The sequence below is a fragment of the Amblyraja radiata genome, chromosome 8 (genome assembly GCF_010909765.2).
Source record: "Amblyraja radiata isolate CabotCenter1 chromosome 8, sAmbRad1.1.pri, whole genome shotgun sequence".
Classification (NCBI taxonomy): domain Eukaryota; kingdom Metazoa; phylum Chordata; class Chondrichthyes; order Rajiformes; family Rajidae; genus Amblyraja; species Amblyraja radiata.
This window is the reverse complement of record NC_045963.1, coordinates 42,269,420-42,341,508: the sequence shown is the minus strand read 5'-3', so window position 1 is coordinate 42,341,508 and position 72,089 is coordinate 42,269,420. Positions and strand designations below refer to the sequence as shown.

The 72,089-nt window shown below is 43.8% G+C and overlaps 2 protein-coding genes across 2 annotated transcripts; both read left to right on the top strand.

Moving 5' to 3' along the window:
* Positions 1-21,360: 21,360 nt before the first annotated feature.
* On the top strand, positions 21,361-54,413 carry unc93a (unc-93 homolog A). The gene is made up of 9 exons (XM_033025690.1): positions 21,361-21,567; positions 29,545-29,726; positions 32,977-33,206; positions 41,394-41,528; positions 42,444-42,655; positions 50,596-50,731; positions 51,233-51,364; positions 53,967-54,179; positions 54,222-54,413. The coding sequence occupies exons 1-9, from the start codon at positions 21,475-21,477 to the stop codon at positions 54,281-54,283; spliced, it is 1,395 nt and encodes a 464-aa protein (XP_032881581.1). The 5' UTR covers positions 21,361-21,474; the 3' UTR covers positions 54,284-54,413.
* An 8,816-nt stretch (positions 54,414-63,229) lies between these two features.
* Positions 63,230-69,904, top strand: ttll2 (tubulin tyrosine ligase like 2). Its single transcript, XM_033025689.1, has 2 exons — positions 63,230-63,489; positions 67,361-69,904. Exon 2 carries the CDS (start codon positions 67,374-67,376, stop codon positions 69,309-69,311), a length of 1,938 nt encoding a protein of 645 aa, XP_032881580.1. The 5' UTR covers positions 63,230-63,489; positions 67,361-67,373; the 3' UTR covers positions 69,312-69,904.
* The last annotated feature ends 2,185 nt before the right edge of the window (positions 69,905-72,089 follow it).

The window sequence follows — 72,089 nt, the reverse complement described above, 5'->3', positions numbered from 1 at the left end:
TTTTAGAAAGCAATGCTATTCTTAAATGTACAGATTAGATAATGCTAGCACACTAGCGAAGGATTTTCATACCGGAAAGGAATCTTCGAATTATGCTACAGGCACTTGCAATTTATAATCACTTAGGAGAATCTAAGAGAATGCCATAAAAGTGTCCCGCAAAAACCTGTACTACAGATAGGGAACAGTTGCTAAATAAAAATCAATATGTTACTTTTACTCAGTTGATAAGAAATTAATAAACAACTTGTTTCATAATTGAACCTTCAACTATGTCCTTGTTGATGCAATTAAGCTTATCATTTCAGAGCTTAAAAATATGTTTGGGCTGCAACATTTGGACCCTGAATAGCCTGTTGCCACAGTGCTATTAGTGTTGTTATGCTGAAGCAATCCAATAGTTAAATGATTAAGAAGGAACTGCAGATGCTGGAAAATCGAAGGTACACAGAAATGCTGGAGAAACTCAGCGGGTGCAGCAGCATCTATGGAGCGAAGGAAATAGGCAACATTTCGAGCCGAAACGTTACCTATTTCCTTCGCTCCATAGATGCGGCTGCACCCGCTGAGTTTCTCCAGCATTTTTGTGTACCTTCAATAGTTAAATGATGCAGCATAAGAGCAGGCCCTGCCATGCAAGAAAATGTAGATGCTGGTTTACAAAAAACAACAAGTGTTGGAGTAACGCAGCAGGTCAGGCAGCATCTGTGGTGCACATGGATAGGCAATATTTCACATAGGGACCCTTCTTCAGACTGATTGTAGTAGTGGGGAGAAAACTGTAATAGTGGTGAGTACAGGACAAAGCCTGGTAAACAATAGCTGGATACAGGCAAGGCAAGGCAAGGCAAGGCAAATTTATTTGTATAGCACCATTCGTGCAAACAGCAATTCAAGGTGCTTTACAGGAAAGAAAAAATAAAATAGTCAATAATTAAAAATTGCAAAATAAGCAATATGACAAATGTATGAATAATAAAACAACGTCAATAAAACAATAAAACAATTTTAAAAAGCACATAAAAGTGTTAAAATTAGATGGTTAAGATTACCTGCATGTCGGGTTATGGAAAATCTATAGTAAACAACAGTGTTTTTAGGCCTGATTTAAATGCGCTTACAGTCTGTGCACACCTCAGGTGTTCAGGGAGCTTGTTCCACAGGTGTGGAGCATAAAAACCGAATGCTGCTTCAGCCTTTTTAATTCTGACCCTGGGAACACAGAGTAAACCTGTCCCTGAAGACCTGAGGAGTCTAGGCGCCTCATATACAACAAGTAGGTCAGAGATGTATTTTGGAACTAGACCATTCAGTGCCTTGTAGGTCAGTGACAGAATTTTAAAATCTATCCTCTTACACACAGGGAGCCATTGCAAAGATTTAAGGACAGGTGTAATGTGGTCCATTTTCTTGGTGTTGGTCAAGACTCTGGCAGCGGCATTTTGGATAAGCTGCAGTTGTTTAATTGATTTTTTATTGAGACCTGTAAAGATGCCATTACAATAATCTAACCTACTAAAAATATATGCATGAACAAGTTTTTCAGTGTCTTCTTTGGACAGAAATCCCTTGATTCTTGCAATATTTTTTAGATGGTAATAGGCAGATCTGGTAATGGTCTTTATATGGCTGTTAAAATTTAAATCCGAGTCCATAACTACACCAAGGTTTCTGGCTTTGTCTGTGGTTTTCAGTGCAATTGAGTCGAGTTGAGCACTCACCTCTAGCCTTGTTTTTTTGGGACCAAAGACAATAATTTCTGTCTTATTTGCATTGAGCTGGAGGAGGAGGGGTGGGAGTTTGATTGACAGATGGGGACACCTCTTTTATCCTTTCTCCTCATCTGTCTTTTCACCTCTGGCCTTTGACTACCCATCAGTCACCTATCCATGACCTCCAAAGATGCTGCCAGACCCACTGAGTTATTCCAGCACTTTGTGTCTTTACCTGCTGTGCAATCTCAGTTTATTATTGTTCTTCACTTAAACTCGAGGATGTCAAAACATTCCAACATTACAGCTTCTGGTACAAAGGTTCCCAACCTGGGGTAAATTTATCCCCAGGGGGTAAATTTCACCTACCCAGGAGGTAAATTTGTTGATTCTGGATTTGTACATATTTGTTCTCATTGACTGACTGTGTTTGGTTCTGGTATACCAGTATCTGTTCATCATAAATAAGTGAAATAACATTATGTGCTATTAAAGTTGCCAGGGGTAAACGGGACGAAAAAGGTTGGGAACCTTTTAGGTAGTTTTTCTGAGAAGTCTCTGAATGTCATGGGACAAATGATCTAGGGGTGGGCACACAGATTATGGCAAATAATTAGGAAGGCTAATGTAAATTTGGCCTATATTGCGGAGTTTGGAGTATAAAAGTAGAGATGATTTGATGGAACTTTAGATGGTGATGTTGAGAACACCCACTACAAACAATTTAGTCTGCAAATTTAAGGAAGGATATACTCGAGTACAGAGAAAGTTCACCAGGTTGAAGAAGTCAACGTATTAAGAGAGGTTGGACAGGTTGGGCCAAGAAGTATTGATGACACACAATGATATTCTTGAAACATAAGATTTTCAGGAGGACTGACAAAGTGAATGGTGAGAGGATATCCCCCACCACCCCCCCCCCCCCCCAGCAGAAATATCTAGAACTAGTTGACATAGCAAGAAAATGTAGAAATGTGAATGGAAAAATTTCAGAATAAGGAGTCATCTATTTAAGACACTGTTGAAGAGGATTTTATTTTCTCAGAGAATGGTGACACTTTGGAATTTTCTACCCAGGAAGCTATGGAAGCAGATTATTGAATATATTCAAGTCATAGGCTAACAGATATTTAAACTGATATTTAAACAGGTGATTTGGAAAGAAAGCAGGAAAGTGTTGTTAAAAGCAGAGTGGATCAACTATGATCTTAGTGAACACCACTGCAGGCTTAAAGGGTTGATTCGTTACTCCTGTTCCATACTTTTCTCTTCTTATGTTTTACAGAATGGGAATGACAGTGCCTAGGTACAATTCCACAGCCCTCACAGTAAGTCTGATTCCATTACTTCCACTCCACCAATGTTTTTGATGTTGGCCTTATGCAGTTTAGTTCAGATGTGTATCTCTCATGGCAAGATAGCATATTTCTAGCCAAGAGGGTGAGGTCTTGGTTCTTGGTTCTTGGTTTCTTGGTCCTCCAAAATATTCCAAATGGAATTTAAACTGGAGGTGGTGAAGGGTGGTGAAGGGTGGTCATCCCAATGGACTATCTGCATCCTGGTCTATTGCAAGTGAGCAGTGTTTTATCAGCTCAGCCATTGGGGGAGAACTGTACAACATGATCGGATTGGCAAAGGTCTATGAAGGATAGTATTAAAGATACACAGAAAGCTGATTAGAAAATGAATGCATGCTTTTGATAAATGTTGCTGAGCAATCAATAACTATTATGTAGATAAAAAACTAATAAACAACTTGTTTCAAAGTTGAAACTTTGAAACTGTGTGTAGCCCAGTACCATCGCATCGACTAGACTTCATGCTGCTTCGGAAAAGCAGAAAACATAACCAAAGACTTCTCCCACCCCGGTCATTCCTTCTTCTCTCTGTTCCCATCAAGTAGAAGATATAGAAGTTTGAAAGCACACCGCCACTCAGGAACAACTTCTTCCACTCTTTTATCAGGCTTCTGAATGGTCCTTCCATGAGCTAGGGTACTGTCCAATTCACCTCTACCCCATTACGGACTTTGGACTTTGCCTGTTGAATTGATGTGCTACAATGCCCACACTCTATATCTTCCCCTTCCCTCTATGTATATAACTTTAACTTGGGAAGGGTGCGGGGTGCGGGGGGAGGGCGGGGGGGGGGGGTTGGCGGGCGGCGTGGACTCGACGTGTGGGGGAGAGGTTGCGGGCACTCTCTCTCAGTCTATCTCTCTCTGTCTGTCTCTCTCTCTGTCTCTCTCACTGTCTGTCTGTCTGTCTGTCTGTCTCTCTCGCTCTCTCTGTTTCTCTCTCTCTCTCTCTGTGTCCCTTTTGCTCTCTCTGTCTCTCTATCTCTCTCTCTCTCCCTCTCTCCCTCGATGGCACGCGCAGCATTCTCCTCCCCTGTGACGACCAGCGTTCACGGAAGGCCTCCAGCGTCCTCGTGGACACTGTGTGTTCCCTCTCCAGGGACACGCGAGCACGGACGTAGGCCTGGAAGAGGGGCAGGCAGCCGACTCTGGTGTGACCATCGACCACCCGCTGCCTGGACCCATGAATGGGCATCTTGGCCAGTTACAGGTGATGAATATTTAACTAATCAAGAGACTGACACGGACCATGGACATACTGTGCGAGAGTAAATTTAAAGAAATCGATGAGGATGTCTTATCCTCAGGGGATGTAGATAAGGGAAATAGAAACCTTTTTGTCCATAGATAGACACAAAAAGCTGGAGTAAAGGGGCTGTCCCACTGCGGCGACCTAATCCGCAAGTTCAGAAGAGTGTCTCCGACCTTCAGCCTCGCGAGCACTCACCTGAAAAAGCTGGATCGACCGTCAGCAATGAAACCGCGAGCTGGATCAACTGACCGCACACACAAACACATCGCAAAGGCAGGGGCCAGGGAAAGAGGGGGAGCGCTGTCTGACATGCACACCCTTGATGAAGAGGAAGGTAAAAGACGGCTGCACAGTGTACGGTAAGTCCTTTAGAGAGCGCGGGGGGGGGGGGGGGGGAGAAAAGAGGAGAAAAGGGGAGAAGGGGAGAGAAGGGGTAGAGAAGGGGGAAGAAGGAGTGGAGACACTTTTAAGAAGTCAGATAACGTTTAATAAAGTTTAGCGGGCATTTAACCTACTGGTCAGGTTTCCTGGGTCCTGAAAACTCCAATGTGCCAATTAAAATGTCCAGCCAGCGAAGGAGATTGCCTACGGCTGCCCCCGACTACCTATAACTACATGGCGACCCCACTCCACTGCACTACGAGTTCAAAACAACCATGCCGACCAATTTTTACTCACGGAAAATTTTTCAACATGCTGAAAAAGTTTCCACGACCTAGCTGAGGCCGCAAGTATTCGGGAAATTCCCTCGAGCATGAAGGAGAGTTCCAGTGACCTCATAGGACCTCCTAGAACCACGTGTCGACCACGCTGAGAGTTTGAGTCGAGGGCAAACTCTTGTAAACTCGCAGATTAGGTTGCCGCAGTGGGACAGCCCCTTAACTCAGTGTGACAGGCAGTATCTCTGGACAGAAGGAATGGGTGACATTTCGAGTCGAGACCTTTCTTCAGACCTTCTTCAGTTGTCCATACCTCTAAGTCAGATAAAACAGTCAGATTAATTAAGATACACAAAAATACTGGAGAAACTCAGCGGGTGCAGCAGCATCTATGGAGCGAAGGAAATAAGTGACGTTTCGGGCCGAAACCCTTCTTCAGACTGATAGGGGGTGGGGGGGGGGAGAAGGAAGGAAAAAGGGAGGAGGAGGAGCCCGAGGGCGGGGGGATGGGAGGAGACAGCTCGAGGGTTAAGGAAGGGGAGGAGACAGCAAGGGCTAGCAAAATTGGGAGAATTCAATGTTTATGCCCTCCGGACCCAGGCTCCCCGGGAGGAATATGAGGTGCTGTTCGTCCAATTTCCGGTGTTGCTCACTCTGGCAATGGAGGAGACCCAGGACAGAGAGGTCGGATTGGGAATGGGAGGGGGAGTTGAAGTGCTGAGCCACCGGGAGTTCAGGTAGGTTCTTGCGGAGGTGTTCGGCGAAACGATCGCCCAACCTCCGCTTAGTCTCACCGATGTAAATCAGCTGGCATCTAGAGCAGCGGATGCAGTAGATGAGGTTGGAGGAGATACAGGTGAACCTTTGTTGCACCTGGAACGACTGCTTGGGTCCTTGAATGGAGTCGAGGGGGGAGGTAAAGGGACAGGTGTTGCATTTCTTGCGGTTGAAACGGAAAGTGCCCGGGGAGGGGGTGGTATGGGAGGGAAGGGAAGAATTGACAAGGGAGTTGCGGAGGGAGCGGTCTTTGCGGAAGGCAGACATGGGGGGAGATGGGAAGATGTGGCGAGTGGTGGGGCCACGTTGGAGGTGGCGAAAATGGGGGAGGATGATTTGTTGTATTTGCCGGCTGGTGGGGTGAAAGGTGAGGACTAGGAGGACTCTGCCCTTGTTCGAGTGCAGGGATGGGGAGAGAGAGCAGTGTTGCGGGGTATGGAAGAGACCCTGGTGCGAGCCTCATCTATGGTGGAGTAGGGGAATCCCCGTTCCCTGAAGAGCGAGGACATTTTCGATCAATTAAGATGGTGGATTAGTGTGGGTTAGCAGGAGTTGGCTCACAGAGCCAAGACCTGTGGGTAAAGCCAGGGGCAAAGATGGCTCACTATTATCAAACCTAATCAAGTAGAAGTTGGTTATAGTACACACTATTTCACACCACACATTACTAATGTGAAGGGCAACTCCATCACATTACTTCAGTCCATTTATTAATGTAGGAGGAAAGCCAAGCGGTTACAGGGAGAACATGCAAACTCCACATAGACAGCCACCAAGATCAGGATTGTGCCTGGGTCTGTATCGCTGTGAGGCAGCAGCTCTATCAGCTGTTTCACTGTGCTGCGGATATTTATACAGAAAAGTAAGCAAGTTTCTTAACACTGTGCACGAAGGTTCTAGCAAACTGTTGAGCCAAGCAGTTAGTTTTGCAAATGCGGAAATATTTTGGAAATATCTTGCGAAAGAGAACGTGATTGAGATGAGCATTGTGACTTGATAGCATTGTGTTTTTCTACAAATAGACTCATTGGTTGATTACGATAACACTTCCTCCCTCAAGAACTTCGGCAGTGAGTGAAATGAAACTGTTACACGGTTTGAAATCACAGAGCTTTGAAATCTTCACGTAGTCACTCACGTGACTCCGAAGTAAAATAGTAAGATTAAACGAGAACTTACCAGTTGGAAGTTTGATCTGTATTTTATGAGGAGTTACGATGAGGGATTACGTGAAGAACCCGCTCAGTGCGCAGGCGCGGCATACTTCCAAGCAGCGGTGTGGAATCACAGATAGACACAGTTATTTGAAGTAAACATAGTAAAGATAAGGAGACATCAATTTATTAGTTTGATCCATATAATGAGGGTGGGAGCGGAGGGCACGTAATCCCTCATCGTAACTCCTCATAAAATACAGATCAAACTTCCAACTGGTAAGTTCTCGTTTAATCTTACTATTTTACTTCGGAGTCACGTGAGTGACTACGTGAAGATTTCAAAGCTCTGTGATTTCAAACCGTGTAACAGTTTCATTTCACTCACTGCCGAAGTTCTTGAGGGAGGAAGTGTTATCGTAATCAACCAATGAGTCTATTTGTAGAAAAACACAATGGTATTTTTTAAACAATAACAACAAAGAATTAAGTTGCTCCCCTGGGCTTAAATTAAATATTTGCAGTTCGTAAATCTTTACTGCAAATAAACCAGGTTTTGCCAACGGCTTATTATAAAATTTCTGAACGGTCTTTTCCCCCCCACCATCCTGCTGTAGCCAGGATGTGGTCTATAGGCATGTCCATTCTTTAGCCGTCGACATGGATGCTGCCCTGGTGGAATAAAATTTGTACATGTTAGTGTTTATCCCAGCAGTTTCTAGCACCTGCTTGAGCCATCTCGCAATGGTTTGGCTCGTCACCCGACCATAAGGTTTTTGTGACTGACCCACAAGGCTTTTCATCTCCCTCGAATATTTTGGTTGTGTCTATGTAGGATAGTAGGTGGGTCATGGCACATAACCGTGGTTCTGGTGGGTAAGCCACGACTGGATTAGGTGTTCCTGGTCTGCTCTGTTTGATCAGTCGCTGGATAACGACAGATCTGGTCTGGAGCTGTGATCATGTTGTCCAGTCGCAATAGGTGTAATGACTGGACCCTCTGAACGGATACAAGTGCCATCAACATGAGCGTCTTTAGTGTAGCTTGCTCGAGGCCGAGGGATCTGGCTGATGGCCATTCCCTGAGATATGTCAGGACCACACTGATATCCCAAATATGGGTATACCTGGGCTTAGGGCTTGATATTGTAAATGCCCTTCATCAGTTTTACCACCAGTGGATGGGATCCCATCGCCTGTTGTCCTGGCGCTGGTTTGAGATAAGCAGAAAGAGCACTCTGCGCTGTGTTGATGGCACTGTAGCTGATCCCTACATCGTGGTGTAGATAGGCCAGGAACTCCAGTATGTTGGTGGCTGTGGCTGTTGCGTATGTTGTCCCTGTTTCCTGGCAATACTTCTCCCTTTTTTGATGCTGGTTAAGTACTGCCTCTTGGTGGATGTTCGAAGGGATGCCGACATGGTGGTGATGGTTTGTTTGGACAATCCCAGTTCCAGGTAAGGTCTGTTCAAACTTGCAACCCAGGCGTTTAATTTTCTCATGGCATGGGTGTTTAGCTTACCTGGTAGGTAAGTAGCCGATAGCCAAATATGTCTTTCGACACACCATTGCCAAATCATGTTGACCAATTTGTCGCATGATAATGATTTTATGCCACCCATATGGTTAATATAAGCCATCACCGTAGTATTTATCAATTTGTAACCGAACATGCAAGTGCTGCATATTAGATACATATGCTTTTAAACCATAAAAGGCGCCCAACATCTCTAGATAGTTAATGCCCAGTGTAAGTAGTAATGATGACTCTAGGTTAGTCCATCTATCACCTGTGCTGGATATGGAGTTAGTCGCTCCCCAGCCTTGAGCACTGGCATCTGTTTGAATAACTAAAGTAGGGTTAGTGATGAAGATAGGGCTGAAACTATGCCAAACGTTTTCTGCCCACCACTGTAGCTCTGATATTGCTTCAGTGGGTAATTTCATGACACGATCATAGTGACCTGTATGTCGTTTTATTGCCTGTACCTTTGCTCTCTGTAAATTTTTGTTAGTGCAAAGGTCCGAATTGTGTAGCCGGAAATGCTGCTACCATTTCCCCAATTACTCTTGCTACTTGTCGAATAGTTGGTCGCTCATTGACCATTAAATTGTTGCATGATTGTGCTAATTCAACCATTTTTGCCTTTGGCAAGTCAACAGTCATATGGACTGAGTTAATTGTGAAGCCCAGGTAGTCCATGATAGTGGACGGCTTCAACTTAGATTTATCTGGATGTAGGACGAACCCCAGAGTTTTGAGGAGCTGTTTTGTAGCTGATACTGCTGCCACAGCCAATTCCATCGTTCTCCCTACTATCGCCTTCTTCTGGAGCTTTTGTGCCTTGTAGTAGCGAGAGCGCCCCTCAAGCAGCGCGTCTCGCAGGCACCTGCTCCGTGAGCCGCTCCAGCGGCTCAGGCGGCTCTCTCTCCCCCCGTGCGGGTGGAGAGACGTCCCGTCCGAAATCGGGAACACCTGCCGGATGCCTCTTCGGGTGGCTATGTTGCGGACGTCGACTGGTGGATGCCGTGGGGTGCTGCCGCTTAGGTATCGGAGGTCTTGGTTTGCTCGTCCCGGGGCCTGCCCTCCTTAGGCCGAAGGTTTTTGATGCTTCCTCCATCTCCTTCAGTTTTTTATTGAGATCTTTCCTAAATAGCAGCGCGTCCGTCTCCGCAGCTGGGGCTTTACACAAGCCAGCAAATTTGGGATTGAGGGCAGGTCTTATGTTTCCCTCCGGAGATTGTTGATCTCAAATTGTGTGGTACACATTAATGCCAGCACATCCTGCTGGCAGGTATCCATCTCCGTGGTCTCCACGGAACGAGCAAAGGCTTTGATGGCCGACGTCAGGAGCCTTAGGATCCGCTGTAGCTTGAGTTCTTGGGGCCGGATGTGTGACCCCACATGCCCCCAGATTTGGCTGTTGACACTTTTTACTTTGAGGGCCTCACAGTTTTCTGGTGCTGTGTGTTGTTTCAGCACCTCAGCGAGCACCTTTTCCAGTAATGGTTTATTGGATAGATGGTTGATGCTGGCCGCCATTCTTGGTTCCAGCGGTGCTCCAGCCCGTGAGGTTGCTACAAAGCGGTCCACCACACCCAACAGCTCTTCCTGTTCCTGCACCCCTGGCCTACTCCCGAATTCGTCCGCCTGCCCCTGTTCCAGACCAGCCCAGCCCTGGTCACGAATGCTAGCCTCCAGTAATGAGGGAGCAGAGGGCAGTGTACAGAACACTGTGGAGGGGGTGCCTGACCTCCCTCCGCGAGAGTGCTCTTTCTGCGCATCTCGCTGGAGCTGCTCCAATAGCTGTTGGATGCAGCTCAGGCGGCTGTCTCTCCTCCATTTTAGGTGGAGACATGTCCCCGTCCGACGAATCGGACGCCACCGACCGGATGCCTGTTCGGATGGCTAGACATCCAGCCCGCAGTTCAGGCACTAGCGGGACTGGGCTTGGCGCGGTGATGGGGATAGCGGAGCGCCGGTAATTGTTCCTACCGCCTTCTTCTGGAGCTTTTGTGCCTTGTAGTAGCGAGAGCGCCCCTCAAGCAGCGCGTCTCGCAGGCACCTGCTCCGTGAGCCGCTCCAGCGGCTCAGGCGGCTCTCTCTCCCCCCGTGCGGGTGGAGAGACGTCCCGTCCGAAATCGGGAACACCTGCCGGATGCCTCTTCGGGTGGCTATGCATCCAGCCCGCTGCTCAGGTGCTAGCGGGCTGGGCTCGGCACGGTGTCGGGGAATTACGGAACTCCGGGTAAACGCTCCTACCGCCTGTTGCTGCCCCCCTCCCCAACGGGAAAACGTTCCTCTTCGAACGGGGGACAGTTTTGTTCCAGAGCCTTTTTCTCTGCCTGTAAAACACAAGCAGAAAAAGGCTCCCCTGTAAAAGAAACCCGACCTCAGGGTACTCACCTGACGGTCCGTTTCATTCTGTAGCGGGAGCGCCTAATTCCCGTTGCAGCCGCTGTTGCACTGCTGGCGTAATGCCGCGCCTGCGCACTGAGTGGGTTCTTCACGTAGTCACTCACGTGACTCCGAAGTAAAATTATAGCTGTACTTTCACTGTGGTAATAAAATGTATAGCTTTTGTGTCAAGTATCCAAGCAAGCGCTTTGGCAATTGTCATGTTACTCTTCTACAAACCCTTCTTCAGACTGATCGTCAAGAGTCAAGAATGTTTTATTGTCATATGTTCCAGATTGTTGTGACCACTGCCCAGTCCATCATCGGCTCTGACCTCCCCACCATCGAAGGGGATCTATCGCAGTCGCTGCCTCAAAAAGGCAGCCAGGATCATCAAGGACCCACGCCATCCTGGCCATCACCAAGCCTACGCTTGGTCTCACCGATTTGACATTAAATTCTGAGGCTGAAACAATGCCCAGACAGAAAAGAGAGGCCTCACCTTTGTCCCTATCTGCCCCCACCTCAACAAGTTCCAGGTCCGCCACGATGTAGAGCTCTTCCTCTTCCGTGCCTTTTTCTATAGGAAGGAGTCCTCACCACCTTTTAGCAATGACCCCTTCTCCCGTCTCCAACAGACTCTCTCCTCTTGGACTTGTCCGGATGGCCCTCTACTTTCTTTAGACTTTTTCATTTCCTACTGCCGGCGGGACATCAACCACCTCAACTTTACCACTCTCCTGACTTACTCTAACCTCTCCCCCCCTGAACATACAGCCCTCCGCTCACTCTGCAGCAACCCCGACTTGATAATCAAACCTGCCGACAAGGGAGGCGCCGTGGTAGTCTGGCACGCTGACCTCTACCGGGCTGAGGCCAGGCGACAACTCTGACACCTCCTCCTACTTATCCTTTGACCAAGACCCCAGAGACAAGCACTAGACTTTAATATCACACACTATTCCTGATTTTATTACTTCCGACTCTCTGCCCTCTAAAGCTTCCAACTTTATCATTCCCTAGCCCCAAATCCACAAATAGAATTGTCCTGGCAGACCCACTGTTTCTGCTTGTTCATGTCCCACCGAATTAATTTCAACATACCTCAACTCCAACCTATCCCCTCTGGTCCAATCCCTCCCTACCTATGTCCAAGACACCCCACCCACTATTTGTCTCTTCAACAACTCCCGTTTTCCAGCCTCCGACTCCCTCATCTTTACCATGGATGTCCAGTCACTCTACATCTCCATCCCCCACAAGGAAGGTCTGAAAGCTCGTATCTTCCTCGACTGCAGAACCAGCCAATTTCTGTCTATCAATACTCTCCGCCGCCTAACAGAGCTGGTCCTTACCCTCAACAACTTCTCCTTCAACTCCTCCCACTTCCTCCAAATCCAAGGCATACCTAGGGGCACTTGCATGGGCCCCAGTTATGCCTGCCATTTTGTAGGGTACGTCGAACAATCACTGTTCCAGACGTACACTGGCCCTATCCCCGAACTCTACCTCCGCTACATTGACGACTGCATCGGTGCTGCCTCCTGCACCCATGCAGAACTCACCAACTTCATCAATTTCATTACTATTTTCCGTCCTGCACTCAAATTCATTTGGACTATCTCCAACATCTCCTTACCATTTCTGGATCTCACCATCACAGGAGACAGACTATTGACCGACATCTACTACAAACCTACTAAATCCCCTAGCCATCTAGACTACACTACTTCCCACCCTGCTTCCTGTAAAGACTCTATCCCCTACTCCCAATTCCTCCGTCTACGCCGCATCTGCGCCCAGGATGGGGTTTTCCATACTAGATCATCGGCAATGTCCTCATTCTTTAGGAAACGGGAGTTCCCCTCTTCCATTATAGATGAGGCTCTCACTAGGGTCTCCTCGATATCCTACAGCTGTGCTATTTCTCCCACTCCCCCCCCCCCCCTTCGCAACAAGGCCAGAGTCCCCCTTGTCCTCACCTTCCACCCCATCAGCCGTCGCACACAGCATATAATCCTACAACAATTTTGTCACCTCCAACGGGATACCATTACTGGCCACATCTTCCCATCTTCACCACTTTCTGCTCTCCACAGAGACCGTTCCCTCCGAAACTACCTGGTTAACTTCCCTTCCCACCCTTCCCACCCCCTCCCCAGGTACTTTCCCCTGGAACCGCAGGAGTTGCAACACCTGTCCCTCTACCTCCCCCCTCGACTCCATCCGATCCCGACAGTCTTTTCAGGTGAGGCAGAGGTTCTCTTACACCTCTTCCAACCTCATCTACTGCATCCGCTGTTCCAGATGTCAACTTCTGTACATCGGCGAGACCAAGCACAGGTTCGGCGATCGTTTCGCTGAACACCTCCGCTCAGTCCGCATTAACCTACCTGATCTCCTTGTTGCTCAGCACTTTAATTCCCCCTCCCAGTCCCAATCTGACCTTTCTGCCTTCCTGTCCTGGGCTTCCTCCATTGTCAGAGTGAGACCCAGTAGGTAAATATGCTCTTCTAAAGCTTACCCCCCAGTCAGGTTCAGTCAAAAACTACTAAGTCAAGCACTGGAACAACTAAATTTTATTTTTAAATTGAACAGCAAATTCCCCTATACAATACCTAAACCACCGCAGGTTCGATCCTTGTATCTGCCTGGCCAAGTCCTTCAGCCTCGTGTAAGCAGAAACACTCCAATAGGTCACGCAGTCCCAGGCGTTCCTCCAGAAGATTGACACAGATCTAAGATGGAGCCACCTTTCATAGGTCCACGAACCTTAAGGGGCCGAACTACAATCCAATCAAACATATTAATAGCATCAGTACATTATTGACAGTTCCCCCGCCCAATAACAGAATCTCCCATACATTGTTTCAAGGAGAAGCTTCCAGAAAGAAACCAACATAACTGAATAATGCAACATTTACACTGGAATTCAAACAAACCTGTCAGGGCTTAACACTTTTAACCAATCAACAAATAACAAGGTAACTGTCTCACAACATTATTTACATTATTTACAATACGTTTGCAGTAATCCAATTTACCTCATGCATTTATAATTCCTTGGAGGTCCTCTGCAGAAATCTCATTCATTCTGTCAATGCATTTTTTATCTGCAACATTGATCTGGCACCTAGACTTGTACACTGCCACCAGTGTATCTGGCACCATTCAGCAGCTTGTCTTTTTACATACTGAATACAGACTTGACCAAAATGGCCTAGCAATGCATGAATCCTTTACCAAATTTTGGATCTATTCCTGTTCCTTTTTGGCCAGGATTTACAAGTGCAAATTGGAGGAACAGCACCTCATATTTTGCATGGGTAGCTTACACCCCAGCTGTATGAACTTTGACTCCCTAACTTCAAATAGCCCTTGCTTTCCCTCTCTCTCCATCCCCTCTCCCTTCCCAGTTCTCCCATCAGTCTTACTGTCTCCGACTACATTCTATCTCTGTCCCTCCCACTCCCCTAACATCAGTATGAAGAAGGGTCTCTACTCGAAACATCACCCATTCTTTCTCTCCAGAGATGCTGCCTGTCCCGTTGTTACTCCAGCATTTTGTGTCTACCCCAGACAGAAAATATGGGGCTGTTCTAGAGCTTGAATTTTGGCAGTGTACAAGTCTAAAGACACAGAGATCAGGATGGGAACTGCATAGAAAATTAAAGTAACAGCTAACTGGACTTGGTATTGCATTTACAGGCCTATTAAACTGGCCTATTTACAGGCCTATTTACAGGCCTATTAAAGTTAGAATTTCATTGTTCCATCGTCGCATCATACGACAATTAAAGACTCTTGACTCTTGAAGTTTACAATCGATTTCTCAACGTTTTTCAGTTCTTTCTATTCTTCACTTTCTTTCCTTCCTGACTACAATACCCTAACCATTACTCATATATTATGTTGTTATGTTGTGATTCTATGATTCTAAGTCCTCAGAATCGATGAACCAATATCAGTAACTTCATCTCACCTGACATGCCCAGCACGAGACTTTAATCACACTTGGTTGTGTCCATTGGGTAGTCACTGACTTGCTCAACACCAGCCCCAAGAGATAGAAACTCAACTCCCAACTTTATTTTTGGAAGAGCTTACCAGGTCGACTGTGACAAAGAATAAAGAATGTTCTCAAAGCCTCCTTGACAAAATTGCTGCATCCCCATTTACTCCTGACTTTGATTGCTCAAAGTGAAGAAACTTTCAGGATAGCACTGAGAATTATACACATGATAATAATAACCCTAAACCTGAAACACATGCTCGGCAGCACACAGAATCTCAGTGTAAATGACAGAAGGCGCTCCATCTCATAATCCATTCACTCACCCACTGAATCATTTCCTGCTCCATCGGTGGAAGAGTCTGTGGCTCCCATATTGAGCTCATCAGCCCTCAGAACCCACAGAACTGCTGTGGAAGCGAGACTTCCAAGAGACTGCCTAAGAAGAAGAATATACTTATGATTATGGTCATTATGTAATCTAGTAAGATTATTACAATCTTTTAGTCTCCAAGTAATATGTCTATTCTGAAAATCCAGGAAAATTAGAGAAGCACAATTATTGTGCCAAGAAGAAGCACCTCCTATAACACTTTGTTATTGTTCCATTTCAAAGCAATAAATATTGAAACTGTACGATGTTGCCACAACAGCATAGCTCTAGATTACGGCACATTGTTTCCCCCTAAATCAATTTAATCTTTCAGTAGCTAGGTTTATTATTTACAGGAACTAATTTCAACATTCAGATGCTATATTTGGGATCTGCTCTTTTGCACTATGAAGCTATTTGTCATGTTGAAATCCGCAAAATTTATAAATAATTGATGAAAAAATAATTTAGAACTTAGCGTTTTTTGCACATTATTTAATAGTTCTGTTAAGATTCCCATTATCCTTTAAAAAAAAAGCGACATTTTGCAAAGAAAAACTTTCCATAAATATGTCTATGCAAATATAACACCTGGAAAGCAAAAATAATTGGATTATTTTTGTTATTATTATGTACAGCAGCCAACTAAACATTTAAAATTATAAAATAAGTGGTATCAGTAAATTTGATAAGGCAGTAAAATGACAAATAATCATAGGAAAATTACAATGACAACTAGTGAATGTAAGGACAACAGAAACAAGAGCAGTCTACTTTATTTTAAATGGATATAAATTTCAATGTAATACTTGCCTTATGAGACATCCAAAAAGTGACAATGGACTGTTTCCTCCCACATCCCAAAGACGTGTGGGCTTGTAAGTTAATTGGCCTCTGCAAATTGCCCCAAGTATGTCAGAGGTAGATGTAAAAATATGATGACATAGAACTAGTGTGTGTGAATGAATGGTCGGCCTGGACACGGCCAAAAGGTGTGTTTCTATGCTGTATCTCTAAACTAATATTAAACAATCTTGCTTCTTGACAAATTTATTTTCCACATTTAAGGAAGGATGTGTTTGCATTAAGATGCAGCGCAGAAAAGGATCACAAGGTTACTTCCTGGAGAGGTTGGCTTATGAAGAACGACTGAGCAAGTTGGTGCTATAATCATTAAAGTGCAGAAGAATGAGAGGTGATCTTATTAAAACATACTATTTTCTGAAAGAGATTAACAGGATAAATGGCTAAAGGATATTTCCCCAAATGGGCCAGTCCATAGAGTCTGCTCTCCCACACAATAAGATCACAGCTGATCCAATTTGATGTTCCAAACCACTTTCCAGATGTTTCCCCCCCATCCCATACCCTCCCACTCCCATTACCATCACTTGAAGAAGTCAAAGAAGCCATCAAAACCTTGAAAAACAACAAGGCAGCTGGACTCGATGGAATACCAGCCGAGGTCTAAAACATTGGACGTAACCTGCTCCATTACCAACTGCATCGACTTCTCATCAAGATCTGGATAAATGAAGACATACCAAGAGACTTTAGAGACTCAGCAATCGTTGCCATCTACAAAAGAAAAGGCGATCCATCTGACTGCGGAACAATAGTGGAATCTCCCTATTGGCAACAGCAGGCAAAGTCCTCGCCCGCATCATGAACAACCAACTCAAGCCTTTAGCCGAGAAGATCCTTACAGAGACAGAAGCCGGTTTTAGACCATCAGGTGGAACAGCCAACATGATCTTCACAATGCGTCAACTACAAGAAAAATGTTGTGAACAACTTCAACCTTTGTACATGGCATTCATCGACCTCACTAAGGCCTTCGACTGGGTATCAAGCTAACTCTTATGGGACGTTCTATTCACCTTTAGATGTCCTGAAAAGTACACTCGAATCCTGAGACTCCTCCACGATGACATGCTTGCCACAGTCATGGCCAGCAACAGCAACTGTGAGCCATTTAAAGTCAGATCAGGAATGAAACAGGGATACGTGATTGTCCCAACACTGTTCACCATCTTAACCATATAACCATATAACAATTGCAGCACGGAAACAGGCCATCTCGGCCCTTCTAGTCCATGCCGAACACTTATTCTACCCTAGTCCCATCTACCTGCACTTCATTGGCGGCGAGGAGAATAAAAAACTGAAGGAGCGGTATGTCTTGAGCAGCGTGTGGGCAGTGAGCAGCGTGCGGAGAGAGAGCAGCGTGCGGTCTTCTTCTTCTTATCGAGTCCACACACAAGATTAGAAGTTGTTCAGCCAGAGCTGAACACACTTCTCGGCATCTGCACAATGGTGTCTGCCTTGCGCTTCTTGTGCGTCTTGTGCGTGGTGGTGGAAAGATTGGTTGAAACAGGGCCGCGACGTGAACGCTCTTTCCTTGACCCCGTGCGGTGAGAGAGCAGCTTGACGAGCCGGAAGCTACTGAGTTGAACTGGAAGCCTCTGAGTGAAGCTGGAGTGGGACCGGGAGCTACTGCGTGAGGCCGAAAGCTGAAGGTGCGGGATGAGCAGTGTGCGAGCTGCGTCTGCTGTGACCACCCTCCCCACACCCCACATATCACCTCCCCCTCTCCCCTCCCCACACCCTCTTTCCCTCCCCCCTCCACACCCTCTCTTCCCCATCCCCCTTTGTCCACTGCCCCCCCTACCCCCACCCCCCTTCCCCCACCCCGCCTTCCCCACCCACCCCCCCCCTCACCCCCCTCCCTCATCCTCCCTCCCTCACTCCCCTTTCCACACCCCCCTTTTCCACACCCCCCCTTCCACCATCCCCTTCCCCAGCCCCCCTTCCCCACACCCCCCCCCCTTTCTCCACACACCCCTCCTTTCAGCGCACCCCTTTTCCACATCCCCCTTTCCACATCCCCCTCCCACCACACCCCCCTTCCCCACACCCCCCTTCCCCACACCCACCCCCTACCCCACGCCCCCCTCTTACCCACACCCCCCTTCCCCACACCCCCCCTCTTCCCCAAACCCCCCCTCTTCATCCACCCCCTTCCCACCCCCCCCCTTCCCCACACCCCCCTTCCCACCCCCCTTCCCCACACCACCCCCTTCCCCACCCCCCTTCCCCACACCACCCCCTTCCTCCCCCTCCCTCCCCCCCTCCCCCAGATCACCCCTCCCCCACCGTACCCCCCCCACGCACACACCCTCCCCCCCACACACACACCCTCCCCCACACACCCCCTACCCACAACCATAGGACATAGGTTTAAGTTGAGTGGTGGAATATTGTGTTGGGGAATGGGTTGCGTTGGGGAATGGGTTGCGTTATGGGGACCAGGTATCCTGTGTGACTGGGACCCAACGGGTCCCACTTAGTCTAGTTTTCTATTAAATCTCTCCCTCCTCACCTTAAACCTATGTCCTATGGTTATTTATTTACCCTCGTCTTGGTATAGGATTATGTGCATTTACCCTATTTATTCCTCTCATGATCTTATGTGTCTCTAGAAGATCATTCCTTGTCTCACTGCATTCCAAGGAATAAAGTCCTAGCTTACTCAATCTCTCCCGATAGCTCAGGCCCTCAAGTCCTGCCAACATCCTCCAACAGTAAATCTCTAAGGAGACATCATGTTTGAAATTGGATCTGAGGGATTTTGGCAGAGTGGATATTGCTGTTTCTGCTGTTGGGAGGATCTAGGAGTCACTGTTTAAAAATAGGGAGTTGCCCATTTAAAAAATAATAGCAGAAGTAGGTCTTTCCTTGGAGAGCAGGAGACTGAGGGGTGATCTTATAGAGGTGTATAAAATCATGAGGGGGAGAGATAGGGTGATAGTACAGAATTATTTTCCTAAGGGGGGGAGTCAAGAACCAGAGGCCATGGGTTTAAGGCAAGTAGAGACAAATTTAATAAGAACCTAAAGTTTTCACTTGGAGGGTGGTAGATATATGGAACAAGCTGACAGATGACGAAGGTGAGGTAGATACTATAACACCATTTAAAAGACATTATGGCCTTTCTCTCCTGGGCCTCCTCCCTTGTCAGAGTGAGCCTAAACATAGACTGGAGAAACAGCACCTTGGCAGCTTATAACAAAATAGTATGAATGTTATAATTTGTAACATTCTCTCTTCACCTCCCCTCCCCCCTTCCCTCCTCTATTTCCAAAGACACATATCACCCTGGCCACACTTTCATTTCACTCCTACCATTGGGAAGAAGGTACAGGAGTTCATAAAACCGTGTCCAGGTTCAAGAATATATTTTTTCCCCACAACCATCGGGCTCTTGAACACTACACAATGCTACCCTCAACTATGAACTTCTATGGTCCGTCTTTGGTTGCACTGAGGACTTCAGATTGTATTGTGATTATTAATTTATTGATTTATTGATTTATTGATTTTTATTATATTATCGTATTGCATCTACAGGCCTGTTATGCAGCTTCAAGTAAGAATTTTAGTCTTTTGTTGGTCGTACAGAAGACAATTAATGCCTCTGAACCCTTTTTTCAGACTGACAAATACAGTATTAAAATGTTTTCATTCAGATGAGTCCTAAACAAAGGTTCATAGCTACAAGGGGGCGATTATTTTAAAGTGAGGTGCCTAAAATGTCTGCTCGCAGATGGTGATGTGAGTACATAGAAACATAAAAAATAGGTGCAGGAGTAGGCCATTCGGCCCTTCGAGCCTGCACCACCATTCAATATGATCATGGATGATCATCCAACTCAGTATCCAGTACCTGCCTTCTCTCCATACCCCGTGATCCCTTTAGCCACAAGGGCCACATCTAACTCCCTCTTAAATATAGCCAATGAACTGGCCTCAACTACTTTCTGTGGCAGTGAATTCCACAGATTCACCACTCTCTGTGTGAAAAAATAAATTTCTCATCTCGGTCCTAAAAGACTTCCCCCTTATCCTTAAACTGCGACCCCTTATTCTGGACTTCCCCAACATTGGGTACAATCTTCCTGCATTTAGCCTGTCCAACCCCTTAAGAATTTTGTAAGTTTCTATAAGATCCCCCCTCAATCTTCTAAATTCTAGCGAGTACAAGCCGAGTAATTTACATTTGGGTGGAATAATGTTCCTTGTGATCCATTCGTACAAGAAAACAGCGCTACCATGCAAAGAGAAGTCCAGATTTTAATGTGTTTGACCAGTAAATTGATCTCTGATCACATCCACTGACTCCCGCTGGAAACTAGTTATGATTATCTAATATATGTGGGTTCCATGATGGAAGAAGTATAAGACCATAAGACACAAGAGCAGAATTTGGCCATTCAGCCCATTGACTCTACTTAGCTATTCAATCATGGCTGATCTATTTTTCCCTCTCATCCCCATTCTCCGGCTTTCTCCCCGTAACCCTTGATGCCCTTATTAATCATCAACTAATCAATCTCTGCTTTAAAAACACCCAAAGATTTGGGTATTGGCTCCACAGCCGTCAGTGGAGATGAATTCCACAGATTCACCACCCTCTGGATAAAGAAATTCCTCCTCATAGAAACATAGAAATTAGGTGCAGGAGTAGGCCATTCGGCCCTTCGAGCCTGCACCGCCATTCAATATGATCATGGCTGATCATCCAACTCAGTATCCCGTACCTGCCTTCTCTCCATACCCTCTGATCCCCTTAGCCACAAGGGCCACATCTAACTCCCTCTTAAATATAGCCAATGAACTGGCCTCGACTACCCTCTGTGGCAGGGAGTTCCAGAGATTCACCACTCTCTGTGTGAAAAAAGTTCTTCTCATCTCGGTTTTAAAGTATTTACCCCTTATCCTTAAGCTGTGACCCCTTGTCCTGGACTTCCCCAACATCGGGAGCAATCTTCCTGCATCTCCATCTCCTTTTATTCTAAGGCTGTGCCCTCAGGTTCTAGACTCTCCCATCACTGGAAACATATTTTCTACATCAACTATATCTAGACCTTTCATTATTTGGTAGATTTCAATGAGATCTCCCCCTCATCCTTCTAAACTCCAGTGAGTTACGGCCCAGAGACTTCAATATAAGAAAATACTTCCTCCCTCATATTTGTCCGGAAATAGCAGCTTGTTAATTTCATCACTAAATGGAATGCATTTTATCAAGTGCAGTATGCACACTGAGTTCCATGTGAACTTTAGCATCAAACCAAAGTTCATCTGACCCATTTAAAACCGGAAGGAAAGTTTATTGCGGGATCTTTTCTATCCAGTGGCTGCACAATAGGGTCATCGGGAATTGCTCTGGTTTTAACTGCAGTGGGCTGAAGTCACTCGGGCCATAACCAATCGTCAGAATGCTAATTGAAAAAGAAACAAAGAATATCATTGTTGTCAGCTTTGGATTTTTACTGCTATTCACTGCATATGGAGGACTTCAAACGGTCCAGGTATATTTTTTATTGACTAAACACTTAAATGTAACTGCCAATTTTATGGGGAGGGGATGCTGTAGTTTTTTTCTTCCCCTTTTATGAAATGATAACTCTACTCCGAGATTCATTTACTTTATAACAGGGCACGACCATGTTGATTTGGATGGTGCAGTGGAACAGCTGGTAGAGCTGCTGCCTCACAGCGCCAGACACCCGGGTTTGATCCTACCTCAGGTGCTGTCTGTGCAATGTTTGCACGTTCTCTCTGTGTCCTGCTTTGGTTTCCTCTGGGTGCGTCTCCCACATCCCAAAGACACGTGGGTTTGCAGGTTAATTGGTGTCTGGAAAATAACCCTCGTGTTTAGAGAGTGGATGTGAAAGTGAGATAACATGGAACTAGTATGATCGATGGCTAGCGTGGACTCGGTGGGCTGAAGGGCCAGTTTCTATGCTGTGTCTTTCAATTAATCAAATATCTGTCCCATCGAAAAAACAAACCTAGTCTATCCAGTCTATAATAAATGCTTGTCCGAGACAACATCTTAGTGAATCTCCGCCACACCTCCATTTCACTAATCTCCTTCCTAAAGTCAGGTGAAAAGAACTGTGCACAGTTCTCCAGCTGTTGCTTGTCCAATCTTTTGTAAAATCGTATCAAAATCTCCCTACTCTCCCTACTCTCCCAGGCTAATGAAAGCAAGTATCCTGTTTGCTACTTTATCTGCCCGTGCTGCCAACTTCTGGTACACTTCTGCACCAAAAAAACAGACACAGTGCTCGAGTAAGTCAGTGGGTCAAGCAGCATCTCTGGAGGACATGCTTAGGTAATATTTTGGGTCAGGACCCTTCTCCAGACTGTCCTCCAGGGATGCTGAGTTACTCGGGCACCGTCTCTTTTTTTGTTAATCAACATCTGCAGTTCCCTGTGTCCATGACTGGTGTAGCGAGGTCACTCTGATCCTCACTGCTGCTTAGGGCCCTGTCGATCTTTCTGTAAATCCTATCATTATTAATCCTCTCAACGTGCACCACTTTGTGCACCACCCTGTGGGGGCACATAAATTATGGCTCCAGAGATTGAATGAACTCATTTAAATGGGTTGGAGGAAGCCTGGCAAGAGTATTGAAGCTATCACGTTTAGAGATAACAAAGGGTTTGACAGATGAAAAGCTACATTGATGAGAGAATACAGAGCCAGAGACAAAAAGATGGTGAGGTTTAAAATAGTCTGGTTAAGCCTTTGACATTTTTCAAATGGGATGGTCACAAGAGTAATGGGGACAGGGTCAAGATGACTTTTAAGTCTAATGAACTTGGCGTGCCCATGTTCATAATGGTGACAGGACCTTGGCAGTAGGGCTGTTGAGCATGGTTTGGGAGTAATGTGGCAGTGGCAAATGAATGAATGGCCTCTATCTTAGTGACAGATAATTGGTCATTGGTTTATTATTGTCACATGTACCAAGATACAGTGAAAAGCTTTTGTCATCATTCTATCATCACTCATTGGAGACGCTCGGACTATCTTTAATCGGACTTTACTGGACCTTATCTTGCACTAAGCACAATTAGCTTTATCCTGTATCTGTATACTGTGGACGTCTTGATTACCTTTCCATTGATTGGATAGCATGCAACAAAAAAATGCTTTTCATTGTACCTCAGTACACATAGCAATAAGCTAAACTAACAGTTTAAAACTAAAACTAAACTAAACTTTGAGTGCTATCCAATTATATGGTGGGTGCATGGAACGAGCTGCCAGAGTAGGTAGCTGAGGGAGGTACTATCACAACATTTAAAAACATTTGGATAGGTACCATTTAAAAGACATTTGCGATGGACAATGCTGGAGTAACTCAGCGGGTCAGGCAGCATCTCTGGAGAAAAGAAATAGGTTGGGTTGAGACCCTTCTTCAGACTGAGTTAAGGGAGAGGGAAACTAGCAACATGTAAAGGTACAAAGAACAAATGAAAGCCAGCAATGATGAGCAAGGAAAGGTGGAGCCCACAATTGTCCATTGTTGGCTGTGGATAAGGTGAAAACGAGTGGATAAAAACAATAAAATTAAGCAGGGTGGCAGTGAAACTAGTAGAACGACTAGGATGGGGGAAGGACGGAGAGGGAATGCGAGGGTTACTTGAAGTTAGAGAAATTTATTTGCATACTGCTGGGTTGTAAGTTGCCCAAGCAAAATATAAGGTGCTGTTCCTCCAATTTGCATTTGGCCTCGCTCTGACAATGGAGGAGGCCCAGGACAGAAAGGTCAGAATGGGAATGGGAAGGGGAATTAAACTGCTTGGCAACCGGAGGTTCACATAGGCCAAGGACGGCTGAGCAAAGGTCTACCTTGGCCTACGCGATCTCCCAGTTGTCAAACACCTTAAAATACATTTTAACAGGTTCATGGATAAGAAAGGTTTAGAGGGATATGGGCCAAACGCGGGTGGATGGGACTAGCATAGATGGGGCATTTTGCTCGGCATGGGCAAATTGTAGGGCCTGTTTTCCTGCCATATGACTATCTAAATCATTTTGTACGATACACGAGTACAATAATGCCATAGACATACAACAGGTAGTTCAAAGAGAAAAATATATGAGTGCAGAATATATTTTTACAGCTTTGTAGTATTACAGTTACAGAGATGTCAGCCAGCTTCTGCAATGAGGTAGGTTGGAAGATGCGGACTATCCCCTAACTTATCAGAAGACCTTTGGACTGTTCATTAGCCTGATAACAGAGAGGAAGAAGCTGTTTCTTAGTTTGGTGATACATGCTTTCAAGCCTTTATCTTCTGCCCAACAGGAGAGGGGAGGGGAGAAAAGGAAATGACCGGATAAACCCTTGAGCACATTAATTGAAAGCATTTAAATGAATATTTTGATCATGATCACTTTGAGTCTTTAATGCACAGAGTACATGGCCCTTGGGTAGATTACTATGCTTTGTTGAATATTAAACTCTTCGATCTAAATCATTTTGTATTTCAAGTGGCGTTTAAGAAGCTTTTAGATGTTAGCTCATAGGTATGTCGGGAATGGAGGTACTGTATCTGGATCATGCGCAGGCAGAGAAGATTAGTTTATCTCGGCATCATGTGTGGCCACAGGTGGGCAGTTCGGGTTGTGGTCCTGGAAACTCCTTGCCGTTCATGGCCAGAGGTGATGACGTAAGAAGAGGCTTTGAGAATATGCTTAAAGCCTGTTGTAGTTAATTAGGAGCATATCGAGTGTGGTGTTCCCAGTTAGTAGGGTGTGAGCTTTGGCTCAGTTTGAGGTCTTGATCTCCAATTTCCTTCTCATCAGATCATCTTGTCATGATATCCATGTCCCTATCCAAAAGCCTCTTAAATACTTTGAGGAACTACAGAGTTAATTTTATAAATCCCTTGTTCCTCAAAGCATACTGACATATTAAGCATGGTAAATTTTTAATTCTGTCGGCACTTGACAGTGCAGTTTCTTGGCCTCTTTAATGTTGGTTTATTTAAATCGTTTTATTCTGTCGTTTCGGCCAACACGGACAAGGTGAAAGTCTATTAGAAGATTAAAGAAAATCCATTAATAGTAGTTGACAATGCACCTTTGACATCAGCAGAGATAAAATTTCATGACAATAATCTTTCATTGTTTCTGGTGGAAGGTCATCAACCTGAAATATTAACTCTTTTCTCTCTTCACTGATGCAGCCCAACTTCCAACATTTTATGTTTCATTTCAACACGTGTGTTTTATTGTCATATGTACCAAAACTAAACTATGAAATTTTTCCTTTCAAAAAATTGTCTGCTGAATTTCTTTGGGTTTTTTTTAGTCACCAGTTTATATTATAACCTTTTTTAGTGCTGTTCACACAAATGTGCCCTTTACGCCTCCATTTGTTTTAAATTCCTTGTATATTTAGTACTTAAATTGTGAAGTTGTAATTCATAAATAATTGTTCAGAAAGCTTTGGCCGAAAGCTCTTGTGATGCCCCTCACCGTGGCGGAAAGCTCTTGTGATGCGCCGCACCGTGGCAGAAGGCTCCTGTGATGCGCCACGGAGCTGGATGATGGAAGATTTGGTGAGCTGCCCGCGACGGCAGGCCTGGCTAGCCGCCACGAAGAAAGACCCAGCAGACTGCGGACACAGGAGGAAGCTCTGAAGCCACCGAGCTCGGCCCTGAAGACCAGTCAGTCAAGAAGGAGGGAGCGGATGAGAGGAGTGGGCCAGTAGGAGAGGGACCAGGGTATTGCCTCCTGCGCTTTCAAGGTTGGCTGCAGGTGGCGCCCCTGGAACACAAAGGCGGTCAGCCGAGGAGAGGGATGTTGGTTCACAGGCCGAGCCGGTCAAGGGCGACAGAAGGCCCTGCAGCAGCCTGGGACTTACCTGGATCCGGAGCCACTCCAGTACTGTACATCGTGCGCGTAAACTGGACTTTGAACTTTTTATAAATGGCGGCAAAATATGTCGACGTGTTAATGTGTAATCCATGCAAAAAGAATTTCACTATTCAGTGCACATGTGACAATAAATGCACCATTGATTTGCTTTCTCACTTTTTAACCATGATTAGTTGAACTTACTTCATGTTTAACACAGACACTGTGGGCCAAAGGGCCTGTCCTGTGCTGTACTTTTCTATGATGTTACAGAAGTGTGAATTCCTTGTGTAGCTGGTGGGTATCCCAACTGAAGTTAATAATTATAACCAAACAGCGTGACAAAAGATCAAGAAAGCAACAAGCACCACTCACTCTACAGACTCAAATGGTGTAGCAAACTTCAAATGGTTTCTTAATGAAAAGTAAATGATGAAACATCTATCTAGTTCCTAAAGGGCCTGTCCCACGAGCATGCGACTGCATGCGGCAAGCGCGACCTAACGGAGCCGTATGGAGCCGTGGTCGCTTCGATCGTCGGAGCCGTATGGAGTTGTGCGGAGCTGGACCCGACATCACGCTGGGCTCCGAAAAACTGACTGTCCAAAAATTCTGCGCGGCAACGGTCTGCCGGCCCACAGTCGCATTGAGGACGTACGCACCGCCGCGTCTTGACACCGTACACAGCGTATTGACGGTGTACGCCTAGCGCGAACTTCCCGTGGACTTCGCTTGAACTTCACGTCAACTCGTACGGGATCACTCGACCTACGCGCGGCCCCCGCTTCCGGTTTGGTCGCGTTTGCCGCAGTCGCATGCTCGTGGGACAGGCCCTTTAGCATATATATGTCAGAATGTCCAACGCCTATTTAAAAAAAAAGTATAATACTGATGATTTTATATTTTTTCGCATTGCTGGTATTGTTTGAAATTTTTTTTTTGAATAAAACAGCCCTGAGGAATTTACCCACAGACTTTCTGAACTGACTGTGATTTCACTAGAAACAATAGAAAATGACTTGGCTTGTTGGTCGGTGCTTGTTGCTTCCTGGTAGTTTTTTGTAAATGTGCACCCCCAAGTGGTCGAATGGCACATGTTAATTCAGAGCAGGAAAATGCAGACATGAGGAACTGCAGATGCCAGTTTACAAAACAAGATACAAAGTAATGGAGTAATTTAGCAGATTAAGCAGCATCTCTGGAGAAATCAGATAGGGAAGCATCACAGCATGGTTTGGGAACAGTTCCATCCAAGACGGCAATAGTCAAGTCAAGTCAGGTTTATTCGTCACATACACATACAAGATGTGCAGTGAAATGAAAAGTGGCAATGCTTGTGGATTGTGCAAAAAAACTACAAAACAGAATGGAACAGAATCACATATTACATATTTGTGGGAAGAAAAAAAAGAAAAAACAGCAATTTTAAAAAGACACCACACAACAACAAATTGGTATAGTAAAGTTAGTCCCTGGCGAGATAGGAGTTTACAGTCCTAATGGCCTCTGGGAATAAACTCCTTCTCATCCTCTTCGTTTTCACAGCATGGCAACGGAGGCGTTTGCCTGACCGTAGCAGCTGGAACAGTCCGTTGCAGGTGTGGAAGGGGTCTCCCATGATCTTGTTGGCTCCGGAGTTGCACCTTCTGATGTATAGTTCCTGCAGGAGGGCGAGTGTAGTTCCCATAGTGCGTTCGGCCGAACGCACTACTCTCTGCAGAGCTTTCTTGTCCTGGGCAGAGCAGTTCCCAAACCAAATCGTGATGTTTCCGGACAAGATGCTTTCCACAGCCGCTGAGTAGAAGAACTGGAGGATCCTCAGAGACACTCTGAATTTCCTCAATTGCCTGAGGTGGTAAAGGCGCTGCCTTGCCTTACTCACCAGTGCTGCAGCGTGTGATGTCCATGTCAGATCCTCTGAGATGTGGACTCGCAGGTATTTAATGCAGCTCACCCTATCCACAGTATCCCCATTTATCTTCAATGGTGTGTACGTCCTCGGAGGATGTGCCCTCCTAAAGTCCACGATAAACTCCTTAGTTTTTTTGATATTCAAGAGGAGGCTGTTGTCCTGACACCAGAGTGCCAGATCAGCCACCTTCTCCCGGTAGGCCTTCTCATCGTTATCGGAGATCAGGCCCACCACCACAGTGTCATCAGCAAACTTGATTATAGAGTTGGAGCTGAACCTAGCCACGCAGTCATGTGTGTACAGGGAGTACAGCAGGGTGCTGAGGACCCAACCCTGGGGGGATCCTGTGCTCAGGGTGAGGGACGTCGATGTATTTCCTCCCATCTTGACTACCTGGGGCCTGGTGGTGAGAAAGTCCAGGACCCAGGCACACAGGGGGGTGTTGAGCCACAATTCCAGCAGCTTCTCAGCAAGTCTGGTGGGGACTATCGTGTTGAAGGCTGAACAGCATCCTCACATAGCCCCCCTTCTGGCTGTCAAGGTGAGAGAGAGCGGTGTGCAGAACCTGTGAGACCGCATCGTCTGTGGATCTTTTTGGACGGTTTGCGAATTGTAGCGGGTCCATGTTGCGAGGGAGGAAGGTGCAGATGTTTTTCTTGACCAGCCTCTCAAAGCATTTCATGACTACCGAGGTGAGGGCATTTTTAGGTACAGGTACAATGATGGATCTTTTGAAGCAGGCAGGGACCACGGACTTGGCCAGGGAGAGGTTGAATATTGTAGTGAGCACCGGAGCTAGCTGCGTGGCACAAGACTTAAGTACTCGCCCCGAGATGCCATCTGGGCCGACAACAATAAATTGCAGATTTGTGGACATAGCCCAGACCATCACATAAACCAACCCCTTTTCTGTTGACTTCGTCTCTACACTTCACGCTACCTCAGCAAGGCCATCGGCATAATCAAGGATCAGTCTCACCCCGTCCCACCTTCTTTTCCTTTCTCCCTTCAGGCTAGAGGTGCAGAAGTTTGAAAATGCATACCTCCAGATTCAGAGACAGTTTCTTCCCAGCTGTTATCAAGCAGTTGAATTGTACTCTCACCAGCAACAGTGCGGTCCTGACCTTCCATCTACCACATTGGAAATCTTTGAACCATCTTTAATCGAACTTTAACTTGCACTAAATAGTATATTCTTTATCTGGACTCTGTAGACGGTTTGATTGTAACCATGTATACCTTTGACTGAATAGCATGCAACAAAAGCTATTCAGTATAACTTGGTACATGTGACAATATATATTTCAGATGTTGTTATAGCACCTGCATCAACTACCTCCTTTGTCAGCTCATTCCTTATACCCACTGTGTGAAAAAGTTGTCCCTCAGGTTCATATAAAATCTCTCCCCCCTCACCTTAAACCCATAATCCCTGGTTCTTCATTCCCCTAATCTGGGTAAGAGACTCTGTATTTACCCTATCTATTCCCCTCTTGATTTTATACTCCTCGAAAAGATCACTTCTTAGCCTCCTGCGTTCCAAGGAATAAAGTCCTACACTGCCGAACCTCTACCTACAGTTCAGGCCCTCATGTCCTGGAAGCATCCTCATTAATCTCTGTACTCTTTCCAGTAAATTTGAATGTAATTTTAATTTGTATTACATAAATTATCAATTATTTATGTTACTCTTTACTTTGTTTCTGTTTACAGAGCAGTCTAAATAGTGATGAAGGCCTGGGCCTGGCCTCACTAAGTGTCATCTACGCAGCTCTTATCATCTCTTCAATGTTTCTTCCACCTATAATGATAAAATATTTTGGTTGTAAGTGGACCATTGTTATGTCCATGTGCTGCTACGTTACATTTTCAATTGGCAATTTTTATCCCACATGGTAATATAAAATTTTAACTTTTATTTGTGGTTGAATGGGGTTAATGTATTGTAATATTACTGTTTTTCCCACGTATTTCCAAAACTACGATCATTGAACGTCCTGTTAATATTTGGATAAATACACTTTCATGCTATTGCAACCCTAATGTTTCGGCAACTGGCTCAAATGGTCTACTGTCAGGTCTGATTACCTGGAGGGCTAAGGAATCTGGTTCTGAAGGGCTGAGGTATGGAGTAAAAATTTGGAGTGTATAGGCAAGATGAAAGGAAAATTGGGAATGTGGGAGTGATGGTCTCACTCAGTGATGGTCAAGAATCTGGTTTTCAGGTGAAGGGCAATCTTGTTGTTGCTGCATTTAAGACCATAAAACCATGACATAGTAACAGTATAAGGCCATTTGGCCCATCGATCGAGTATGCTCTGCCAATAATGTTTGATCTATTTTACCCTCTCAACCCCATTCTCCTGTCTTCTCTCTGTAATCTTTTGATACCCTTACTAATCAAGAACCTATCAATCTTCGCTTTAAAAATACCCAACGACTTGGCCTCCACAACCAGGTGACAGTGAATTCCTCAAATTCACCACTATTTGACAAAATAAATTTGTCCTAATTTCCATTTTAAACCATGACCAAAAGTGAACACAGTATTTCAAGTGTGGCCTTAACAAGGTATTGTACAACTGTAACATAATGTCCCAACTTCTATACTCAGTGCCCTGACTGATGAAGGCCAATGTACTAAAAGCCCTCTTGACCATCCTATTTACCTGTGTTACAACCTTCAGGGAGCCGTGTACTCCTACATCCCTCTGCTCTACAATATTCCACAGGGCCTTACCATTCATTATAAATAGGCAGTGATGAAAGGTAATCAATATTTCAAATATCTTCAAATTCGAGACTATCCGAAGACATATAACCAAGACTACCAAACTTTGCTGCCAGATATACTAGACGAATGTATGAATATACACAATTGTTCGATTAACATTAGACATACTTTAATTCAATTTAAAATACTGTACACTCTAATATTCAAAGACTAAATTGAATAAGATCTTCCAAATGTATCTCCTATTCGTGACAAATATCTCCTTCAAGAAGCAACTATAAACACATTCCTTCGCCTCTTGCATAAAATTACATAACTTTTGGAGCGGAATTTTTGAAATTTTCTCAAAAACATTAAAAACAAAACTGGACCCCGACACGGAACTGATTATTCTAGGAACGTCAGAAGCCTGCTCCGAGCTATCAATATTTCAAAGACGTTTCCTCAATTATGGTCTGATAACGGCGAAAAAACTAATACTCAAATTTTGGAAACATACATCTGCCCCTACTCTCAAAATGTGGATTACAAACATGTCTGAGACGCTACATCTTGAAAATATGAGACTTCTTAGCAGAAAAACCAGAGCATTTTGCGAAGACATGGACACTATTCATTGATTTATTACAAGGATAGTATGGTTCAACACAATTTTGGAGTTAAATCTAATTACGGGTTGGGTGATGGGTGGGGAGGGATACGAGGCAGGTATATCATCACCTTTTGTTTTTCTTTCTGTTTTTGTCTTTTTATTTTTCTACGTCTTTCTTATTTCTTTTACTTACTCACTCTTTGGCTACACCAATTTGGTAGTCTAGGGGTTCTATTCTTGCACATCCACTTTTTCTCTCTCTTGCTTTTTCTCTCTTCTTCTCTCTCATCTTTAGCTAAAAATTAAAATTGAAGCTGTACAGTAACTGTATTATGACATATGCAGCTGCTTATATTTTTGTACACTGCTTCTAATAAATAAAAAAAAAGTAAATAGGCAGTGATCAGTTTCTATAAATGAACAAATATGTTATTTCAAATGACTGCATTAGGGTGTAAATCTGCAACTTAAAATCTGACGCTGCTCTTGCAAATCCAAACATCTGAGGGATAAGATATACAAGCATTTAGGTGGACAAGGGCTGATATGGGATAGTCAGCATAGTTTTGTAAGTGGGAGAACGCATCTCACAAATCTGAGTTTATTTGAAGATGTGACCAAAAAGGTGGTTGAGGGAAGAGCTGTGGACGTATATATAAATTTCAGCAAGGCATTTGACAGGGTTCAGCATGGTAGGATGCTCTAGAAGGTTAGATCGCTAGTGACCTAACCTACTAGTAACTAGTGCTGTGCCTCAGGGTTCAGTCGTGGGCCTATTGCTGTTCAAAATCTATATCAATGATTTGGATGAGAACATACAAGGCATGATTATAGAGTTTGTAGATTCCACTAAAATGGGAGGTATTATAGATCGGTTGGGCTGGTGAGCTGATAAATGGTTAATAGAGTTTAATACAGAGAAGCGCAAGGTATTGCATTTTGGGAAGTTGATCAGGGCAGGCCTACACAGTGAATGGCAGGGCTCTGGGGAATGTTGTGGAGCAGAGGGATCTAAGAGTGCTGGTACATAGTTCCTTGAATGTGACGTCTCAGATAGATATGGTGGTCAAGAAGGCTTTGGGCACATTTTCCTCTACGAGTCAGAGTATTGAGAATAGAAGTTGGGAGATCATGTTACAGCTGGGCAAGGCATTTGTGAGGCATTTAGAGTATTGTGTTCAGTTTTAGTCACCCTGTTATAGGAAAGAAGTTATTAAGATGGAAAGATGCAGGGAAGATTTACAAGGCTGCTGCCAGGACTCGAGAGCCTGAGCTATAGGGCGTGGTTGAGCAAGCAAGGGCTTCATTCCATGGAGGATGAGTGGTGATCTTATAGAGGTGTATAAGGTCATGAGAGGAATAGATTGAGTAAATGTACAGTCTTTTACCTAGAGTAGGGAGATCTAGAACTAGAGGACATAAGTTTAAGGTGAGAGGGGGAAAGATTTAATAGGAACCGAAGGGGTAATTTTTTTTACACAAACGGTGGTGGGTGTATGGAACGAGCTGCCGGAGGAGGTAGTTGATGCAGGTACTATTGCAACGTTTAAAAAATATTTATACAGGTACATGGATAGGATAGGCTTAGAGGGATAATGTAGGCAGGTGGGACGTGTAGATAGGGCATGTTGATCGGTATGGGCAAATTGGGCCATAAGGCCTGCTTCCATGCTGTACGACTATGACACAGTCCGGGAGTATGATAAATTGAACAATTGTAACTTACGTTTTGAGTCATACAAATTATGCGTTTTCTACAATTACATTAGGTAACAGTCATTAAGTCCTTGTATTATAATGAAGTTATTGTTTTTCACAGGTACACACTTATTCCCACTGCAGTAATTCTTGGACTGGGTGGAGCTCCACTTTGGTCTGCTAAATGTACATATCTGACCATTTGTGGCAACCGATATGCAGCGAAGTTCAATAAGGTTTCAGAAAATGTAGTAAATCACTACTTTGGAATTTTTTTCCTTATATTTCAATCATCTGCTGTTTGGGGAAATCTAATGTCTTCATTAATATTCCAATATACTTCCAGTAACGGTATGAAAAAATACTTTTTAAATACTACATTTGCCGCATTGTTATTATCTTTCAAAATAAATGTTAATGCCTCAAATACGTTTTATTATTTATATTGAATTAGTTATAAATTCTTTAAGTAAAATTGACTATACTTTCAACTTTTATTTTCAAAATGCATTTAATTGCTCTGTACGAAAGCTCTATATAATCTCCCCCCCCCCACCCCCCCCCCCCCCCCACCCCCCCCCCCCCCCCCACCCCCTCACCCCCCCCCCCCACCCCATCCCCCCACCCCATCCCCCACCCCCCCCCCCCCCACCCCCCCCACCCCCTCACCTTAAGCCTATGTCCCCTGATTCTTGTTTCCCCTACTGGGTAAAAGACTCTGCACTTGCCCAGTCTATTTTTCTCATGATCTTATATTTCTCCTCGACATCACTGATTTGAGAGTTGTGTACCAGAATGTTTGTTGCAGAATTGGATACGTTGGAGAAAATTAAATTGTGAGGGAATATGAACACTTTTCTTAAGCGGCATAATCGCGAATTCTCTCTTTCCTCCTATAAATCTAGCGTTCATACGCATGTTATCAAAACATTATTGAGTCTCAAAATAATTTTCAACAAGGACATTAGGGAATACAGTTTGTAAAAAAACTGAAATAAACAGAAAATGCTGGAGATGCTCAGCAGGCCAGGTAGCATCTGTGGAGAGATAAACAGAGTTTATCCACATTATTTCAAAGTAAAAGAAGTACTGACACTTTTGAAAAATATAAAAGTGGATAAGTCTCCAGGTCCTGACAGGATATTCCCTAGGACATTGAGGGAAGTTAGTGTAGAAATAGCCGGGGCTATGACAGAAATATTTCAAATGTCATTAGAAACGGGAATAGTCCCCGAGGATTGGCGTACTGCGCATGTTGTTCCATTGTTTAAAAAGGGTTCTAAGAGTAAACCTAGCAATTATAGACCTGTTAGTTTGACTTCAGTGGTGGGCAAATTAATGGAAAAGATACTTAAAGATAATATATATAAGCATCTGGATAAACAGGGTCTGATTAGGAACAGTCAACATGGATTTGTGCCTGGAAGGTCATGTTTGACTAATCTTCTTGAATTTTTTGAAGAGGTTACTAGGGAAATTGACGAGGGTAAAGCAGTGGATGTTGTCTATATGGACTTTAGTAAGGCCTTTGACAAGGTTCCTCATGGAAGGTTGGTTAAGAAGGTTAAACTGTTGGGTATAAATGCAGGAATAGCAAGATGGATTCAGCAGTGGCTGAATGGGAGAAGCCAGAGGGTAATGGTGGATGGCTGTTTGTCGGGTTGGAGGCAGGTGACTAGTGGGGTGCCTCAGGGATCTGTGTTGGGTCCTTTGTTGTTTGTCATGTACATCAATGATCTGGATGAAGGGGTGGTAAATTGGATTAGTAAGTATGCAGATGATACCAAGATAGGGGGTGTTGTGGATAATGAAGAGGATTTCCAAAGTCTACAGAGTGATTTAGGCCATTTGGAAAAATGGGCTGAAAGATGGCAGATGGAGTTTAATGCTGATAAATGTGAGGTGTTACACCTTGGCAGGACAAATCAAAATAGGACGTACATGATAAATGGTAGGGAATTGAAGAATACAGTTGAACAGAGGGATCTGGGAATAACCGTGCATAGTTCCTTGAAGGTGGAATCTCATATAGATAGGGTGGTAAAGAAAGCTTTTGGTATGCTAGCCTTTATAAATCAGAGGATTGAGTATAGTAGCTGGGATGTAATGTTAAAATTGTACAAGGCATTGGTGAGACCAAATCTGGAGTATGGTGTACAATTTTGGTCGCCCAATTATAGGAAGGATGTCAACAAAATATAGAGAGTACAGAGGAGATTTACTAGAATGTTGCCTGGGTTTCAACAACTAAGTTACAGAGATAGGTTGAATAAGTTAGGTCTTTATTCTCTGGAGCGCAGAAGGTTAAGGGGGGACTTGATAGAGGTCTTTAAAATGATGAGAGGGATAGACAGAGTTGATGTGATCAAGCTTTTCCCTTTGAGAATAGGGAAGATTCAAACAAGAGGACATTACTTCAGAATTAAGGGACAGAAGTTTAGGGGTAACATGAGGGGGAACTTCTTTACTCAGAGAGTGGTAGCGGTGTGGAATGAGCTTCCAGTGGAAGTGGTGGCGGCAGGTTCGTTGGTATCATTTAAGAATAAATTGGATAGGCATATGGATGAGAAGGGAATGGAGGGTTATGGTATGAGTGCAGGCAGGTGGGACTAAGGGGAAAAAAATTGTTCGGCGCGGACTTGTAGGGCCGAGATGGCCTGTTTCCGTGCTGTAATTGTTATATGGTTATATGGTTATGATCTTTTATCATCGAAACAATGCTCACCCGTGCCCATAGCTGCCAGAGTTCTAAAAGAACATCTAACGTTCATTAAAATTCCTAACACCTTTGCCAATACTACTCTCTAAGTTCTAGACCTTGGCTTCAACCAAAAATAGACACAAATGTAAACATCAAATCCAAAACAGCCTTTAGTATTGTGGTAGAAACAAGGAACTGCAGATGCTGGTTTACAAAAAAAGACACAAAGTGCTGGAGTAACTCAGCGGGTCAGGCAGCATCTCTGGAGAATGTGGAATGGTAATGTTTTGGGCTGGGATCTCCATCTGGCTCGTGTAGTAGTAGTGCGGTGGTGGGGAGTGTGGTGGGGAGCTTGATTTGTTTTGCTGAAGGGGGAAGATTTGTCAATAGACAATAGACAGTAGACAATGGATGCAGGAGTAGGCCACTCGGCCCTTCGAGCCAGCACCGCCATTCAATGTGATCATGGCTGATCATCCCCAATCAGTACTCCGTTCCTGCCTTCTCCCCATATCCCCTGACTCCGCTATCTTTAAGAGCCCTATCTAGCTCTCTCTTGAAAGTATCCAGAGAACCAGCCTCCACCGCCCTCTGAGGCAGAGAATTCCATAGACTCACAACTCTCTGTGTGAAAAAGTGTTTCCTCATCTACGTTCTAAATGGCTTACCCCTTATTCTTAAACAGTGGCCCTGGTTCTGGACTCCCCCAACATCTGGAACATGTTTCTTGCCTCTAGCGGGTCCAAACCCTTAATAATCTTATATGTTTAAATAAGAATCCCTCTCATCCTTCTAAACTCCAGAGTATACAAGCCCAGCCGCTCCATTCTCTCAGCATATGACAGCCCTGCCTTCCCGGGAATTAACCTTGTAAACCTACGCTGCACTCCTTCAATAGCAATAATGTCCTTCCTCAAATTAGGGAACCAAAACTGCACACAATACTCCAGGTGTGGTCTCACTAGGGCTCTGTACAACTACAGAAGGACCTCTTTGCTCCTATACTCAACTCCTCTTGTTATGAAGGCTAACAAGCCATTCGATTTATTCACTGCCTGCTGTACCTGCATGCTTACTTTCATAGACTGATGAACAAGAACCCCCAGATCCCGTTGTACTTCCACTTTTCCCAACTTGACACCATTTAGATAATAATCTGCCTTCCTATTTTTGATACCAAAGTGGATAACCTCACATTCATCCACATTAAACTGCATCTGCCATGCATCTGCCCGCTCACCCAACCTGTTCAAGTCATCCTGCATTCTCATAGCATCCTCCTCACAGTTCACACTGCCACCCAGCTTTGTGTCATTTGCAAATTTGCTAATGTTACTTTGAATCTTCATCTAAATCATTGATGTACATTGTAAATAGCTGCGATCCCAGCACCGAGCTTTGCGGTACCCCACTAGTCACTGCCTGCCATTCTGAAAGGGACCCGTTAATCCCTACGCTTTGTTTCCTGTCTGCCAACTAATTTTCTATCCATGTCAGCACTCTACCCCCAATACCACGTGCCCTAAATTTGCCCACTAATCTCCTATGTGGGACCTTATCAAATGCTTTTTGAAAGTCCAAGTACACTACATCCACTGGCTCTCCCTTTTTCATTTTCCTAGTTACATCCTCAAAAAATTCCAGATTAGTCAAGCATGATATCCCTTTCGTAAATCCATGCTGACTCGGACCAGTCCTGTTACTGCTATCCAAAGGTGCCGCTATTTCATCTTTTATGATTGACTCCAGCATCTTCCCCACCACCGATGTCAGGCCAACTGGTCTATAATTCCGTTTTCTCTCTCCCGCCTTTCTTAAAAAGTGGGATAACATTAGCTACCCTCCAATCCACAGGAACTGATTTTGTCTCCTGTTTCAATGTCTCCTGTTTCAATTTCAATCTATAGAACATTGGAAAATAATCACCAATGCGTCCACAATTTCTAGAGCCACTTCCTTAAGTACCCTGGGATGCAGACCATCAGGCCCTGGGGATTTATATATCAGCCTTCAGTCCCATCAGTCCACCCAACACCATTTCCTGCCTAATGTGGATTTCCTTCAGTTCCTCCGTCACCTCAGATCCACTGGACACTAGTACATCAGTAAGATTGTTTTGTCCTCCTTAGTGAAGACGGATCCAAAGTACCTGTTCAACTCATCTGCCATTTCCTTGTTCTCCATAATAAATTCACCTTTTTCAGTCTTCAAGGGTCCAACTTTGGTCTTAACTAATATTTTCCTCTTCACATACCTAAAGAAGCTTTTAGTATCCTCCTTTATATTATTGGCTAGCTTACCTTCGTACCTCATCTTTTCTTCCCGTATTGCCTTTTTAGCTATCTTCTGTTGCTCTTTAAACATTACCCAATCCTCTTGCTTTCCGCTCATATTTGCTACGTTGTACTTCTCTTTTATTTTTATACTGTCACTGACATCCCTTGTCAGCCACGGTCACCCCTTACTCCCCTTGGAATCTTTCTTCTTCTTTGGAATGAACTGATCCTGCACCTTCTGTATTATTCCCAGAAATACCTGCCATTGTTGTTCCACTGGCATCCATGCTCAGGTACCTTTCCAGTCAGCATTGGCCAGCTCCTCCCTCTTAGCCCCATAGTCCCCTTTATTCAACTGTAACACTGACACCTCCGATTTACCTTTCTCCCAATTCAACTTGTACCCTACATCCAGGCTACTGTTTGGGGGCCGGTGGATAAGTCCCATTAGCGTCTTTTCACCCTTACAATTCCTTAGTTCTATCCATACTGGCTCCACATCTCCTGTTTCAATGTCACCCCTTGCAAGGAACTGAATTTCATTCCTCACCAACAGAGTTACCCCACCCCCTCTACCCACCTGTCTGTCTTTTCGATAGGAGGTATACCCTTGAATATTCAGTTCCCAACACTGGCCCTCTTGCAGCCATGTCTCTGTAATTCCCACAACATCATACTTGCCAATTTCTAACTGAGCCTCAAGCTCGTCCACTTTATTTCTTATACTTCGTGCATTCATATACAACACTTTGACCTCGGTATTCACCTCAGCTCTCGCACCGCTCGCAATTGGCCCTGACCTTACTCTCTTTTCCCTTCTCGAACTTTCCGTCCCATTAATTCGGGAGTCTTTTGTAACCTTTCCTGCACTCACTTCCCCTTCAACTCCATCTTTATACTCCCAATTTGTCAATCCCTTCCCCCCCCCCCCCACTATTTAGTTTAAACCCACATATGTAGTCCTAGCAAACCTGCCTGCCAGAATGTCGGTCCCCCTCCTTCTGATCCAATGTCTTTCCCACTGGTCTATTATCCACTCATCTCCCTGCTGATCATTTTCTTAATATTTTCCCTTCCAGCCCCATCTCTCCTTTCATTTGTATTCAGCTTCAGTTATTTTTGTGGTGATTTTTCGACTCAAATAGCCTGCCGTTAGTAAACTTCTCAATCTAACTAGTTAGAGAACAGAAAAGAAGTATGCAAATAGGCCTTCCAAATTATGAGAGGCAGGGTAGACAGTCAGAACCTTTTTCCTCGGATGGAAAAATCAAATACTAGAGGGCATAGCTTTAGGGTAAGAGGCAAAGTGTAAAGGGGATTTCTGGAGCAAGCTTTTTTTAAGAGGGTTGTTAGAGCCTGGAACATGCTGTCGGGGGAGGTGATGGAGGCAGAAACAATACTGGCATTTAATAAACTTTGGGATAGGCAGGGAATGGAGGGATATGGATTATGTGCGGTTGAATAAGAGATGGTCGTGATATCATGTTTGCCACAGACATTGTGGGCCTGTTCTAGTGCTGTACTGTTTTGTGTTCTATGCATGGTTAATTTGGCAGGGCTCTGACTGATCACTGCCTCTGCTTCTTCTCCACTTTCCCATAAATGTCCACAATTCAATTTATATTTGAAAAAAATGATTCAGTGACATAATCATCTCACACTAGCTTACTTTTGCCTCCCTTCTGTCATTGTCATAGTGATACAGCAAGGAAATAGGTCTTTCAGCCCAACCTGTCCATGCCGACCATCAATCACCCATCTGGGCTAAACCTACATTAATCCCTTTTTCTATTTTCTGTCATGTCATGTCCAAATTCAAGTAGAGGATGTATCCCCAATGGCTAGGTTGTGTGTGTTAAGGCTATAGATCTTTCAATGATCTATAGAGACCATTTATTGGATATTGTGTGTAATTTCTGATCTGGTGTTTGCTTTATACATGCTGATGGCTGTGTCCTTGGAAGGGCTACTCATCCAGCACTAGTGTAGGGTTTTCAACACTTCCAGCAATCAAAAACTGGATTCGTTTTTGTTTTGAATGGAGGATTGATTAATCTGGAGTAAATCATAAAGTGCTGGTGGAACTTAGCAGGTCAGGCAAAAAATATGCTGCCTGACTTGCTAAGTATTTCCAACATTTTCTGTTATTTCAGATTTCCTGCATCTCATGTTTATTTGTTCCTTGAGAGGAAAGCCTGGAACACTGGTCAACAGGTATTATAGTAATGTTGATCTTCACCGCATTCCCTTTGTTTATAGCCACAAGAGAGGAGATAGATAGCTCCTCCTAAGCTTTTGTAATGTTAGCGAAACCCAATTTTCCACCACCTCAAATGAGTGCCCACCCAATGAGTAATGTAGGCAGCACTGACAATGTAATAATTTAAACGTAATTACAATCTCAGATATTAATTCAAATTTTTAGGAGTTAATGGTAGGGAATTGAAGAATACAGTTGAACAGAGGGATCTGGGAATAACCGTGCATAGTTCCTTGAAGGTGGAATCTCATATAGATAGGGTGGTAAAGAAAGCTTTTGGTATGCTAGCCTTTATAAATCAGAGCATTGAGTATAGAAGCTGGGATGTAATGTTAAAATTGTACAAGGCATTGGTGAGACCAAATCTGGAGTATGGTGTACAATTTTGGTCGCCCAATTATAGGAAGGATGTCAACAAAATAGAGAGAGTACAGAGGAGATTTACGAGAATGTTGCCTGGGTTTCAACAACTAAGTTACAGAGAAAGGTTGAATAAGTTAGGTTTTTATTCTCTGGAGCGCAGAAGGTTAAGGGGAGACTTGATAGAGGTCTTTAAAATGATGAGAGGGATAGACAGAGTTGATGTGGACCAGCTTTTCCCTTTGAGAATAGGGAAGATTCAAACAAGAGGACATGACTTCAGAATTAAGGGACAGAAGTTTAGGGGTAACATGAGGGGGAACTTCTTTACTCAGAGAGTGGTAGCGGTGTGGAATGAGCTTCCAGTGGAAGTGGTGGAGGCAGGTTCGTTGGTATCATTTAAAAATAAATTGGATAGGCATATGGATGAGAAGGGAATGGAGGGTTATGGTATGAGTGCAGGCAGGTGGGACTAAGGGTAAAAAGTTGTTCGGCATGGACTTGTAGGGCCGAGATGACCTGTTTCCGTGCTGTAATTGTTATATGGTTATATGGTTAAATCAATTTCTCAGCCTGTGAATCTGGTAACAAACATTAATGAAACTATTGACTACATTTTTTAAAATTGCAAATTATCTTTTTAATCACTAATTAGTATTATTGCACTCTTATTGGTGAAACCATAAGATAGAATAGTTATTATCTCTTACTTTACATGAAACAAATACATTTCTATGTACAACAAAAATAGTATTTCCATTATTAATTTGACTAAATCTGGATTGCAAGCTGAAGCTGTGTATATATTCTATGACCACATTCAAAAATCCACAAACTCTTGGTATAATAATGTAACATAAAGACTTAATTACAAGACAATGTTGCAACAAAATTTGAATTTGTGTCCTTTCATCTGACTAAATATATTCTTTGTCTTTCAGGCAACATCACTGCCGAGCATTTATCATACTGTGGAGCTGCTAATTGCCCAGCGTATGATTCAATAATCAATGAAAATGTAACACAAGCCAGCTATTCAGCGTCCACAATTTACCTTCTCTCAGGAATTTATACTGGTATGTAGAACATAATGGCAGCATATCCAACAACAAAACTCCAATGATTCTGCAAAGCTTAGTTTATAGTGTGCGTGCGTTATCGGATTAATCCTAGTTCTACATCTTTACTATTAGGATAGCATCTATAAACTGTGAAGTGAAAACATGTCATACATACACTGCACATGACTTTGTTTATATTAACCCTGCCTCCGAAAGTTTATATTCCCCTTTATTGTAAATCGTGCTGCAATCTATGGGGAATATAATTTTGCAAAAAAAAATTAAGATATATTCTACTGCCATTGTAGTTCATTGAAATTTTAATTCATTCACATGTCAAAGACAGAAATTAAAATATTTTCATTAACTTTTTGATTTAAAGTATAAGTACATGGATAGAAAGGTTTAGACTTGGATATGGACCAAATGAGTGGAGGTTGGACTATGCTAGATGGGGCATTTGGTCAGGAAGTTGGGCCGAAGGGACTGGTTTTGTGCAGTATGACTTTATAATATACTGAGCACAGTATAATAAGCCAACTTAAAGGCCTAGGTGTGTTAGTTCTACGTTGTAAAAGGGGAATGATTATACGAAGAATAACATTTGGGTGGTTCCAAAAATGCCTTTCCTAACTGAGCGTTTATGGTTGCTGTTTAAAGTTGCAGTGAATACGCTTGGACCATTGAATGTGGCAATCTGCAACTTTTTTGTGAAGGATGGGTCTTGCATTGAAATATCTGTAAGCTTTGGCCAGGCCAGTGAGCACCTCTCACTCATTTGATCTCTGTATTGAATGGTCCACCATCACAACCATGCGACAAAAAATTCCTGTCCAAGTTAAAATTATGAAATATCAGAAGGGAGTGCCCCCAATCGTTTTATGGCTTCTTTTACTAATGCTGCTTTGTGTTGTTTTGTCCTTCTGGTAGGTGTTGGCATAAGTGGAGTGATCTTTGTTGCCATTTTTCTGGACCAGTTCGATAAGAAAGAAGTGAATGAGTTCAAAAAGCAGAAGATAAATATGTGTACTCATTTAGTGGCTACGTTAACACATTTGAAGGATAAACGGCAGATTCTGCTCATTGTCATGACAATGTACAGTGGGTTTGAACAGGGTTTCCTTGCCGGTGATTATACAAAGGTACGAATTCTAAAAGCACTTGGTTTGATATATTTAAGCAATCTAAATGCATTAAATAATGCACTAGGCCTTGTTTTACTTGCAACATAGAACAGCACAAAACAGGAGCATGCCCTTCAGCACACAATGTTTGTGCCAAACATGGTGCCAAGTTAAACTGATCTCATCTGCCTGTATATGATTCATACCCCTCTATTCCTTGCACTTACATGTGCCAATCTGAAAGCTTAAATGCCCTAATGTATCTGCCTCGGCAATCCAATCCAGGTGCACATCACTTAGTGTGTAAAAAAAAAGTTTATTCCAAATAATAAAGATCCACAGCGAGACCCTGGAAAACATGGACCACTTTTCATACTTCAGTAGCCATTTCACCACCATCCCCAATTTTCCAGCACAAATTTTGGCTATCTAAGGAAAAGAATGTTGCAAGATGAAAATCTGTCCGGCACAACACCGAGCAGCAGTGTTCCTGCCTCTGTGTATGCTTGTGGGATATGAGCTACATAGCTAGTGTTTCTAACTATAAACTAATGAAAAAGGCATTGCTCAGTAATAGCAAAAGACTACCAGCAGGGCAGAAAAATTATTCAATAACGATTTCAAAGCTCTTTAGAAATGTGTAACTTGCCGTTAGCTTGTAGGGAAACCTGTTCCATGATTCCTCAGAATGGAGGAGGGGCATTCATGATAGCACTGAGAACTTCTCGTCTCTTTGTCATCAGCACATCTGAAGCCCATAAAATGGCAGGAAAACTGCACCACCTCCTAAACTAGCCACACACCAGCCCAACAAAGCAGAACGTGGTAAAATTGACAAGTTCCGTGATGACTATCAGCTATCCATGAAATTGACTATTTTAATAAAGTCTGGAGACATGTAGACCCAACAGACACTGAAAGACTATTGATGAACACATTTTTGCTAAGTACCAGCTGTCCGATGCTAATTTGACCTCGTTTGATTATTGACAGCAGATTGAGGTTGCAATTGATAGTTACCATAATTAATATATTTTAATTTGACAAGCACGTAATAGGCTTTTGGAATAGTTGCATTTTTTTCCAAGATTCCCAAGAGAATCAACATGACTTTATTTAAATATTTAACTTGACATATAGATTCTTTAATCAGACGTACAATATTATCATGTAACCTGCCGACAAGGGACGTGTCATGGTTGTGTGGCGGACTGACCTCTACCATGCTAAGGCCAAGCGCCAGCTTTCCGATACCTCCTCCTGTTTATCCTTGGACCATGACACCACAGATGAGCACCAGGCCATAATCTCACAAACCATTTCTGATTTTATCACTTCCGGCTGTCTGCTCCACAGTCTCTAACCTTATCATTCCGGCCCGCTTTTACCTTCTCCACAAAAACCATAAACAGAACTGCCCCAGCAGACCCATTGTTTCTGTCCGCTTCTGTTCCACTGAATTAATTTCCACATACCCCAACTCCATCCTATCCCCCACAGGTCCAATCCCTCCCGACCTATGCCCAAGACACCTCATGTGCCCTTTTGTCGCTTCAATTACTTCTGCTTTCCAGGCCCCACTCAGCTATCTACACCTCCATCCCTTACCAGAAAGGCCTAAAAGTCCTCTGTTTTTCCTCGACTGCAGAACCAGCCAAACTCCCTCTACCTTCGTTGCGGAACTGGTCCTTACTCTTAACAACTTCTCCTTACTTCAAATCCAAGGCATAGCCATGAGCACTCGTATGGGCCCAAGCTATGCCTGCCTCTTTGTAGGGTACGTCGAACAATCCCTGTTCCAGGCATACACTGGCCCTATCCCCAAACTCTATCTCCGCTACCCCCTGCACCCATGCAGAACACACTGACTTTACTACTAATTTCCATCATGCACTCAAATTCACTTGGACCATCTCCGACATCTCCCTTCTGTTTCTTGATCTCACCGTCTCCATCACAGGAGACAGACTATCGACTGCCATCTATTATAAACCTACAGGCTTCCCACAGCTATCTAGACTACATTTCTTCCCACCCTGCCTCCTGCAAAGACTCTATCCCCTACTCCCAATTCCTCCATCTATGCTGCATCTGTGCCCAAGACGAGCTGCTCCATACCAGGGCATCTGAGATGTCCTTATTTTTTAGGGAACGGGTGTTCCTCTCTTCCATCATAGATGAGGCCCACACCCGTCTCCTCAGTATCCTGCAGCTCCATTCTTGCTCCCCCCCCCCCCCCCCCCCCCCCCCCCCCCCCCCCCCCCCCCCCCCCCCCAGAACAGCGACAGAGTTCCCCAAGTCCTCACCTTTCATCCCATCAGCCACCGCATACAGCACATACAGCTCAGAACTGCTGTAGATTTGGGAGCAACAGCAGCAGGAGATAAGCAAGATATACGACTGATTGGCTCTAGCCCAAGTGGGAGGAGAGAAGTGAGTCAGAGGGGTGAAAACAGTTAAAGTAGAGGCCAAGGACAGGCAGACTTTACTCAGAACTGCTGTAGATTTGGGAGCAACAGCAGCAGGAGCTTAGCAAGAGATACGACTGATTGGCTCTAGCCCAAGTGGGAGGAGAGAAGTGAGTCAGTGCCGGGAAAACAGTTGAAAACTGAGGAATTTGGTTTGTAAATTGGTAAATCAGGCAATTTATCAGTCAATTTAAGCAAGACGGCTCTTAGCGAGCGGCAGTGAGTGAGCGGCCTTGTGAGGGAAGTGTGAGTCTTTGGCTCGAGAGTCTTCGGAGAGGAGACCACGCAATACGCTTGAGAGGGAGAGACGAAAGAAGGAGATGTCAGGCAAGCTGATTCAGTGCGATGCTTGCAGTATGTGGGAGGTCAAGGACACCGCTGGTGCCTCTGGCTGCTACAAATGCGAGAAGTGCATCCAGGTAGAGCTCCTGAAGGGCCGTGTTGGGGAACTGGAGAAGCAAGTGGATGACCTCCGGTTCGTCCGAAAAACGGAGTCGTTCCTGGACAAGTCCTACAGTACGATTGTTACACCTAAGGTACTGGAAGAGAGAAGGTGGGAGACAGTGAGAACGGGAGGGAAGCATGGAATGCCAACGTCCCCGGGTGTTGTACCTCTTGTGAACAGGTTCACCCACTTAGAAGCTGTCGGGACAGAAGAGGTGTTTACACTGGGCGGCGGACTGGCTTGTGATGCGAATAGGGCTGTTGAGCCAAAACCAAAAAGGCCTAAGGCAGGCAACGCCATTGTCGTGGGAGACTCCATTGTGAGAGGTACGGACAGGGGTTTCTGTGGCAACAGACGGGATGCGAGGATGGTGTGCTGCCTTCCTGGTGCCAGGATCCAGGATGTCACGGACAGAGTGCAGAAAATCCTCAAGGGCGAAGGTGAATATCCGGAAGTGGTAGTGCATGTCGGCACAAACGATGTCGGAAAGAAGGGGATGAATATTCTGCAGCGTGACTTTAGAGAGCTCGGAAAAATACTGAAAAGCAGGACCTCCAGGGTTGTTATCTCCGGTTTGCTTCCAGTTCCTCGTGCCTGCGAGAGCAGGAACAGGGAGATACGGGACCTGAACGTGTGGCTGAGGAACTGGTGCACGGGGCAGGGATTTAGATTCTTAGATCACTGGGATCTGTTTTGGGGTAAGGGGGAACTGTACAAAAGGGACGGATTGCATCTTAACAGGTGTGGGACCAGTATTCTGGCAGGCAGGTTTGCCACTGCTACACGGGTGGTTTTAAACTGAATAAGGGGGGTGGGGTGTCGAATGGGATAGTGGAGGATGGAGTTAAAGGGAAAGGGTTTCTTAAATGTGTGAGCGTAGAGACAGAGGGGTGTAAAATGAGGGTAGAAGCAATAGGTAGCAAGGTGAAAAGTAAAAGTGGCAGGCAGACAAAACCAGGGCAAAAATCAAAAAGGGCCACTTTTCAACATAATTGTATAAGGGGTAAGAGTGTTGTAAAAACAAGCCTGAAGGCTTTGTGTCTCAATGAAAGGAGCATTCGTAATAAGGTGGATGAGTTGAATGTGCAGATAGCTATTAATGACTATGATATAGTTGGGATCACGGAGTCATGGCTCCAGGGTGACCAAGGCTGGGAGCTGAACATCCAGGGATATTCAATATTCAGGAGGGATAGAGAGAAAGGAAAAGGAGGTGGGGTAGCGTTGCTGATTAGAGAAGATATTAACGCAATGGAAAGGAAGGACATTAGTTTGGAGGATGTGGAATCGGTATGGGTAGAGCTGCGAAACACTAAGGGGCAGAAAACGCTGGTGGGTGTTGTGTACAGGCCACCTAACAGTAGTAGTGAAGTTGGAGATGGTATCAAACAGGAAATTAGAAATGCGTGCGACAAAGGCAAAACCGTTATAATGGGTGACTTCAATCGACAGATGGCACAATGGGCTAAGTGTTCGGCTGGTAACCGGAAGGTAGCTGGTTCGAATCCCGCTTGGAGTGCATACTGCCGTTGTGTCCTTGGGCAAGACACTTCACCCACCTTTGCCTGTGTGTGTCCTTGGGCAAGACACTTCACCCACCTTTGCCTGTGTGCGTGGATGTAATGATGTGAAGCACTTTGGGGTCAATGCAAGTTGACTAAAAATGTGCTATATAAATGAAGAAATTTTAATTTAAATTTACATATAGATTGGGTGAATCAAATTGGCAGGGGTGCTGAGGAAGAGGATTTCTTGGAATGTATGCGGGATAGTTATCTAAATCAACATGTAGAGGAACCAACGAGAGAGCAGGCTATTTTAGACTGGGTATTGAGTAATGAGCAAGGGTTAGTTAGCAGTCTTGTTGTACGTGCCCCCTTGGGCAAGAGTGACCATAATATGGTTGAGTTCTTCATTAGGATGGAGAGTGACATTGTTAATTCAGAAACAATGGTTCTGAACTTAAAGAAAGGTAACTTTGAGGTGTATGAGACGTGAATTGGCCAAGATTGACTGGCAATTAATTCTAAAAGGGTTGACGGTGGATATGCAATGGAAGACATTTAAAGACTGCATGGATGAACTACAAAAATTGTTCATCCCAGTTTGGCAAAAGAATAAATCAGGGAAGGTAGTGCATCCGTGGATAACAAGGGAAATCAGGGATAGTATCAAAGCGAAGGATGATGCTTACAAATTAGCCAGAAAAAGCAGCATACCGGAGGACTGGGAGAAATTCAGAGACCAGCAGAGGAGGACAAAGGGCTTAATTAGGAAAGGAAAAATAGATTATGAAAGAATGGCAGGGAACATAAAAACTGACTGCAAATGTTTTTATAGATATGTGAAAAGAAAGAGATTAGTTAAAACAAATGTAGGTCACTTGCAGTCAGAAACAGGTGAGTTGATCATGGGGAACAAGGATATGGCGGACCAATTGAATAACTACTTTGGTTCCATCTTCACTAAGGAAGACATAAATAATCTGCCGGAAATAGCAGGGGACCGCGGGTCAAAGGAGTTGGAGGAATTGAGTGAAATCCAGGTTAGCCGGGAAGTGGTGTTGGGTAAATTGAATGGATTAAAGGCCGATAAATCCCCAGGGCCAGATAGGCTGCATCCCAGAGTACTTAAGGAAGTAGCTCCAGAAATAGTGGATGCATTAGTAATAATCTTTCAAAACTCTTTAGATTCTGGAGTAGTTCCTGAGGATTGGCGGGTAGCAAACGTAACCCCACTTTTTAAGAAGGGAGGGAGAGAGAAAACGGGGAATTACAGACCAGTTAGTCTAACATCGGTAGTGGGGAAACTGCTAGAGTCAGTTATTAAAGATGGGATAGCAGCACATTTGGAAAGTGGTGAAATCATTGGACAAAGTCAGCATGGATTTACAAAAGGTAAATCATGTCTGACGAATCTTATAGAATTTTTCGAGGATGTAACTAGTAGCGTGGATAGGGGAGAACCAGTGGATGTGGTGTAATTGGACTTCCAGAAGGCTTTCGACAAGGTCCCACATAAGAGATTAGTATACAAACTTAAAGCACACGGCATTGGGTGTTCAGTATTGATGTGGATAGAGAACTGGCTGGCAAACAGGAAGCAAAGAGTAGGAGTAAACGGGTCCTTTTCACAATGGCAGGCAGTGACTAGTGGGGTACCGCAAGGCTCAGTGCTGGGACCCCAGCTATTTACAATATATATTAATGATCTGGATGAGGGAATTGAAGGCAATATCTCCAAGTTTGCGGATGACACTAAGCTGGGGGGCAGTGTTAGCTGTGAGGAGGATGCTAGGAGACTGCAAGGTGACTTGGATAGGCTGGGTGAGTGGGCAAATGTTTGGCAGATGCAGTATAATGTGGATAAATGTGAGGTTATCCATTTTGGTGGCAAAAACAGGAAAGCAGACTATTATCTAAATGGTGGCCAACTAGGAAAAGGGGAGATGCAGCGAGACCTGGGTGCCATGGTACACCAGTCATTGAAAGTAGGCATGCAGGTGCAGCAGGCAGTGAAGAAAGCGAATGGTATGTTAGCTTTCATAGCAAAAGGATTTGAGTATAGGAGCAGGGAGGTTCTACTGCAGTTGTACAGGGTCTTGGTGAGACCACACCTGGAGTATTGCGTACAGTTTTGGTCTCCAAATCTGAGGAAGGACATTATTGCCATAGAGGGAGTGCAGAGAAGGTTCACCAGACTGATTCCTGGGATGTCAGGACTGTCTTATGAAGAAAGACTGGATAGACTTTCTAGAATTTAGGAGATTGAGAGGGGATCTTATAGAAACTTATAAAATTCTTAAGGGGTTGGACAGGCTAGATGCAGGAAGATTGCTCCCGATGTTGGGGAAGTCCAGGACAAGGGGTCACAGCTTAAGGATAAGGGGGAAATCCTTTAAAACCGAGATGAGAAGAACTTTTTTCACACAGAGTGGTGAATCTCTGGAACTCTCTGCCACAGAGGGTAGTCGAGGCCAGTTCATTGGCTATATTTAAGAGGGAGGTAAATGTGGCCCTTGTGGCTAAGGGGATCAGAGGGTATGGAGAGAAGGCAGGTACGGGATACTGAGTTGGATGATCAGCCATGACCATATTGAATGGCGGTGCAGGCTCGAAGGGCCGAATGGCCTACTCCTGCACCTAATTTCTATGTTTCTATAATCCTCCGACATTGTCGCCACCTCCAATGGGATCCCACCAGTAGCCACATCTTCCTATCTCCACCCATTTCCGCTGAGTGTTCCCTCCAGAACTCCCTGGTTAACTCCTCCCTTCTCACCCAAACCACCCCCTCCCCAGCGACCTTCCCCTGCAACCACAGAAGATGCAACACCTGTCCCTATACCTTCTCCCCCGATTCCGTCCAAGGACCATGACAGTCCTTTCAGGTGAGGCAGAAGTTCACTTGCACCTACTCCAACCTCATCTACTGTATTTGCTGTTCCAGGCATGGACTCCTATATATCCATGAGACCAAGCAAAGGCTCGGCGATCTTTTTGTTGCACACCTCCGCTCAGTCCGCCTGGGCCTATGTGATCTCCCAGTTACTAAACACTTTAAATCCCACCCCCATTCCCATACTGACCTTTCTGTCCTGGCTCTCCTCCACTATCAGAGTGAGGCCCACCCAACACAAATTGGAGGAACAGCACCTCATATTTCGTTTGTGCAGCTTACAACCCAACAGTATGAATATTGACTTCACTAACTTCAAGTAACCCTTGCTTTTCCTCTCTCTCTGTCCCTCCCCCATCCTAGTTCTCTGACTAGTTTCACTGTCCTCCTGATTACATTTTACTGATTGTTGTCACCTTTTCCTCAGCTAATAATGAACCATTCTGCATTTTCCTTGATCATTGTCCCCTTCGACCTGTTGTTTCACACCTTGCCCTTCCATACCTCTGCCTCCCACTCCCCTGACTCAGTCTGAAGAACGGTCTTGATCCGAAACGTCACCCATTCCTCTCCAGAGATGCTGCCTGTCCCGTTGAGCTACTCCGGCATTTTATGTCTATCTACAATTTTTTTTTTTCTATTACCAGGCCTACATCACCTGTGCACTTGGAATACAATATGTTGGTTATTGTATGATCTGCTTTGGTGCCTCTAACTCCATTTTTTCTTTAACTTTTGGAAAATTGGCAAAATATACTGGACGTATTCCCCTGTTCTTCTTTGGTGAGTTCAAGTGCTTTCATTAAATGACAAAACTCAAAAGAATAGTTAAAGTTTAATCCATCAAAAAAAACATGTTAATTACTAACTTTTAATTCATTGTTGTTCTCTGACGCAGAATCACAGACATAGAGGTAAGACAACTTGTACACATAGTTCACAGAGCTACAGCAACAATTCCAATGGGACATTTCATGGAAAGATATTAAACATTATAATTTAAAAATCCATTCAATTTAAATAGCTGTAATGATCGTTCAACCAACAATCTCACAAATTATATTAAAAGGGATGGATTATCACTAGTAGTTAAATTTACTAGAAGTTCAAGCCATCAACTCAAATTCTCTGGAGTAGCTTAACATTCTCAGCAAACTGTGCTTTGTACACATAAAAGCATAAATTACTTGCCACAAATTGGTACAAACTTTAAATTCAGGTCTCTAATGATAAGATAAAAAGATCCACACTCATCTTAAATCACTTATTTGCTTCTTGTTACAGCAACCCTTGTTAATTTGGCATCAATAATTTCATTGCTTTTATGGAAACCACATCCGGATCAATTACCAGTATTTTTTGTGTTTCCTCTGCTGTGGGGAATGGCTGATGCTATTTGGCAGACGCAGACAAACGGTAAGATGACCAATAATAAGTGATAATGCGACAGCCAAAATGGAAGTTAAATATTCAATAGCAAGATAAATATTCAATAAGAACTGTGCATCACCCTATGTAAGTTGAAGTTTAAGATCAGAATTTTTGGTACAAAACTATTCTGCATTGTTATTTTTGTGGTCTTTAAAATTTAAGCAACATAGGTTAGTGCGGAATCTTACACAACAACTGGCCCTTTGGCCCTCTGTATCTTTTTTATGCATTCATCTATACTAATCCCATTAGTCTGCACTTGGTTCTATGCCTTGACAATTGAAGTACTCATCCGGATACTTCAATATTGTTAAAGACGTCGGTGAAGCTGCATTTGGAGTTCTGCTATAGAAAATATGTCGTTAAGATGGAGGGCGTGCAGAGAAGATTTACGAGAATGTTGCCACGACTTGAGGCCTGAGCTATATAAGGAGAGGTTGGACAGGCGAGGACTTTAATCCTTGGAGCACAAGAGACAGAGGAGTGATCTTCTAGAGGTGTATAAAATCAGGAGAGAATTGATAAAATTATCAAGATCTCTTGTAATTTTTGATAACCATCTTTATTGCAGGGGGTGGGGGAGGGGTAGGGGGAGGAGGGAGAGAGGGGAGGCGGGAGAGAGGGGGAAGAGTGGGGAAGGAGGGGGAGAGGGGTAGGGAGAGGGAGTGGGTGGAGAGAGAGGGGGGAAGGGGCAGGAGATGAGGGGGGTGGGGGGGAGCGGAGGGGGAGGAAGGGAAATGGGGGGGAGGAAGGGGGAGAGGGGGAGTGGGGTGGAGAGGAATGGGGGTGGAGAGGAGTGGGGGTACCTCGTGGAAAACTGCGCATGCGCATTGACAGCAGCTGCATTCATCCAGAGCAGGGGGGGGGGTAAGGGGGGGTGGAGGGGCGGGGCCACGAGGAAAGGCATTGTGAGGTCAGCAGCTGGGCAACCGTTATATTTTTTTTAAATGTCAGTTTGGTGATAAACTTTAGTAAATATCTCAGGAAATAATTGACCAAATTTATAGAGGAATGGATTTTTGAAATCATACAGAAATTTTCTACCAGAAGATGTAAAAATTTCAGTTAATGTAACATCAGCAGCTGGGCAGCGGTCAGATTTTTTAAAAAAGGTCAGATTAGTCAACAATTTTAATAAAAAATTCGGGAAAATAATGTACCATATGTATAGAGGAGTGGATTTCTACTATCACAAGGAAAATCTCTACAGAAATATGTAAACATTTCCCCGTTTCGGCGTCTGGTTTTCGAGGAGACACACACACACATACAGTTTTAAAAGTAGATAGATAGATAGATAGATAGATAGATAGATAGATAGATAGATAGATAGATAGATAGATAGATAGATAGCAAAGGGTCTGAAATTCTTATGTAAATGTTATATTTCAGTTATTTATTTTTAATTACTTTGCAAAAATGTCTAAATACCTGTTTTCGCTTCTTCATTCTTTGAATATTGTGTGTGGATTGATGATAAAAAATTAATTTAATCCATTTTAGAATAAGGCTGTAGCGTAACAAAATGTGGAAAAAGTGAAAGGGTCTGAATACCTGAATGCACTGTATAATCAAAATTAGATTAGAAACATAGAAAATAGGTGCAGGAATAGGCCATTCGGTTCTCTAAGCCAGCAGCGCCATTCAATATGATTATGGCTGGTCATCCAAAATCAGTATCCTGTTCCTGCTTTTTCCCCATATCCCTTGATTCCATTAGCCCTAAGAAAACTCTCTCTTGAAAACATCCAGTGCATTTGCCTCCACTGCCTTCCGTGGCAGAGAATTCCACAGATTCACATCTCTCTGGGTGAAAAAGTTTTTCCTCATCTCAGTCCTAAATGGTCTACCCCTTATTCTTAAACTATGACCCCTGGTTCTGGACTCCCCCAACATCAGGAATTTTTTTCCTGCATCTAATCTGTCCAATCCCTTAAGAATCTTATATCCCCTTTCGTCCTTCTAAATTCCAGTGAATATAAGCCCAGATCCATTCGTTCATCATATGTCCCACCATCCCGGTGAACTCCCACAATACCAAGAATATCCTTCCTCAAATTAGGAGACCAAAACTGCACACAATACTCCAGATGTGGTCTCACTACATTGCAGTAGGACCTCCTTGCTCCAATACCCAAATCCTCTCGCTATGAAGGCCAACATGCCATCTGCTTTCTCACCTACAGCCTGCTGTTCCTGCATGCTTACTTTCAGTGACTGGTGTACAAGGACACCCTGGTCTCGTTGCACCTCCCCTTTTCCTAATCTGACACCATTCAGATAATAATCTGCCTTCTTGTTCTTGCTTCCAAAGTGGATTACATTTATCCACATTATATTGAGAACATTTTAATACAAATTATTTAAATAAAATGATTTCAAACAGGATCTCAACACATTCAAACATGAATTGGATCAAAATCATTGTAATGTATGTTCTAGATTGCATCACCCTTCAACCTGATTGAGATTTTATGCATGAGACTAGTCTGGGGATAAAACAAGTAGAAAATAGATTGAAACACTGATGATCTTGAAAATAAGATGACTTTGAATAATGTTAATAATTTTGTTTCTTTTCTTCAAGCCCTCTATGGAGTGTTATTTCTGGAACACAAAGAAGCAGCATTTGCCAACTATCGGTTGTGGGAATCTGTGGGATTTGTTATAGCATTTGCTTATGCAAACTTTATCTGTATAAAGATCAAGTTGATTATCTTATTGATAGTCTTGTTAACAGGCATGATTTTGTATGGTGTTGTGGAATACCTTGAATACTCAAAAGTGAGGCAGGAAATTGCTTCACAAAAAATTGAAGAAAAAAAGGAACCTGAAAATAATAATGAGAAAGTTCATGAAAGTGGATCAGAAACACATGCTATTATCTCTGAGACAAAGTTTTGACGGCAGATTTTCATTTATTATTTCAGAGGTTTCCACTAATAACCAAATATCAGCATTTTTTAAAATCTGTAATTTTGTAAGTTACTAATTGTAAATATATATATTTAAAATAAAACTCTTGTATTGACTATAAATTGAGGATTGATTTTTGTAATAATCAGTCTTAAACTGAATCAGATAATTAAACAGTTAACAATCACTTTATTGTGCTTAAAATGCAAGCAGATGCACAGTGACAGAAAAAGGACAGTTTATGGTTCATAGAATTTATCTATTTATGGAACCTGTTATTGAGCTATTTGCAGACTAAACGTGTTCAGTCTAAATTGCAGAACAAGGGTCAAAATAAATTTTCAGCATTTTACAATATAAACATTTTAAAGTTCAACATCCAATTGGCTTGAATAGGACTTATTAATATAGATCCACACAATTATCAAACTATTTCACAGCTTACTGAATATCCTTTTGTTTATTATTTATTATGCATTGGAGATTTACCTAAATAAGTTCCAGTCATGTGACAGAGGCCAGAAACAAATTACTAACAATTAAATGGTAACATAAGTATTTCTGTGCAAAAAAAACTATTTCAGGAGAGCTGTCTAATCAATGTTTGTGTTTAAAATGAAATAGTTAATTGGAAACATTTGACAAATCAAATTGACAGTCAAATCAAAATATGTGACACAAGAAGGTACACAAAAAAGCTGGAGAAACTCAGCGGGTGCAACAGCATCTATGGAGCGAAGGAAATCTATCTGTCTGCCTGCCTGCCTGCCTACCTGCCTGCCTGTCTGTCTGCCTGCCTGCCTGGCTGTCTGTCTGTCTGTCTGTCTGTGTGTGTTTCTGACTTGTGGCTGCCAGCCTTTGATTCATTGCCACGACAACACCCGACCCACAAACGCCCTGATTTTTTCCATTTCGGTAGAGATTTCACTTTTCATTCCAAGTATCCACTCATTAAATTTCGTCGTGTTTATGTACACATAGGCTGTGGGCCGAGGAGCTTTATTCTGCAGTTTCGTGACAACTGGCAGACAACTCAATGTTAAACGTGCTTTGATTGGACTAAAAAATTCCCGACATTTTTCCGTTTTTTCTCTAATTAAATAAAAATGTGCAAGTCTTCTTCATATCGAGTTTCAGGGGTGATTTATATAAATTATTTTACACAATATGTGAAAATTTCATGTAGTTTGGTGACTTGGGTCACAAAATCCTATTTCTAGACATTTTTGATGCTCGGCCCACAGCCTAACAGTTTTAATCAAATCCTTCCCCCCCCCCACCCCACACTCACTCATTTTGTCGCCTCCTGCTGGCCAGCGACCATAACGGCTGCTGGCACCCGCATCTCGCCTCAAAGACGCCATTTAAAAACAGCCGCACTGCTGATTCCTGAGCCGCTTGAGTTGGAGGACCATGTCTCCCGTGGGGGCCACGGGTAGGGAACGGCTGCGTTGGGGGAGCAGACCTTGGTCTAGTATCCTTCAATTTTGTGTCATGCTTATAGATTTTATTTTGTACATTAGTAATAATTGGCTGAAGATGGGAGAGATAATCAAAAGCTTCAAGTTCAAGTTTGCGCTTATTGTCACATGCACCAATTGTGGTACAGTGAAATTTGAGTTACCATACAGCCATACTAAGTGAAAAGCAATATACAAAGCCACATAAAATAAAATTTAACATAAACATCCACCACTGTGGGATCCACATTCCTTACTTTGATGGAAGGCAATAGAGTTCAGTCATCTTCCTCCTTTGTTCAGCCGTGGTCAGGGCTGAACCCTCCACAGTTCGCTGCTGTCGACGGTCCAATGTCCAAGCCCTCGCATCGGGATGATCGAAACTCCAATGTCGGGACAGATCGGAATACTCCGCGGCATGGAGTTCCCAAGTTCCCTACCGGAGATCAAAGCTTCACGGTGTTAAAGTCCACAGGCCCTGTTGGAGCCCTTTCACTAGCATTCCTCGGCAAAGGATCGCAGGCTCTGCGCCACGCCCGCGGCTTGACGCTTCGGGCGGGCCTTCTGGAAAGGCCGCACCACTCCACATTGTTAGGCCACAAGGGGGGACGGAGATGCGACACAGAGAAAAATCGCAACTCCGTCAAGGTAAGTGACTGAATCCCCCGATTCCCCCCACCCCCCACATAAAACAACCAAGAAACACGAAATCATAATTTTAAAACATACTTAAAATAATAAAAACAGAGAGGGGACTGACAGACTGTTGGCGAGGCAGTCACCGCAGTGGCGCCACCCGTTGGTGAGTTAAAGGGACAGTATTTAATGGAGACATGAAAGACTGCTGATGCTGGAATCTGGACCAAACATCCTCACCATGACATTGTGTTCCTATATACCTCCATCCAGTTCTATTGAAGGATCTCGACCCGACATGTCAATTATCCCTGTGCCTCCACAGATGCTGCCTGACCTGCTGAGTTTCTCCAGAAGCTTGTTTCTTGCTCCAATTTCTAAAGCAGATGTTTTAAAGGGCTTTAGCCACATATCATTTAGATCAGCTACTTGATGCAACTGAAAATTTAAAGAAATCTCCAGTATTATTCGCAGAGTGGAGGGTGCAATAGATTTGGGGGATGATGCAGTTTATGGATAGTGATGTTTTATCTGTCACATATGCAACTGCACTGTGAAATCCTTTTTGCATATATAACACATGCAGGCGCCGCCAGTTTTGGCACCAATTTTCATAGTTCATAAGTCTGGTCTGCTCACGCTTGGAGTTCTGGGCCAGTTCCAGTGAACTGATGTGTCCCAGGGCGCCTGCAGCCAACCTTGAATGCACTGGAGGCATTACCCCAGTTCACCCTCCTATCCTGGACAGCTTTTATCTGGTAGGATAAAACCTCCCCAGAGGAGCATGGGTGAAGCTCAACAGACTTCATACTGGAGTTGGGTGTTTCAATGCCAGCATGTGGAGATGGGGGCTCCGACAGAGCCCAGCCTGAGAATGCGGAGCAGAACAACGGACAGCCAACCAGAGTGCCCGCTCCAGCACCCACCAAATGGAGCTCAGGGCCTGGCAGACATTGACGCAGAGACAACAACCTGGCTGCTCAACACCCGGCTTGAAATCTAACTATTCCTTTGGTTTATTTATGTTTCATTCACAAGAAGAAGAAGAAGAAGAAGACGACCCTCCTATCATCCTTGCTTCTGATGTCTCCAGCTCCCTCCCGGTTCCTCCGACCGATGAGCCTTTGGGCAGATTGACAAGCCTTTGGGCGGGTTACCAGTCCTGCTGACCGACACTGTATATTAACTAATTGCACAGCTAATAGAACTGCTGCCTCACAGCTCAAGTGACCCACGTTTAATGCGCGGGGCATTTAACAGGATTTTGGATAGGCTCATGGAAGTGCAGATAACTTTGCTCATGTACATGCACATGAGATTGGTTTAACATGCCAGTTTCTATGTTAGATGGCTCAAAGATTAGTGAATTACATGAGAATTTTAAAGTTAAGATAAAAAAAGCATATAGATGCTTTTAATGTTAATTCCGTTTTAACGTGTTAATTCCGGATCTAATACTCTCTCCCTAGTCTGGTTCAGTAAACCACTGAGTCAAACACTGGAGTCCAAACCGTTCTTTATTTGTATACAACACCGTGGGGCTGGCCTCGGATCAACTCACTCGAGCCCTCAGCTGCCTCTCGTAAACAGAAAGGAAGGAAAGACAACCGACCCACCCCAACGAAACGATCACCCTTATAACCTCCAAGCGGTTCCTTTACTTCGAGTTTTATGCAGTGGCATGAAACTAACGGCGCAAAAGTACAGGGGGAGGCAACCCCTTTGGACCAATCACAGCACCTATCCAGTACAAAGAAACAAAGTAGTACAAAGATTGTTTGTGTCTTCCTTAGTGAAGACAGATCCGAAGTACATATTCAACTCTTCTGCCATTTCCTTGTTGCCCATAATAATTTCACCCGTGTCTGCCTTCAAGGGACCCACATTTGACTTTGCTACTCTTTTTCCCTTAACATATCTAAAGAAGCTTTTACTGTCCTTCTTTATATTCCTGGCCAGCTTCCCTTCGTACTTCATCTTTTCAGCCCGCATTGCCCGTTTTGTTTCCTTCTGTTGTCCTATGAAAGTTTCGCCACAGTTGCCTCCTACTCCCCTTAGAATCTTTCTTCCTTGAATGAAATAATCCTGCGTCTTCCGGATTATGCCCAGAAATTCCTGCCACTGCTGTTCCACCGTCATTCCTGCTAGGATCCCTTTCCAGTCTACCTTGGCCAGCTCCCCTCTCATGCCTTCATAGTCCCCTTTGTTCAACTGCATCACTGACACTTCCGATTTAACGTTCTCCTTCTCAAATTGCATATTAAAACTAATCATATTATGATCACTACCTCCAAGCAGTTCCTTTACCTTGAGTTCTCTTATCATATCTGGTTCATTGGACAACACTAAATCCAGATTGGGATTACTAAATCCAGAATTGCCTTTTCTCTGGTCGGCTCCATTACAAGCTGCTCTAAGAATCCATCTCGGAGGCATTCTCCAAACTCTCTTTCTTGGGGTCCTGAGCCAACCTAATTTTCCCAGTCTACCTGCATATTGAAATCCCCCATCACCACAGTGGCATTACCTTTGTTACATGCCAGTTTTAACTCCTGCTGCAAATTACACCCTACATCCGGGCTACTATTTGGGGGTCTGTAGATAACACCAATTAGTGTCTTCTTGCCTTTACAATTCCTCAACTCAATCCACAGTGATTCTACCTCGTCAATCCCTAGCAAGGGATTGAATTCCATCGCTCACCAGCAGAGCTACCCCCCTCCTCTGCCCACCTGCCTGTCCTTTCTATAGGATGTATAACCCTGAATATTAAGTTCCCAGGCCCGATCCTCCTGCAGCCACGTCTCAGTAATCCCCACAATGTCATATCTACCAACTCTGAGCCTCAAGCTCATCTACTTTACTTCTTATACTTCGCGCATTCATATACAATACTTTTTAATTCCTTACGCATCTCACCTTTCACATCGATCCCTATTACACTTGGCCATACTCTCCTATCCCTTTGTGAGCTTCCTTTCCCGTTAATTCTGGGGTCATTAACCATCCCTTTACTCTCTTTCCCTTTAACTCCGTCCTCGACTATCCCATTTGACACCCTACCCCCCTTATTCAGTTTAAAACCACCCGTGTAGCTGTGGCAAACCTGCTTGCCTGAATGCTGGTCCCCCACTTGTTAAGATGCAATCCGTCCCATTCGGACTGTAAACTCCCATCTCACCAGGGACTAACTTTACTGAACGTTTTTCCTTCCGCCCACAATATTTAAAATGTAAAAGAATATGTGATTGTGTTTATAGTGTGTTTGGTTGTTTGTTTGTTTGTCTTTTTGCACAAAAGTTCGCGAGCATTGCCACTTTTCATTTCACTGCACATCTCGTATGTGTATGTGACGAATAAACTTGACTTGACTTTTGTACAGTTCCCCCTTACTCCAAAACAGATCCCAGTGATCTAAGAATCTGAATCCCTGCCCCCTGCACCAGTTTCTCAGGCACATATTCAGGTCCCGTAACTCCCTGTTCCTGCTCTCGCCAACACGAGGAACTGGAAGCAAACCGGAGATAACAACCCTGGAGGTCCTGCTTTTCAGCATTTTTCCGAGCTCTCGAAAGTCACGCTGCAGAATATCTATCCCCTTCTTTCCGACATCGTTTGTGCCGACATGCACTACCACTTCCGGCTGTTCACCTTCGTCCTTGAGGATTTTCTGCACTCTGTCCGTGACATCCTGGATCCTGGCACCCAGTGGCGGACTGGGTCTAAAAATATTGGTTGCCAGGAGACAAAGGGGGCCTACCCACAACTACTATGCTATCATTTAACAGGGGCCCACTTGGCATCACTTGCTATCACTTCATCAGGGGCCCACTTGCCATCGGGCAAGCTGACACCCTGGCCAGTCTGCCACTGCTGGCACCAGGAAGGCAGCACACCATCCTCGAATCCCGTCTGTTCCTGCAGAAACCTCTGTCCGTACCTCTCACAATGGAGTCTCCAACCACAATGGTGTTGCCTGACGTTGGCCTCTTTGGTTTTGGCTCAACAGCCCTTTTTGCTTCGCAAGCCAGTCCGCCGCTCAGTGTGATAACGTCTTCTGTCCCGACAGCTTCTAAGTGGGTGAACCTGTTCACAAGAGGTACAACAGCCGGGGACCTTTCCATTCCATGTTTCCCTCCCTTTCTCACCGTCACCAACCTTCTCTCTTCCAGTACCTTATACTATCTGTTGGCCCGTGAGGGAGGGATGCGTGCTATTGTGAAAGACAGATGTATGATGGGAATTCAGGACAGATCTAGTAACATCACCAAACATCAAAATGACATTATTACACTGCTCGATGGGATGAAGGAGGGTACTGAATGGGGATTTGGGGATTATATAATTGGATCATTAGTATGGCCATATAGCTCCTCTGCCGCAGACTCGTGTTGGCAATCCGTTGAGATCCCGGACGAGCCCCCAAATGTTAATTCTGGATCTAATACTCTCTCCCTAGTTTGGTTCAGTAAACCACTGAGTCGAACACTGGAGTCCAAATCCTTCTTTATTTGTATACAACACCGCAGAGCCGGCTTCGGATCCACTCACTCGAGCATTCAGCAGCCTCGCGTAAACAGAACAGAAGGAAAGCAACCGACCCACCACAACAAAACGATAACCCCTATATACCCTTATACAGTGGCAGGAAACTAACAGCTCGAAAGTACAGGGGTAGGCAACCCCTTTAGACCAATTACAGCACCTATTCAGTACACAAAAACAAAGTATTACAAAGTAGAAACATACTAAGGCAACACCTCTGGACCAATCACGGGAAGATACAGAAACAAAGTAGAAACATAAAACTCCCCTAACCAATCTTAGACACGGAACGAGTGTCAGTGTATTGAAACATAACAAAAACCTCTTTAGGAACCCAGATGTAGTGGCAACAGGTGGGTCACATGGGCAGATGCGCTTTGGAGCATCTTCAGAGGTCCAGACTTAGTGGCGACCAAAGATTATAGAGGATATAATCTTTGGTGGCGACAGCTAGGTCACATGGGTCTCCAGCACCTTGCAATGTATTGTCACCATCAGTGAAGCCCAGTCTTTCAGACACCTGCCATTTCCCAAAGTACCGAATTCCTTGCATATTCACACATGAAATGGATAAAAAAGGTTGGAGTTGCAGATAAAGTTTATATAAAATAGAGTGTACACCAGTCGGAAAGATTCTGATCCGTTATATTGTCTATCCATATCTTCAGTTTGTTTTATCTAGCCTTAAGAAACTGCTCGAGTCTGGTGGTGCACACTTTACAAATTCTGCCCGTACATATTCTGCCCAACGGGGTCGGGAGAAGGAATGGTGGGTGGGACAAGTCTATGATTATGTTGAAACAAGGAACCATAATGCTGGTTTTCAAGTAAAAATACACAAAGTGCTGGAGAAACTCAGCGGGTCAGGCAGCATCACTAGAGAACATGGATAGGTGATGAAAGATGGACACGAAGAACTGGAGTAATTCAGCGGGTTATGGATGTTTCGGGGACGCTTCTTCAGACCTGAAACGTCACCCACCCTTTGTCTCCAGAGATGCTGCCCGACCCAGAGTAACTCCAGCTGTTTGTGTCCTTCTTTGGTATAAACCAGCATCAGCAGTTCCTCGTTTCCACTTTGTGAATAGGGTGATTTCACGAAAGGTCACTGGATCATAGATCCTCACCCACGTGACCGCAAAATTTAACTGGGGTACAAACGTCACTTCCAGTACATGTTATTGATGCTAGAAACGCGAACTTTCCAACCTGTTAAAAACCGCGAAAACGGCCCGTTTTTGAGCTGTAAATAACTGTGCCAGTCGGGGTGACCGTGAGACACAGTTATCTTACTTTAGAGTCCAGAAGATAAAGAAAAACGAAGGTAAAGACAAGAGAGCGCTGAAGGGAAAATAACAGCGGAAGTTGTTGGCCGTGCAGATATAAAGATCGAAAATATCGGGATTTTATCGCGTTTGCTCGCTGCATTTCATCAAAACATCAATAATGCCTTAGTTTTGATTAAATGCAGTGAGCAAACGCGATAATTCCAGATATTTTCGATCTTTATATCTGCACGGCCAACAACTTCCGCTGTTATTTTCCCTCCAGCGCTCTTGTCTTTACCTTCGTTTTTCTTTATCTTCTGGACTCTAAAGTAGGATAACTGTGTCTCACGGTCACCCCGACTGGCACAGTTATTTACAGCTCAAAAACGGGCCGTTTTCGCGGTTTTTAACAGGTTTGAAAGTTCGCGTTTCTAGCATCAATAACATGTACTGGAAGTGACGTTTGTACCCCAGTTAAATTTTGCGGTCACGTGGGTGAGGATCTATGCTCCAGTGACCTTTCGTGAAATCACCCTATACGAGGTTTCGGGTCAGGACCCTTCTTCAGACTTTGATTATGCTGGCTGCTTTTCCCAGGCAGCGGGAAGTGTAAATGGAGTCAATGGTGGGCTGTGAGATGGACTGGGTTCCTCGTTCCATGCGCCCACCACCTTCTGTGTGGAAAAACATTCCCTTCAGGTTCTTATTAAACCTTCCCCCTCTGGGCCATGATTCCATTACAGCGGTTAAAAGACTCTGTGTATTTACCCTATCCATTACCCTCATGATTTTACGCTTCTTTCCTTTCCACTTTTGCGGCCTGACCCGCCTCGACCGCCGGAAGCAAAGATCATAGAGCGGAGCCGAACGTCGCCCGCGCAATGCCTGCGTGAACGGGCAGCGTCGGTGGACGTGGTTCCGTCGGTTGGAACAGATCACGAGAGCGGCTGCGGGAACGCATGTGAGTGACCTGTGGGGGTGGGGCATTGGTTGCCATGACACCCGCGTGTTCCCGTGGAACCCGCGCGTTGCCATGGTGCCCGAGCCATGGCGCCGGACGAGGCCTGTGCCCGGGCCCAGTGCAGTCGTGTTGGCTGTTGAAAGAGGTCCCGGTGCGAACTCGTTCAAACACACCTTAGCGGGGAGTTGATCGCGCGTCCGGCCTCGCATCCTGGACGGCGAGTGCTTTATATCACCGCGTCGCCGGGCCTCGGCCTCCCGCACCCGGTAAAGTCAGCTGAGCCGCCGGAGGGTTACTCTGCGTGAACGGAGGCTACTGCCTGGGGTGAGCAAGAAGGAACGGCTGGGTGCAGAGTGTGGCACCTCACCAAATACTCTTTTCCACTTCTCTTGTACATGCGAAATTTTGTATGAAGTTTGACCTATTAGGGGTTAATGGATCTTGGAGCGACAAATGAACAGAAACGGAAAGTTTTGGATGCAGGGGCGGATCTACTGTGAAACTAATGAAGCTCAAGCTTCGGGGACCCTAATCCCGAGGGGCCCCAGAAGCGACTTTAGTCCAGATATTCTTTTTTTGTTTTCCTATAAATTAATCTGATTTTTCAGCTCAACTAAACCCCTCGCCTCGACTAAACCTTCCAACTCACACATAATCCCCGCCTCGACTAATCGCCACCTCTCTCCCTCTCCCGCGGGGAGGGAATGCGGGGGGCGGGGCTCGGGCTCGACGTCAACATTAGCGCACGTGTGCCCCTCCCCTCCCACTGGTTCTCTCGGGCAATGCGCCTGCGCCGCTCCCCACGCTCGGCCCCGCCCTCCCTGGTTGGACCGTTCTGCTCACGTGAGGCGCCGCCAACGACCGGGAGCAGGAGAGCAGCGGTGATTAGTCGAGGCGCGGATTAGGTGTGAGGTGAGGCTTATTTGAGGGGCGAGGTTTAGCGAGGTACGGTTTAGTCAAGGCGAGGTTTATGTGTGAGGAGAAGTTTGGTAGTGAGGTATCGTCGAGGCGTGGGGGTTTAGTCGAGGTGTAAGTGTATAGGGGAGGTTGCACGGAAGGTCACTGGGTCATAGGGCTCGACGCACGGAGCCGCTAAATCCAACTGGAAGACATCCCTCACTTCCGGTATATGTTATTAATGCTAGAAACGCGTACTTTCCTACCTGTTAAAAACCGCCAAAATGTTGAATTTTTGCGCTGAAAATTTTCAGAATTCCAAACGTGAAGCGAAATGAAGGTATAGAGAAGCGAGAACTGAAGGGACTACAGCAGCTAAAGTGCTTGGTAAACATTGAAAATATTGGGAATTATCGCGTTTGCTCACTGCATTTCATCAAGTAAGGCATTATTTGTGTTTTTTCTTGATTCCTTTGGTATCTAAAAATTCTCAGAAGAGATAAATCTGGCTGTAAATTTTTCTTCAGATGCGTTTTCATTTTGTATGTAAAAACCCACGAGAACCATGGGCGAATAAAAAAAATTACAGCCAGATTCATCACTTCTGAAACTTTTTAGATGCCAAAGAAATCAAGAAAAAACACAAATAATGCCTTAGTTGATGAAATGCAGTGAGCAAACGGCCAATGTTCGCCAAGCACTCTGGCTGTTGTTGTCCCTTCAGCTCTCGTTTCTATCTACCGTCATTTCTCCTCACTTTTGGAATTCTGAAGTAGGCTAAATGTCTCTCGCGCTTATCCCGATTTCCATAATTATTTACAGCGCAAAAATTGACAATTTCAGCGGGTTTTTACGGGCCCGCTACGCTGGAAACAATGGTAAGTGCCTACCTGCAGTTCATCGCGTGTACTCCATTTGGAGTAGCGTAGCAACAGTACGGGTCATGGGTCGTGACCCGACTGCCGTGAAACCTCCCTATAGGTGAGGAGAAGTGGGTGTCTGCGCTCAGGAAGGGAGACCGAGGTGCTGCTGAAGGAGACAAGAACCAGGGGCCACAGTTTAAGAATGAGGGGTAGGCCATTTAGAACGGAGATGATGAAATACTTTTTCACACAGAGAGTTGTGAATCTGGAATTCTCTGCCTCGGAAGGCAGTGGAGGCCAATTCTCTGGAGGGTTTCAAGAGAGAAAGATAGATAGAGCTCTTAAAGATAGCAGAGTCAAGAGATATGGGGATGGCAGGACTGGGGTACTGATTGTGGATGATCAGCCATGATCACAGTGAATGGCGGTGCTGGCTCGAAGGGCCAAATGGCCTACTCCTGCACCTATTGTCTATTTCATGAAAGATATATCTTTTGGGGGTTATTTTACTGCTTATGTGTTAAAACAAATTATGTTATGTAAACTACCAGCTTTTGTTATGTAAACTACCAGCAGAAATCTTGAGAATCACTTTTAATGTATTGAAAATGCAGGACCCTGTCGGGGGCCTAACCAGCCTCCTGGACCCCTGGCCAATACTTCCTACTTTTTTTCTGGAGGTGAATATCATGCATAGTCCACATTGCTTAAAATTTTGGGGTCTACTGTATGAGAAGGGATTTAAAAAATATATATATTAATAATATAGTGTAATTCAATACAAAATAATAGTTTAAATAAAAATGTAAAGGTTATTAAAGTATCATGTAGGCTAGCCGTAAATGAAAAAAGGATGTTTTAGGATGTTAAGGATGTTTCATTCTAAATATATTTAATAAAAAATAATTTAAAACATTATTAACATTTATGACAGAAATTAAAATTTGTGGTGATCTGTCATGGAACAACCCCATGGAAGAAGATAACAGTGGTTACCCAGACCTTGTTGCTGGTTACGATTGCGAAGGGGTCCCCATAACAGTTCAAGCTTCAGGCCTGCCAAAAATGTAGGTCCGCCACTGGTTGGACGTACAGTACAGCAGTATAGATAGGGTTGACAGTCAACATTTTTCCAAGGATGGAAGGTGAGCGAGGCAAAGTTTAAAGGAGATATATTGGGCAAGTTTTTCCTACAGAAAATGGGGGGGTGCCAGGGGTGGTGGGGGAGGCTGTTACGACAGTGGTGCTTACGAAACTTTTCAAGAGGCACTCGGATATATGCACGGAATGGAGGGATGTAGATTATTTGCAGGCAGGTAAGAGTTGGTCTAGGCATCATGTTTGATGTTCATGTGTTGGACTGTTCTATGTTCTATCTAAGGACAGTACGTGTTGAAAATTAAAACAAATCCTTTCTCAGCCATTAACCCCATTGTCAATTATGATTTTTCTATTAGTTATGTTAATCAATTGTTCTTTGACATTGTCTTTTTAGCATAGCAGGCAACAGATTAGTGATAATTAGTTGAATTACATCCATGTGCATATAGAAACATCTGTTTTGTTGTCCGAAGTGTTAGTATTGCGTGTATGTTTCATTTCAGCCACATCTTGAAGCTATCAATATGTAAATATGAGTAATACTTGTTTAAAAGTATTAAGATGATATTGGACGTACGTTCATTTATTTGATACATTTATTTATTTGTTGCAGTAGAAGCCTCAATTGATGTTAACTCTGGAGAAAACGCTAGCTTGGAAAATTGATCCACATTTAGTCTTCTGTTTCTGTGTTTAGGTAGAAGTTGTTTAGGGAAATTCTGTTATAGAACCTGCCTCAACTACCTCCTCTGGCAGCTTGTTCCATATACTCACCACCCTCCATGTGAAAAGGTTCTCCCTTAAGTTCCCATTAAATCTTACCCCTCTCACCTTAAACCTATGCCCACTGTTTCTTGATTCCTTTACCCTGGGTAAAAGACTCTGTGCATTCACCCCATCTATCCCCCCCATGACTTTATAAACTTTACCTATCTTCTCTTACTCAAATGTGTTGAGTTTGTATGTTCTCCCTGTGATTGCATGGGTTTTCCTCCCATATCCCAAAGAGGTGGGTTGTAGGTTAAGTGGCCTCTGTAAATTGCTCCTAGTGTGTGGGGAGTGGATGTGAAAGAAGGATAACATAGAACTAATGTGAACAGATGATTGATGGCCGGTGTGTCAAAGGGCTTGTTTCCATGCTGTATCCCTAAACTAAGCTAAATTAAAAGATGCTGCCTGACCCCCTGAGCTCCTCTAGCATTTTGCTTTTTGCAAAGCAAACATCATATGATAGATGAAATTTGAATCTTGCTAAAAGGTGGAATTGTTAAGCTTGAAGGCCAAAAGGCTTGTTTCTATGTAATATGACTCTATGATTTTCATTCTTCCTTAAGGTATGATAAGACCATGACAAGTAGATCTGAAGTAGTAGACCTAAGTAGGTCATTGGTTTTTCGCATGCACGAAAGCACTCCTGAAATTATCCGTGATGTTCTTCTTGAGCGTGGATGGGTGGAATATGATGAAGACATTCAGGATGAGGATGACTGGAATCTGTATTGGCGATCTGGTTTTTCCCATTCAGAATATGAGAGCATCATGCCTTGGCAAAGGCTGGTCCACTACCCAAACATCGTGGGCATTACTCGGAAGGACAACCTTGCTCGTAATTTGAAGCGCATGTTAGGGATTTATGGACCAAATACATATAACTTTAGCCCTTTAGCTTTCATCCTTCCCAACGATTATACCAAATTTGTTGCTGAATATACCAAGGATAAGAAAGCTAATGGTGGAAAGCTTGGATATTGGATCTGCAAGCCCGTTGATCTCTCCCGTGGCAGAGGAATATTTATATTTCAAGATATTAAAGATTTGACTTACAGCTCTTCTGTTATAGTGCAAAAGTACATAACCAATCCCCTTCTCATCTCCGGTTATAAGTTTGACTTGCGAATCTATGTATGTGTCACCAGTTTTTCCCCACTAACAGTTTACATTTACCAAGAAGGTCTGGTGAGATTTGGGACAGAAAAGTATAATCTCTCGAATTTGGATAATGTGTATGCTCATTTAACAAATACTAGCATCAATAGATTTGGACCCTCCTATACAATGGATAAAGAACGTGTTGGTTCAGGATGTAAATGGACAATGAGCCAATTTCGTGCTTTTCTTCACAGTCTGAATATAAACGAACAACTCATGTGGCAAAGAATAAGTAATATTGTTACAATGACGCTGCTTACAATTACCCCGTCCATTCCATCCCCTCCTAACTGCCTTGAACTATTTGGTTTTGATATCCTAATAGATGATAACATAAAGCCATGGCTGTTGGAAGTAAATTATAGCCCAGCATTAATAGTAGAGTGCAATGCTGATGTGTTGGTGAAGAAAGGACTATTATATGACCTAATTGATTTGCTGAACTTCAAAGAAATAGACACATTGCGCCAGCGAGGTTACCCAAGACCCTGGCAATATAATACGTTGTCTCGTAGCTACCCGTCCTTCTGCATAACTAACTCGTACAAAAATCTTTCTTCCAACACCTCTAAAAGAAGATTTAAGAACTCTTTGAAAGAAACTTGGTCTTCCAGTATGCACAACCATTCCCTGTTACTCTGCAACAAAACCTGGAATCAGTCTGCTCTGTACTACCAAAGTTGTACAAGCGAGGACCAGGCAATGGACTCTCAAAAGCCAGAAGTGGAAAACAAATCCCCACGCTCTAACAAAGCGCACTGCACCACTGAAGAATGTACCAGAAGATTACATGGTCAAACAAGTGGAGTATCTGCCAATAATTCAGATACCAAGGAAGGCAAAAAGAATTGCAAGGTCGCTAGACCACTGCCAAAGAAGACTTTGACTTCACAGTTGAGAGAAAATTTAATCAAAAGCAACCCACTTCGGGCACGGAATCGCATCGACAGGATAAAGTTTCTGGAAGCACAGAATGCACAGCCTGATCAGTATTTTCATAAAATGGGTCCGCGGTTCCCGTCAGTGAAGTTGCAGAAGTATGACTTGGCAACTTACCCACAGTACAGCATCTCGGATTACGATCAGAAGCCCATAACCCGCATTGGTGACTTCATCCTGACCTTCCCATTTAACGAGGTGACGCTGAAGGCATCTCGGGACCCTTTAAACATAAGGGTGATAATGCAGGAGCTGCATAAAATGCTGAAGAGACAGGTATTTTGGGAATCAAAGAATCCAAAAAGAAAAAATGAGTCCTATTTGGAGAGCGCTTATAACAGAAGAGAAAGTTTTGACCCACTGTTGTGGGGGCCACGTAATCCTCCATTGCTCAGTGAATGCTGCTTTGAAAACTAAATGGTTGAACATTTGCGTTTTCCCCCCCACCTCCCCCATTTACTTCAATTATATAAATGAGAATACTTAGGAAATAGAAATAGGCTACAGCCCAGAGATCTATATGTTTTTTTTTAATTGAAGAAAAGACATTATTGGTCCAATTTATCAGCCTGGAATGTGTATGGAGCCAGCTGTTATGCAATTCAAAACTAATTTTTATGTTTGCACAGTATTACACACCAGTTGCTGGGACAGGGATCGTACTTGCACAATTTACTATCTTATGTACAACAGCCGTACGGCCAGGAAAGGGAGTGACCTTAATGAAACTCGCTGCTTATAGAATCGTGATCAAACATGTTCTGTAGACATTTTCTCGTATAGTTCATGAAATCATCTGGAGTAAACTTTAAACAATGTATTTCTGAGATTGCTTTCACTGTATGGTGTATCTTTGGCAAATCATTCAATTATCAACTCCAACATTGGCTGATTAATTGATGTTAATTTAATAAAGTATGCGCATATGATCTGTATGTCAAACAGCTGCAGTAAATATTCAAACACAAATATACCAACATCGAGAATAAAACTCATGTTCATATGCAAAATGCTACATTTTGTGATCACCTTCCATGTTAATTATTGGTTCTTTTAATTTGTGATTTATTCACTGCATTTCATGATATTCTACATTAGAGGGTCTCATGACTTTCTTCACTGGTGATTTGTTTTTGTCTATCTTAAAGCTAACAAGGTAATGGTGGACATTAAACTAGGTAGTCAGCATAATAATTATTCACTTTCCCTCAAGTTTATCTATGTCTGATGATATCTCCTGATATTAATTGATTTATGTTACTATTTAATAAGAAGGAACTGCAGATGCTGGTTTACTAAAGAAAAATAAAGAATTGGAGTAACTCAGCAGGTCAGGCAGCATCTCTGAAGCACATAGATAGTTGACGTTCGGGTTGGGACCCTCTTCGGATTGCTTGCAGGGATTGGGGGACAGGAAAGGAAGCTAAAAGAGAGGAGGGGCTAGAAGAGAGTGTGGCCAGTAATAGGTGAACACAGGTGAGGGGCTTTTAGATAGATTGGTGAACAAAGGCCAGAGATGAGAAGACGGGTGTACCTGGTTACCAATTTGAAGTGTCTGTGCTGTATCTCTAAGGAGTAAATGAGATGAACTAAAATGCATGGAACTAATAAAAGAACAACCTCATGAAATTATAAAAGTTTATTGCACACCTGATATATTTCTTTCAGCAGCTGAAGCATACAAAGAACTTGCTTGCATTAAGTGTAAAATGAATAAGGAATGCACCCAAAGTGAGTTGCTACAATTTCTAACACATATAAATTGACACAATTTTTTGACACCACGGAAGAGGTGCTGAACCTGAACTGAACTGAAAGAAATTAAATAATTAAACTGAAATAAATTATTTCACCTGATTTTAAAACCTATTAGCTATAATTAGATCACGGTTACAACCATGTGGCACATTTGTTTGGGGGGGGGGGGGGGCTTGGAGCGGAGTGTCGGTGCACTCCTTGGCAAAATCAACCCTATTAACTCGGCAGAACAAGGGTGCAGATTTGTGAGCATTTAAATTGTAAATGGAAGCAAATGGGTTTTGGTCACGAGAAACACGTTTGTTTCACCAATGGACTTCAATGGGATGTCAAATGTCAAGAGCATCATGGAACTTCAATGCATGGACATGCTTAATGCTGGCAATCAGTGATGCCTTTTACAGGTTCAAACCCCAATGGGTGCTCATGTTGTAAGAAATGTAAGATATATTTACACTTGTGCCCACAGAAACTGACTAGGGAAGGTTGGACAAACTGGGACTGTGTTCTCGGGAGCATCGATGGTTGGGAGAGACCAGATAGAAGTATATTACATTATGAGAGCCATAGAAAGTGTAGATAACAATAACCTTTTCCCGGATGAAAATATGAGAGACAAGAAAGCATAGTTTTAAGATGACGAGGGCAATGTTTAAAGGAGATGTGCGGGGCAAGTTTTTAATTAGGGTGATGGGTGCCTGGAGCGCACTCATGGGTGGTAATGAGGGCAGATAAGATAATGGCATTTAAGAGGCCCTTGGAAAGGCGCATGGATATGCAGAGAGTGGAGGGATATGGATCACATGCAGACAAAGGAGATTTGTTTACCTTGGCATCATGTTCCTGTGCTTTATTCTGTATTCTAACTTCCCTCATTCACTTGAACTGGTTCACTGCTATTGCAATAATGAGCTCAGCTGCAACCAATTGGTTTGACTGATGGTAACAACAGAACATTCTATGATTGTTATAAGCCTTTGATTATTTTGAAAAACGAATTAAGATTTTTAAAAACTTTAAAAATGACATGTGATTTGTTAAAATTGAAAAATTGGAAACACCTGATTATTTTCAACAAGATTACTCAAAACATCAAATGTTGCTTCATTTAGTTATGCAATACTTGGTCAATTTTGTTTGTGATAGTTTATGTAATATTTACATTTTACATGGATTAAGTTACATGGTAGAAAGCATAAAATATAAATTGCATGACTTATAAAACAGTAAAAAACAAATGTATATTTTACAGTTCAGAGCCTCTGAGTTGTGACCAAATGTAGTGGGATATATTAAGAAATAACTATTTAAAGTCCATATTATTTAAAAAGTGCATCTTAATCAGGTTTTTTCACCGTACAAAATATTTAGTGAACATACATTTTAATATTTGTATTTTTAACCCAGTATCCTGCTCTGAAGTTTGACACACAAAAA

Excerpts from the sequence above, each read along its gene's own strand:
- unc93a (XM_033025690.1), top strand. The coding sequence starts at position 21,475 with ATGCTAATTGAAAAAGAAACAAAGAATATCATTGTTGTCAGCTTTGGA. Across the intron at positions 29,727-32,976 it reads GGCAATTTTTATCCCACATG|GTACACACTTATTCCCACTG; the intron begins GTAATATAAAAT and ends TGTTTTTCACAG. Across the intron at positions 42,656-50,595 it reads TTGCCGGTGATTATACAAAG|GCCTACATCACCTGTGCACT; the intron begins GTACGAATTCTA and ends TTCTATTACCAG.
- ttll2 (XM_033025689.1), top strand. The coding sequence starts at position 67,374 with ATGACAAGTAGATCTGAAGTAGTAGACCTAAGTAGGTCATTGGTTTTT.